Below are 72,089 nucleotides of genomic sequence, written 5' to 3'. Positions count from 1 at the left end.
CTCTCACCCACTCAGCTACAAGTTTCGCACTGAGTACCAAGCAATAGTAGTCAATTGTTGGAGGAGGAATAGAAACATGAAGAAGACTCCCTCTGTTTCATATCCATATCCATGCAGGGACTACTGAAATCTGAGAGTGGAAAAGGAATACTGAGAGAAACCGTCTGACACTTGAGGCCCTACTAAGTACAAAGTCATAGGATTTCATTACTAGAGAAATGTGAAGTCTGTGGGGACTTAAGGAAACTAAAGCAACAACCAAATCCAAACTCAGATCAACTATAGGTTGAGTGCAGACCTCGACAGTGACGATCTAATAGAAGAGATGTGCCCGTTCTGGGCATAAAACTATGATTTCTTTCCATCTTTTCCTTCTTTTACACATAATGTCTGGCTTTTAACCCAAAATTATGAGATATACAAGAAAGTAAGATAATATGAGCCATTTTCAAAACATAAAATAGTGAATATACCAGACCCAGAGGTGGCTCAAATACTGAAATTATCAGATAGTGCAGTGATTTTAAAATAACCAATTGGTATGTTAAATGATCTGATGGAAAGCTTGGACAATGTGCATGAACAGATAGGGGAGAATTTCACCGGAGAGATGGAAACTATACAAAAGAGCTAAATAGAAATGTTAAAAATATTTTAATTAGGCTGTGTATGATATTGTAGATTTCTCATGACAGCTCTGATGGAAGGATGCACACCTGATGCAGAAGGAATTCAGCTTGGGGAATGGAAAAAGAGGGCTTATCTTAGGAAAGAGTTTTTATAATGAAGAAATATTTCTGTAATAAGGACATGTTTAGCTGAGTATTTAAGAATGAATAGTACTTAGCCAGGTGAAGGGTATTTTAATTAGAAGGGAGACTAAATGCAGGACATTGTTGCATGAGAGAACCTTTGGGAAAATGTATGTTTTTCTCTGTAACTAAAGCATGGTGAGGCTAATAAGAGAGGGGGCCACAGAGGTAGTTGAGGAACAGATATTGTCATTCTCCGGTGTTTGGATTTGGGGCTGGGCACTGTGGCTCATGCCTGTGAGGCTGGGGTGGGTGGATCACCTGAGGTTAGGAGTTCGAGACCAACATAGCTAACATGGTGAAATGCCGTCTCTACTAAAAATACAAAAAGTAGCTGGGCATGGTGGTATGCACCTGTAATCCCAGCTACTCAGGAGGCTGAAACAGGAGAATTGCTTGAACCCAGGAGGCGGAAGTTGTAGTGAGCCAAGATCATGTCACTGAACTCCAACCTGGGCAACAGAGCAAGACTCCATCTCAAAAACAAAAGAAAAAGAAGTTTGGATTTTGACCTAAAGGTAAGGTTTCAATCTGGGAAGAAGTATGATAAGATTTTTGATTTAGAAAGATGAATTTAATGGCAGTATAAAGCATAATTCTTAGGGAAGTGAGATATAGAAACCATTTCAGAGACTGTTTGGTAATGCAGTCAAGAAATAATTAGGACCTAAAATAAGGCAGTTGTCCTGGAGATGAAAAGAAAAGGATTTATTTGAAGGATTTTAGGGTAGAATAAATAGGAAAGGGCTGAAGCTTTAGTTACAACTGGGAAATAGGATTCTGTAAAGGGATTTGGACGCTTGCTTACCATAGAGTGGAAGGAAGTTTACAGAATGGAAAAATCTGGCAAGACGGGAGAATGCTTAAGAAAGGAGAAATCACAAAGCCATAGGATGATGAATTAGAGAGAATCTAGCATGTATTGGGCGATTGCAATTTGCTGAGTGAGTGACAGAAAAGATGAAGAGACTTGCATTTAGGACAAAGTCCAAGCTTACAAAAATGTAAATATGATATAATTGGCTTGCATTAAGCTCTCAGAAAGAACTATATCCTAAAGCTGTTGTAAATTTACTTGGACTCCTCTGAACAACATTGTGAAAATTTGGTTTGTTTATAAAGAAATCCCTATCCACATAGAGAAGGGAAAGTTAGTTTTCTTTAGCTACTATCTGGTATGATAATCATTAGCCACATGCGGCTATTGAGCACTTGGAACATGTTGAAATGATAATATTTTGGATATATTGTGTTTAAATATATTAAAATTAATTTCACTTGTTTCTTTTTCCTTTTTAATATAGCTACTAGAAAATTTCTAATTAAATATCAGCTTGCATTCTCTTTCTATTGGCTAGTGCTACCCATACTCTTGCCTTATGTTAAAAAGACACACCTTTTTTTAAGAGTTTGAGCTGATTACACCTTAAAGTCCTAGCCAAGAAATGAGGTTTACTGTAAAACCAACTCAAACTACTTTTGTTAATGAACAGTTGCACCATTGTGATACCGTAGTTAAATGTTAATTCTGAGTTACACTAATGAAATGTTTGCACTGTATCTGCTTCTGAGCTTAGAGAGCTTCTTAGCTAACTACAAGGCTAGAGAACTTTTCCTTGCTATATTCTATTATACTGCTTATAATTTTAATCTGATTTTAAGGAACCATGTAGTTATCTTTTCTTATGTTCTTTATCTTCACAATGAAAATTCAGATTCCTTGGAATTTTGATTTTTCTTTCTGTACCTCCATAGACTGGGACCCATAAATTAATAGACAGTAGGGAAGTAGACGTTTTTCCCCCTTCCTTTGCAGCTGCATTCAAATATACCAGGGCTAATAACAGGACTGAAAGGGACCGGATAGAACTTCTCCAAGATGCAGAACCTTTGGATTTTAATGCAGAAACATTCACTGATGATCCTCTTGAATCTGAATCAGGAAGGTAAGTTCTGGTTGTGACATTTTAGCTCTAGCATTCCTCTAAAATTTTAATAATACATTGACTTGACAAGGTTGAAAATAAGTAAGTAAAGGTAAAAGTAAACAAGTGATAAGTAAAGGAAAATGTTCATTTTCATTAATAATAAAAAATGTATTAAGTAACTTTTGATACCTTTTTAGACTTTCTAATGCTTTTATATTTTAAAAATTATATCATCCAGTAATGATAACTAAAATTGTTATCTTCATACAATACTAGTGGAATTATAAATAAGAAAGAATAATTGAAATATATAGCAAAGGATCACAACAATATTTATATGCCTGTTTCTGATTGTCCCATTTGTGAAGTTTATTATATTTAGTAACTGCTGCATAGGAGTGTCTAGATGCCAGACACTATTCTAAGCCCTTTAACAAAAATACTGTAATTGTATGGTTGCAAATTCAGTTGGATTTAAATCCAGAGAGGCTCAGTAAGCTGCCTAGAGTCACACAACTTGTAAATGGCAAGTCAGGCATTCAAATTCCAGTATTCTGGCTAGAGTCTGTACTTTTAGCCATTATCCTATGAGGACATAATTAAATAACAGCAAAATATCATGTGCACAAAAATGTTTGCTACCTTATTGCCTCTATGCAGTGAAAACCTAGGTTATATTTATATGCAACAATTGAGAGTGGTTATTGAATTGATTAATCTCCCAGATGTGTCTTACATCCCCCACCCCTTCTTTTTTACATCTCTCACTCTGTTGTGCATATATACTAGGGACTAAAACAGTTGCTGGTTGATTTATAATTAAGTCCTTTTGGATAATGTACTTAGAGGGTAAGTTTCTGCTTTCAGCTACTGACTAGATTTTACAGTACTTACAAATTATGTGGCCACCCCCTTTTAATGTATTCTTGTTTTCTTCTCTTCCTTTATTATTTTTGATGCCTCAGATCATTTCTTTATGTTCCCTTTTTAGGTATCAGCCTGGTGGACGATATCTCTCGATGTCTCGCAGTGACATATTTAATGATGTTTAAAGTCTGAAAAAGTTTGTGGGACCACTAACCAAGGTCAACACATCAGTTCAGTCTTGATGAACATCTGTGTACCCTAGAATTTCCTCTATACTCAGTGAAAAGTGTCAAGATAACAAAAAAGACACTGAGAATTAATTATGTCTTAGGAATAATAGTTTAATGTGCATTGAATAGAGTATCACCTTTTCCAACAAGATTTATTACGTATCATTTCCTAAGCATCTGCCTTAGAAGTAGAGTTACAGTGGAAGGATTTTTAAAAGGATCAACATATGTTAAGAACATGCAGTTCAGTTTGTTTCAGATTAATTTTTTTTTTTTCAGGAGAGTTATTTTAAAGATTCAAGGAAGCCATAAGTCATACTAAATAATATTATATACAGTTTGATTATTGTGACTTTCATTTTTGTTACTTCTAAAAAATATATTCAACCTGTATTTCTCAAAGAAATGTAAGTGAATGGAGACCTCAAATAATAACTGTATTCATAAAACTCGTGTCTTAAAACAAGGCTTACTTACTAGACATAACTGAATGTAAAAAGTGCTTTTTCAAATCTGTTTGCAAACTAGTGGGGATTTTTGCATGTATAAGATGAAGATTATATTTCAACTGATGCGTGTCTGTGTATTTAGCATGTGTACTGTAATCAGGTGATAATAGTATTCCTTCAGTCTTTGTAGTAACTGGATTTTTTTATGCTTCTGGTATTGCTTTATAAAAGATTTTCATTTCAGAAAACTATGTTCACATTTGTCATTTAACCTATTGATTTAAATGTTGATCATGCCATTCAAGGATAAATCCTAAGCATTAATGGAAAACAGTGTTTTTTCTTTTTAGTAGTCAAAGAGTCCAACAAAATCCTTTAATACTTAAAGGTACCTCTTCATACTTTTTGAGAAAAAAATTGGTTATTCAAAGGTAAAAAGTGAGTCAATTTACTGTTATTACTGATACATTGTGGTTTATAGAAAACCAAACTATATTAGAATGGAAATGTGTAATAACTTGTTGGTTAAACATTCTTACTAAATAGATTGTTTTAACCTTTGTGTTTAAGCTAAATTTATGTATTATATTTTAAAGCACTAGTGTTTTATTGAAAAGTGAACATGTTTGATCTCAGCATGCTTGCAGAGAGTTTTCTTATGTCCCTAGAATATTTGCGACTCTTCCTGAATCCATGCTACATTGGGTGACCATACTTCAGCTTGCCAAATACAGTCTCAGTGTAACACCTCGTATCCTGTTTATTACTAGTAATTACTTTCACCCTCAAGTATCCCAGTTTGAAAATGAATTATATGGTTCCCCTAACTTGAAGTTAATCTTTCCCCAAGACATAAATTTAAAATTTTTATTTTTCTTTTTAATGAATATTATCATGTAAGTTTTTTAAAAACACAGCTCTATGCAGATATTGAAAGGAATAGAGCATCATCCTCCTTATCTGAAAATTTTGATCTTTGGGTTTTTATGATCTTTGAGATTACATTCTTTTTAAAATAATTATCAGTGGATAGACTTGCATCTTCAAATTGAATTGAAGATGATATAGACTACACTTAAGAACACATACATACAGTCTTTTCATGTGAAGTGTGACCAGAGAGCAATAAGCCAGGAGCAGAGATACTTTGATGCTCTTTGTAATTTCATGATTGACTAATTGAATACCTTGGGCAAATCAAGTAGCTCTTCAGTGCCTCAAGTGCTTCATTTTGCACCTTCATTTGCAGAATGCAGATGATACTTGCTATTTACCAGCTGATCTACCTTACAAAGCTATTGTGAGGAAGTTGAGTTGGTGTTTATGTACTGGAGTTTATAACTGTGCTATTTTTCCTAGTGATACTTGAAGGTATTGGATGGGGGAAATGGTCATCCAAGAAAGGGGTCCAGTTTCTTCTTATTACAGAAAAGCTTACAAGTCCCTAAAGCAAAAATGCTTTTTGGACTAATTCATCAAAAGTCCTGTGAAACTAGTGTTGTTTTATTTAGTCTTTGGGTTTACTTTGAAATAATTTCTTAAGTATAAAGTTTCTCTTCAGGTTTTGTAATGAAATTAAAATGCTGTTGTTGAAACAGAAGCAGGAAAGGAAAATAAATTAGCCAATTACTTTTATAACTAACATTTATAATGCCCTAAGATAAATTGGTAGGAATGTATAAGGTAATGTTATCAGTTTTCTTTAGTATTAAATTTTTTATGGTTATAATAATTGAAGTATATACATGCATACACTTCACAAACAATATAGATTCCTTTATGACTTTCAAGTTGTATTTAAAATAATATTTGGTTGTTTCAGTGATTCAGAGTATTCAACTTTTTAAGCAGAATTTGTCTTACAGAATGTTATTTACAATCATATAAAAATGTTATTTTGTTGGATAAATTTGAGTCCAGAAGGCAATGACTTGACCCTGGAAGACTGAGTTTATTGCTGGGGAACCAAGTTAATATTTGTCAAACCACCTTGTGTAAAAAACTGTAGTGGTACAAGTTTTCTCATTTGAGAAGCTTACTGAAATATAATGACATCTACTGCAAAATAGGACTACTAAATGCACGTACTTTACATGCAAAGTACATTTCTTAAAGAATTATTTCTGGTAATTTTTGATGACTTTATTTCTTGATAGTAAGTATTTGTTTAAAAATTTCCAAATTATTCTTTAAATAGTTGTTAGGTAAGAATATTCAGTAAGCCAGTAATTCAGAATAACTATTTCAGAAAATAGTAATAATCTATTAATTTAATGAATCACCTCTAAATTACTAATTAACTTCTTTTACAACATAAATAACTTGTTATCAATAGAGCATTTTTGTAAAAAACAAAAGAAAGTATAAGTTTAATTCTTAAAACTTGCTCTCTTACCAAATGAATACAAAGGCTTTTGAATAATCTCATTGCATAAGAGGCCCTCATTTCACAAAAATGGTAAGAACTAAATCAAAAGATTCAAGGGTTTTCCCTTTATAAAGAATCAGAAAATTTGACAATCCAGACATTCAGAAAAACATTCTGCCAGTTGACTTTTTTGGACTACTATTTGATTAGATGATCGGTTCTGAAATTAAACTGGATGTATGCCCAAATTAAATTAGCATAGGAATGTGTGTGGTTTTTTTAAAAGTATATTTTAGCATATTAATGGAGAAATTTAATTTACATTCAGTTACAAACCTCATTCTTTATAGCATTAATAGGTTTAGGGAATGTTCTTGATGGTGTGCTGATTACCATATTAGAGAAAAAATAAACTCCCCATATTATAATTCACCTGTTTAGTAAGGTGAGTTTCTTGTGATTTGAGTGGACCATGCCTAAAAATTACAAGTATATTTGCGCTAAGCGACAAAATATGTCCCTGAAAAATCTTAGCATACTTGAATCATCAAATGTAATGGATTGTATTAAATTCTAAATGTTAAGAAGTAAGTGGATTTAGGATTTTGTCTTTCTTTTCTTACGTCCTCTCTCATTCCTGTATACCTTTCTTCCTTTCTGAGGCCTATGTTTATATAGTATGACTTTTAATCTGCTGAAAGATTTTCCTTCTGTTTTGTGTACAGAGTTGTTTTTGATGAGTAGTACACTTAGAAGGAACCAGTCTGACTACAAATCCCACTACTTGAAATAGCAATATTGTACCTAAAGTAGTCAAATAGATTTTGCTAGACAACTAAGCAACATCTGAATACAAATGTAAAGTATGCTGGCTCAGTGTATCTTTTAGGTCACTAACTTGGACACATCAGTAAATAAATTATTTTCAGTGTAATATTTTTACATAAAAATAGATTTCCCCCCAAAATTTAGGATTTATTTAAATTATTGAGACATCTTTTTATGAAAAGGAATTAATAAATAACATACATCATCAAAACTTTTCTTAGGAGAGTTGAAACAATAGAAGAAGGTTACAGAAGGCCTTCTAAAATATGAATTCCCATCTGTATGAGGTACTTCTTTCCAACTCAGTGACTTTTTGCCCAGAAACTTGGAAGACCAGGCAGTTTTCTTTCCCCTTTCCCGACTCCTGGAGACAAGGCCCTAGGAGCCATTTCCTCCAGTAGGGCAGGCCGTAGTCCTGCTCTGTCTTACTTCCCACTGCAGCAGGAACATGTCCACTCCTCTGATTCCTTCCAAACCCAGCCTGGTTTAACTAAAATTTTATTTCTGTTTTCAAAAGATTGGTCCATTGAGGTCAATTGAGGACTCACTGTAATTTTTAAATCTGTTAATAAAGCAAGAATATTGGCATGTTCCTCTTCTCATCAATATCCTAAAAGACATTTGTTTTTTACGCACTCCTTGGGAAAAATTAACTTTTTTTCACTGAAAATATTTCCTTTTGTGATTATCTTGATCTCAAATTATTTTGTGAAAGAATTTTACTGTACTAGTTCAAAAGAGTAGAAAGAATGATTTACTATTGCAGACATATGTAGGGTAAAATAATTTATTTAAACTGACTGTGCAACACCATTTAGAGCTGATATTGACATAAATGTTATTAGCCAACTAATTTGGAACTGTATGTCTCAACAATGCTGACAAGTATCTTCCCTACTTAGTATACCAAGTTGTAGGGGAGAAACTGTATTTATTTTTTAAAAGCAATCCAATGGATTTGTTTTTGTTCATATTTTGAAAACAAGTTGTAGGATTTTTCTTATTTTAGAAGGTAGAAAATATGTGGACCTGTGTTTTAAATCACTATAATATGTATTTATAAATTGTAACATTGAATGATACAACAAAGCTCTAATATTGATGTTCTCACTTTCTGATATTTAATTTTTATAAATGCTTTTGTAAGTAACTAATTGTAGTATTGCTTTTAAATAGTTTTAAAATCTATCTGAAATAAGTTCTGCCCAGACCTATTTCCTTAGGACAGTATTCTAAAGTTCAGTAGTCCAGTGTGAGCTTGAAATACTCCTACATCCCTTCAGTGATTTTTTACATATACCAATATGCAGGCAAATAATTAATATAGCAAAAACCTAATTTCTGCATTGCATTAATAAAATATTTGTTATTTTGCCTTTATCTAATTCAGTTGATTAGGTGAAATAGAAACTCTTTTCAAATGTGCATATGATCATAATTTTTCAAAATGTTACTGTGGTCATTTTTGGTGCATGATGCCAAATTTATCTTTAGTCAGCCATTGCTACCTGATATGTAATGACAAATGTTTTATTATCTGATCATTGGGTTGTAAATTAAACTACCTTTTTCTCTGTAGATTCTCACTACATTTTCAAATGTGTATTTGGAAAAAGCTGCAAAGTGCTACCTATAAGCAAATTAGTAACTTTGGCCTTATCTATGCATAGTGTTCTCTCAGTTTGGTTTTGATAAATTCATTGACTTGCAGTTCCTTTGTAGTATTTTAATTTATTGTGATGTAATGGATTTTTTGAAATGTTCATTTGATTAGCTGTTAAAATATAGGAAAGAATGTAGCTTTGCATGAAATAAACTACATTTCTACAAGTTAAGAATTTTGCTGATTATTTATATATTTTACTTCATTTGAGATTAAGATTCTTTTAAGTAGATTCAGGAGTTCTTTGTTCCCTATCAATGTATTAGCAAATATGACAAAATAAATGTTTTAAAATAAATATGTGTCCTTTAGTTTCCACATTACTTTTTCTTATGTTTAAAAGTAATTATAGACCGGGCGTGGTGGCTCACGCCTATAATCCCAGCACTTTGGGAGGTCGAGGCAGGCGGATCACGAGGTCAGGAGATCGAGACTACCCTGGCGAACACAGTGAAACCCCGTCTCTATTAAAAATACAAAAAAGTTAGCTGGGTGTGGTAGTGGGCACCTGTAGTCCTAGCTACTCTGGAGGCTGAGGCAGGAGAATGGCTTGAATCCAGGAGGTAGAGCTTGCAGTGAGCAAAGATCACGCCATTGCACTCCAGCCTGGGTGACAGAGCAAGACTCTGTCTCAAAAAAAAAAAAAAAAAAAAGTGTATATGTATTGAAACATACTGTACCCCATAAATATGGACACTTATGTATCAATTTAAAACAAAAACTTATTTTAAAGAATTTTAAAAAGAGAAGTAACCCCCTCACTATAAAATGCTTAAAGAAAATTCGATCAGAAACCAATGAAACTGAAAATGGGAGAAGAGCAGAGAAAATCAACACCACCAAAAGCTGGGACTTTAAAAAAAAAAAAAAAAAGATCAATAAATTTGATGAAAAAAAAAATTTTTTTTTTTTTTTGAGACAGAGTCTTGCTCTGTCACCCAGGCTGGAGTGCAGTGGCACAATCTCGGCTCACTGCAAGTTCCACCTCCCGGGTTCACACCATTCTCCTGCCTCAGCCTCCCGAGTAGCTGGGACTACAGGGACCCACCACTATGCCCAGCAACCTTTGTGTGTGTGTGTGTGTGTTTTTAGTAGAGACGAGGTTTCACTGTGGTCTCGATCATCTGACCTCGTGATCCTCCAGCCTCGGCCTCCCAAAGTGCTGGAATTACAGGTGTGAGCCACCGCACCTGGCCAAATTTGATGAAATTTTAACCAGGCTAACCAAGAAGACAAGAGTAGGCTGCTTTCCTGTATAACAAGAATGAACAATTGGAATTTGAAATTAAAAACAACACTATTTACATTGGTCTTAGCTAATAGAGTAAGAGAAGAAAGGGAATAAAAAGTGTACAGATTCTTTTTTGTTCACAGATGACATAATTGTCTTTGTAGAAAGTCCAAAAAAAAATGTCAGAATAACTCCTAGACTAATAAGCAATTATAGGCCGGGTGTGGTGGTTAACGCCTGTAATCCCAGCACTTTGGGAGGCCAAGGCGGGCAGATCACAAGGTCAGGAGATCGAGACCATCCTGGCTAACAATGAAACCCCATCTCTACTAAAAATACAAAAAATTAGCCAGCTGTAGTGGCAGGCGCCTGTAGTCCCAGCTACTCGGGAGGCTGAGGCTGGAGAAGGGCATGAACCCAGGAGGCGGAGCTTGCAGTGAGCTGAGATCGCACCACTGCACTCCAGCCTAGGTGACAGAGTGAAACTCTGTCTCAAAAACCAAAAAAATAAGCAAGTGTAGCAAGGCTACAAGAAACAAGGTTAATATACAAAAGTCGATCACTTTCCTATATAGCAGCAATGGACAAGTGGAATTTGAAATTTAAAATACAATAGCATCTATATTGGCATCTGCAAAAATGAAATACTTAGGTATAAATCTAATGAAATTTATATGAGATCTGTATGATGGAAACTACAACTGATGAAAGAAATCAAAAAACTAAATGGAGAAATAGCCCATGTTCATGGATAGGAAAACTCAATATGTCAGTTCTTCCCAAATTGATCTATAGGTTCAATGTAATTCCATTTAAAATCTCAGCAAGTTATTTTGTGGATATTGACAAGCTCATTCCAAAATTTATATAGACAGGCAAAAGACCAGAAGAGCCAACACAACACTGAAGAACAAAGAACTAACACGACTCAATTTTAAGTCTTACTATAAAGCTCCACTCTAGTAGTTAAGACATTGTGGTGTTGGTGAAAGAATAAACAGATCAATGGACCAGAATAGAGAGCCCAGAAATAGTCCCATATAAATGTACTCCATTGATCTTCAACAAAGGAACAAAAACAATTCAATGGAGATAGACTTTTTAACAAATGGTCCTGGGACATTCACATTCAAAGAGATAAGTGTAATCTTTCACAAAAATTAATTCAAAGCTGATCGTAGACATAAAAAACACAAAACTATAAAACTTCTGGAAAATAAGAGAAAATCTAAGTGATCTTGGGTTTGGCAATGGGTTTTTAGAACACCAAAATCACAATTCGTGGAAGAAAAACTGGAAGTTGGACGTCATTAAAATTAAAACCTCTACTCCACAAAAGATACTGTTAAAAGAATAAAAAGCTAAAAAGCCAAGCCACAGACTGAGAAAAATATTTGCAAAATATAGGTATCTTATACAAGATTTATATCCAAAATATACAAAAGAACCCTTTAAACTCAAAGCATATGTAAAGATGCTTAGTGGACTGCGTCATAAGGGCATTGTAAATTAAAACAACAATAAAATACCACTCACTACAATGGCTAAAATCCAAAACACTAAATAACACCAAATGCTGGCAAGGGTGTGGAGCAACAGATACTGTCATTCATTGCCAGCCACTTTGGAAGACAGTTTAACAGTTTCTTACAAAGCCAATATGCTCTTTCCACATGATTCAGCAATCAAGTTCATAAGTATTTACCCAAATGAATGGAAAACTTACGTCCACACAGAAACCTGCACACAAACGTTTATAACAGTTATATTCATAATTGCCCCAAACTGGAAACAACCAAGATGTCCTTCAGCAGGGGAATAAATAAGCAAACTGTTGTACATCCATAAAATGGAATATTATTCAACCTTATAAAACTATCAAACCATCAGAAGACAAGGAGGAATATTGAATGCTTATTACTAAGTGAAAAAAGCCAGTCTATACACTGTGTGATTCCAACTATATGACATTCTGAAAAAGGCAAAGCAATGGAAGCAATAAAAAGATCAGAGTTCCAGTGGTGGTGGGGTGGGAGAGAAGGGATACATAGGTGGAGCTTGAGATATTTAGGGCAGTGAAATTATTCTCTATTGATACTGTAATGGTAGATGTGTGATGTCACACATTTGTTAAAACCCACAAAATTTTACAAAGCATGAACCCTAATGTAAATTGTGTGCTTTAGTTAGTGTATTAATATCAGCTTATTATCAGCTTATCAATAGTAACAAATATACTAGTGCAAGATGTTAATAGGGAAACAGGTGGGGGTTCTCTGAACTTTCTGCTCAATTTTTTTGTAAACCTAAAACTGGTCTAAAAAATAGCCTGGGCCAGGTGTAGCGGCTCATGCTTGTAATCTCAGCACTTTAGGAAGATGGAGTGGGTGGATTGCTTGAGTTCAGGAGTTCGAGACCAAGCTGGGCCACATAGTGAGACCCTATCTCTAAAAAAAAAAAAAAAAAAAAATACAAAGTTACCCGGGCATGATGGTGCCCGCCTGTAGTCCCAGCTACTTGGGAGGCTGAGGTGGGAGGATGGCTTGAGTCTGGAAGGCAAAGGTTACAGTGAACAAAGATTGCACTCTGCACTTCAGCTTGGGTGACAGAGTGGGACCCTGTCTTGAAATTAAAAAGAATAATAATTTAAAAATCTCTTAACTTTTTAAAAAAGTAATTTTAGTGATAACAAAATCCAATATAGGCAAACCAGATATTAACTTCCATATACATCCTTTTACATCTCTTTGAGAATAGTATAAGAAATATATAAAGTTAGTCAAAATTGTTAGATTTTGAAGCCACAAAATTCTTAGGAATTTTTTTTTTTTTTTTTTTTTGAAACAGAGTTTTGCTCTTGTTGCCCAGAGGCTGGAGTGCAACGATATGGTCTAGGCTCACTGCAACCTCTGCCTCCCAGGTTCAAGAGATTATCCTGCCTCAGTCTACCAAGTAGCTGGGGTTACAGGTGCCTGCCACCATGCCTGGCTAATTTTTCTATTTTTAGTAGAGACAAGGTTTCACCATGTTGGCCAGGTTGGTCTCAAACTCCTGATCTCAGGTGATTCACCCGCCGCGGCCTCCCAAAGTTCTGGGATCACAGTTGTGAGCCACTGCACCCAGCCTAGAAAACAATTTTTAAGGAGAGGTTACTGTAATTGTTCAGAAAGTCCTGTGGCTGAAGTGGCAAAAATCAGGAGAAAATATGACTACTATTTGACCTTTACCCAACTTTCAAAATAACATCGCTTTTCTGTCTAAAAGAAGTAAGAATAAAGTTATTTAAACAATGAAGATAGCCGACAAAAATTCCTGAAAATGGATGCATCTTTAACACACACTTAAATAGCTGAAGATATTATGTGACCTAATTAACCAAAAATAATTCTAAGAAATTTGAAAAACTATATTCTTCATTCACACTTGTGGTTTTCTGACCAGAACAAAAGAAATGTTTGGTCTCTGTCAACCTGTTTCACATATCTTCTCTTGCTAAAGAAAAACACAACTCTGGCTGGTGATAGCTCAGCCAATGCCCAATAGATGTTTGTCAACATCTAATAAATTAAAATAACTTAGTACTTTGAATTCTAAGGGTTATGAGACAATAAATGTGAATAGGCTAGGTTGGCTAAAGCACAAGCAAGGACTCAGTCATCTATACATCCCTAGAAATTAACAGTGCCTTTCATGAAGTATATGCTGACTAAAGGATGGTTAAAAGGTTAACAGTGAACACAGAAGTTACAATAGTGAATATTATGGGAAAAGTCATGTTCAGTCGTATACGTATATCTTGCCACATTCTTTTATAAAAGCCATATATTTTATGTCTTGAAAGGACACAATGTTTTATCGTATATTGAATTTACAGGGGAACATGATATTTAACATTAATTTTGATCAAGGTGTTTATTGAAACATTTAATATTCAGAATGAATTTGAAGACTGTAGACAAATGTCACAAGTGTGTAACCTAAAACACACATGAACCATAGACACAGTTTTAACCTGTTTGAAATGGTCCATAATTGATTATGGAAGTGTTTTTGTTTATTTTAATTCAGTGTATTTTCAGCTACCAAATAATTTTAGTGTTTCATTATGGGTGAGGGTTTTATAAGAATTGTGGTTTATGTCAGTGAAATATGAAATCTATCAAAACAGGCGTTTTCAGAGATCTTAACTCTGGCCAATTTCACTCTGGTACCTTGTTAATAAAAATAACTGAATAAATCACAAGTCTGTAGATACATCTTAAAGCTCTACTGTTCTACCTCACCTACACCCAGGTGGAGAGGACTACAGTAAGTCTTAAATCAAAACTTGGTAGAAGTCCAAGGGGTTCTTGGACTTCAACAAGGCCTCTCCTAAACTACATCTGAACGGTCAATCAATTTTGTAGAATAATAAGCTACAAAGAAGCATAGATATTACCCATGCTTTGTGTGTGTGTGTATGTATATGTATACATAATACATATACATGCACGTACATAGTCCTTTACATGTGAACTGTTAACATTGAGATAGAACTATACTTCCACATCTTCTGGCTGGCTAGTCTACTGACTGAGCCTAGACAGAGTTTTACTTCTGAGAAACAAAGCAAGAATTGTCTCTAATGCTGGGATGAGACAAAACTGTTCTTTCTCCCTCAGTCTTGTTATTTTAGGGATAATGAACCTAAGGACTTTTGCCTTTGTACACTTTCTCACCAGGTTTAGAAGGTGTAACTCAAGTGATAACACCTTGTTCACTGGAAGCAGGAGGGAGAAAGGATTAATGTCCTAATAATCAGCCTAATTAGGGAATTGTCTCCCTACCACAGCTGAAAGGTCCTGCAGGTAACTGACTCTGGCTTCTGGCCAGCCTGTTTTGTTCTTACAGTGTAAAGACTTGTGAACACCAAGCACCTAGCCTAAAAGACTTTCACAAAGTCCTTGGTTGGTTGGTTATTTCTTGACGATATGGAAATCATCACAACTGATGCTTGGCTTTCCCTTGATGATGTCTTAGCTGGTTTTCTTTTCTCTCCATGAGGTATTGAAACTGACTTGGTACTTTCTTGGCTTTTTCTATTTTCTTCCTCTGCCCACCCATCTCTCCATCCCTGAGATGGGGAAATTCACATTTCAATTAATTACTTACTTATCTTTTGAACTTCAAAAATGGTTCACAGCCACCAAAAGATTAAACAGTTATGGCTTGCTTCTGTGGTCTCTGGACACCTAGGTTATAGAATACATAAAGTGAAGAGGGAGCAGCCTTTATTATTTACTTCTGATTTGGACACTCAATTCTCTCTCTAAATAAAACATCCCCCCATGGCCCTGGAATACAGAGATATTTCAGTCAAATTTTTTACTTATATATTGAGGATTTGTTCACATCAATACCTTAAGCTTAGAATTTTTCAAGGATAATGTATATGATCAAGAAAACAGAAATGATGCCAGGTTTAACAGAAGTGATTGGTTACATACATGTTAGAATGCTGTAAGAGCAGCAATGGAGCTGTGTAGAAACCTAGAAAGAAAATCTGCAGAAAACAGTCACCCCTATGGGAAAATAAAAGTGAAGAGGTTGGAGTTACCAGATTGTAGAGCTTGAGGAAGAAACATTATGGAATTGGTGCTCCAGCCTCTGAGGAATGAGCATTGCCAGGCTGCTACTGGTACCTAAGCAATGCTGTGCAACCACACAAGCATCTATTTGTTCTGCTTTCTGTTGTTCAGGGCCCAGGAAATACCTACTTTTTATTCTGCAGAGGAAAGTGAACATTCAGTGTGGACTGGGGATTGTATTAGGCCTTTCTTGGATTGCTATAAAGAAATACCTGAGACTGGGTAATTTATACGGAAAAGAGGTTTAATTGGCTCACAGTTCTGCAGGCTTTATAGGAAGCATAATGCTGGCATCTGCTTGGCTTCTGGGAAGACCTCAGGAAGCTTACAGTCATGACAGAAATCATATCACGCAGTGAGAACTGGAGCAAGAAGGGGGAGGACTGCCACACACTTTTAACCCTTTGCCTGTTTGCACTGAGAATACTCAATCTGCAGCACTTGCAGCTGCAGCATGTATGCCAAGATAACTTTGCCACGAAAAGTCTCACTTTTATTATTATTTTCTTATCACTCTAGTATATAGACTTTGGAAATAAAAGACATAATTCTATTTAAGGAATTATGTCTGTTTTTAGTAGTGGTATTTCCATTTACAACATATAGTAATTCTTCATCTCTGAAATGTCTAATTTGAGAAAATGTAATGTTTCTATGCATGATGTCAACATCATTCTCAGACAATTGTTGGGCGAAGATTAATTTGATGAATCCAATTTTTCTGAAGTAGACAATTCTGATGATTCTGACAATTCTGATGTTAGTTCTGTTTAGAAATAACTCCAAGAACAGTTTTTATATTTTGTTTTTACATTGGAAGTCAATCATATTTGCTTTAGCCTCAAAGAACATGTTTATGTAAAAGTAAGTGAGTGCTGGCAGCAAGCTGCACTTTTTTTTTCCTAAATGGTTAAAGGCTTCAACAACCACATCTCTCAAGATCTCACTCACTACTGAGAGGGCAGCATCAAGAGGATAGTGCTAAACCATTCATGATAAAGCCACCCCCAGGATACAATCATCTTCCACCTCTAGCATTGGGGATTATATTTCAATATAAGATTTGAGGGGGGACAAGTATCTAACCTACGTCAAGGATGATCCTATGCAGGTCAGGAGGCCAAAGCCAAGTCAGCTGTGTAAGCAGTGATTATCATGGTAGCAAGGCTTCATTACATATGACCAGAAAGAGAATTATATGACAATCTCAGTAAATAAAATCATTGAAATATTTTAATGAAATTCTTTGTGAAATAAAAACTTGCAAACTTGGAATAAAGGAAAATATTTTTTATTTGTTAGATTATATTATTGTAGTGACTAATAAGTGCTCAAAAATCTCATTTTTTCTTCTTCCTGTGCACCACAGCTAGCTTACATTCCCAGAATCCTTTGTATCTGGTGAAATCATGTGACTAGTTGTTACCAATGTTATGTAAAGAAAAAGTGATATGTGTGTCACATCCTACAATATATGAAGAACTCTTAAAAGTCAATATGATAAAAACAAACCAATAGAAAAACAGGCAAGACACTTGAATAGGCCCTACATGAAAGAGAATTCCTAAATATATATGTCCTTGCTTTTCTTAGAATTTTTTTTATTTCTATTTTTTAGAGACAGGGACCCACTATGTTGCCCGAGCTGGAGTGCAGTGATGCAATCATAGCTGACTGCAACCTCAAACCCCTGGGTGCAAGGGATCCTCCCACTTCAGCCTCCCAAGTAGCTAGGACTACAGGTACACACCACCACACCCAGCTACTTTTTATTTTATTTTTTTATAGAAACACTCTCACTATGTTGCCCAGGACTGGTCTTGAACTCCTGGCCTCAAGTGATCTCATCTTGTCCCCCCAGCGCTCTGGGATTGCAGATGTGAGCCACTGCACCTTGGTTAGAATTATTGAAAAGCAAATTAAAGAACAAAATACCTCAGCCACACCTATGAGAATAACTAATTTAAAAATAATAATAATAATAATGAGTTGACCAAAAAGGAAGAGGATAAAATATAATTTAAAGAGTTTACTTGAGCCAAAATGAGGACAGCTGCCTGAAAGACTGAGACCCAAGTAAGCTTGAAAATGAGCTCCTTTGGGGCTTTGTTACAAGCAGGTTCATAAATGCAAAAAAAAAAAGGGACAGAGAGTGAACTGATACAAAGTTGTTCAACAGGAATTCTCAGTGACTTACAGAAATAATATTGATTAGTGATTGGCTATATATTGTAAAACTATAGGTGAGGTAGGAGACTGGCAGAACTTGTTTTCTGGTCACAACACTGCTGCTGACCAAAACAGGATCTGGTTGAGACAGGATCAAGTGGAGAAACCAGAAAGAACCAGCAGATGGCGGTGAAAGTGATCCCCAGCTGTCCTTTTTGCTCATTAGCAGAAGACACTCCCACCAACACCATGACAGTTTACAAATACCATGACAATGACTCAGAAGTTACCACTCCTTTCCATGGCAATGACCTGGAAGTTACTGCCTCATTCCAAGAAAGTTCTAAAGATACCTGTCCCTTAATTTGCATTGGCCCACCCCTTAATTTGCATGTAATTGAAAGTGGGTATAAGCGAATACAAATACAGTTGCCAAGAGCCCATACATTGCTGACTGTGGGTGCACTGCCTATGAGTTTGTCCTTCTCTTGAAGGAGCAGTGCCATTCAATAAAAGATTGCTGTCTAACCACACTGGCTTGCCCTCAAATTCATTCCTAGGTAAAGCCAAGAACTCTCCTGGGCTAAGCAATAAGTTTGGGGACTACCTGTCCTGCATGATAGGATTTGGTTTATAGTGTCTACTGGGGCATTATTAGGTTAACTTGTGGCTATTTGTGGCAATAGCAAGCAGTTTCTATGAGATGAGTACATAGCTCAAGGGGAGGATACTGTCTCATTTTAATGTTTCTCTGGGCCTAATAATTTAGAAAGACTCATATTCCTCAGACAAGCACTCTTTTATTTTCTCATAAGTATTGGCAAGAATGTGAAGTAACTGAACACTGGGAGTATAAATTGGTACAACCACATTAAAACTATTTTGGTAATATCTACTAAAGTTGAAGTACTCATAATCAGGAATTTTATTTTGTGTGTGTGTGTGTGTGTATCTCCACATGTGTATATATGCACCAAGAGACATGAAAAATAATCTTCATAGTAGCATTATTTATAATAGCCCAATCACAAACAACTCATTCAACAGAATGAATTTACCTAAAAGGATGGATAAATGCATTGAATAAATGGAAATGTATTTGTTACAGCCACACAACAACATGGATAAAACTCACCAACATAATATGGATCAAAAGAGGCAAAACAGGAAAAAACAATAGAATATAATTTACATACAATTCAAAAACAGGCAAAATAAAATTGTAGAGTTAAAACAGGGACGTCTAGTGGTAAAAACATTTAAAAAATCAAGGAAGAGATTGCCATACATGCCAGGCTATTGATTACCTTTGAGGGGGACCAAGGAATTAGTGATTGCAATGATGCACAAGAGAAGCTTCTGGATTGCTGGCTATGTTCTATTTGTTGACTTGGGTGGTGGTTTTACAGGTGTTCACTTTGTAGTAAATTATTAAGTAGTACGTTCCTTTCTATGTGCTTTGCTGTATGTACATTTTATTTCATCATAAAAGGCAAAACCTATATATAGAGATAATTAAATTACACAACTCACCATATAGATTGAGAGTGGAGGAAATTGTGTTATAGTGTTTTTAAGTTGTAGTAATATCCAGAAAGAGGGTAAAGATATTGCTTAACTTAGACTTTGAGAAGTTAAGGACACTTGTTAGAACCTCTGCAATCATTAAAATAATAGAAACGGGATATAGCTTTAAATTGAAGAAATAATGCTTTAAAAAAATATATCCAATATATACAAAACAGAAAAACGGCCAAAACCTAAACTTTATGTTTAGAAATACATACATAGTTGGGCAAATTATAAAGAAAGTCAAGTGAGGGGACTGACTATAAAAGTCATGGTAGTGCTTTTGATTTAGGGATATCATTCAAGGGGCAATGTTTTGTTTCTTCACTTGAATATTTTTTACAAGTGTGTTTCCATTCATGCTTATTCACTATACTGTACATTTATATTTTATGCATTTTTTTTGAATTTGTGTCATATTTCAAAATTTGAAAGGTGTTTTTTGTTTGTTGGTTTGTTTGTTTTGAGACAGAGCCTTGCTCTGTCGCCCATGCTGGAATGCAGTGGTGTAAATTCGGCTCGCTGCAAACTCCGCCTCCTTGGTTCAAGCAATTCTCCCACCTCAGCCTCCTGAGTAGCTGGGACTACATGCGTGCACCACCACGTTGGCTAATTTTTGTAATTTTAGTAGAGATGAGTTTTGCCACGTTCCCCAGGCTGGTCTCGAACTCCTGAGCTCAAGTGATCCGACCACCTTGGCTTCCCAAAGTACTGGGATTACAGGCATGAGCCACCGTGACTGGCTGCAAAATTTAAAAGGTTTTTAAAATGGAAAATAAATTATTATAAATCACATTAATGGTTGAAAAGAGTAAAGTCACATGACCATTACAAATGGATGCAGGAAACATTTAAATAAAATTCAATATTTATTTATGTGTTTTAAAAGTCCTAGGAAACAAGGAATAAAAGCAAACATTCATTTTTGAATAAATGTTTATCTATTTATCTATCTACCTGTAAGTAAATTTGTATTTGTAAACAAGAACACAAAACTACTGCAAATATCCTTAATGCTACACTCTTTCCCTCTGAGATCCAGAGCAAGCCAAGGATGCCTGCCTTCACTACTTCTTCTTCTTCTTTTTTTTTTTTTTAATTATACTTTAAGTTCTAAGGTATATGTGCACAACGTGCAGGTTTGTTACATATGTATACATGTGCCATGTTGGTGTGTTGTGCTCGTTAACTTGTCATTTACATTAGGTATATCTCCTAATGCTACCCCTCCTCCATCCCCCTTCCCAACCACATGCCCCGGTGTGTGACATCCCCACCCTATGTCCAAGTGTTCTCATTGTTCAATTCCCACCTATGAGTGAGAACATGAAGTGTTTGGTTTTCTATCCTTGCGATAGTTTGCTCAGAATGATGGTTTCCAGCTTCATCCATGTCCCTACAAAGGACATGAACTCATCCTTTTTTATGGCTGCATAGTATTCTATGGCATATATGTGCCACATTTTCTATCATTGATGGACATTTGGGTTGGTTCCAAGTCTTTGCTACTGTGAATAGTGCCGCAATAAACACACGTGTGCATGTGTCTTTATAGCAGCATGACTTATAATCCTTTGGGTATATGCCCAGTAATGGGATGGCTGGGTCAAATGGTATTTCTAGTTCTAGATCCTTGAGGGATCGCTATGCTGTCTTCCACAATGGTTGAACTAGTTTACATTCCCACCAACCATGTAAAAGCGTTCCTATTTCTCCCATCTTCTCCAGCACCTGTTGTTTCCTGACATTTTAATGATTGACATTCTAACTGGTGTGAGATGGTATCTCATTGTTGTTTTGATTTGCATTTCTCTGATGGCCAGTGATGATGAGCATTTTTTCATGTGTCTGTTGGCTGCATAAATGTCTTCTTTTGAGAAGTGTCTGTTCATATCCTTTGCCCACTTTTTGATGGGGTTGTTTGATTTTTTTCTTGTAAATTTGTTTAAGTTCTTTGTAAATTCTGGATATTAGCCCTTTGTCAGATGGGTAGATTGCAAATTTTTTCTCCCATTCTGTAAGTTGCCTGTTCACTCTGATGGTAGTTTCTTTTGCTATGCAGAAGCTCTTTAGTTGAATTAGATCCCATTTGTCAATTTTGGCTTTTCTTGCCATTGCTTTTGGTGTTTTAGTCATGAAGTCTTTGCCCATGCCTATGGCCTGAATGATATTGCCTAGGTTTTCTTCTAGGGTTATTATAGTCAGCTGTTGAGGATTTCTATTGAGTTTTTCAGCCAGATATTGTATAGAATTTCTGTTGGCTTATGTTTATGATTTCTGTCCCTTTGTTGAACTTTCCATTTTGTTCATGTAGTGTTTTTCTGATATAACTTTGTTGTCTATCTGTTCTCTTGTAACTCACTAAGCTTTAAAATGATTATTTTCTGTTTTTTTTCCTTTTTGTCAGGCAGTGTGTAGATTTCTCTTTCTTTTGGGTCAGCCACCAGAGCTTTCTATTGTTCCTTTTGTAATACCATAATTCATTGATTCTTTGTGTTCTTTGAAGTGTTCTGTTTCTTTGTTTGCATTTGCAAAAGTAGTCACCTATGACAGTCTACTTTCTAGCATTGCAAGAGACAGACTTTCCTCAGTAAGTCCCACTAGAGATTCTGGGGTCTCTCAGACCTTTTCTATGGATGCATCTGCTGCACTCCTCTTGTTCCCTCTAAGGGAGGAAGTTTTAGGATTATGTTCTGTCTCTCAATCCTGTAAAACAGTTTTCAAGGTTGTGTACTTCTTCTCACATTCCAATGGAGTTGAACCTGCTGCTAAAATCTGCATCTGCTATTCAGATACACGGGCCATTTGCAGGAGTACATAGGCCTTGTGCACAGGGATGCACAGGGCAACATCCATGGATGGACACACAGGATGTGTAAGGAATGCACTAGCTTGTTAAAGGGGGAGTCTGCCAGCAAGTTGTCCTTGTGTGGAGTTTATGGGTGGGCCTTTTGCTAGAATCCTCAAGCCACTTAGCAGAATCGATGTCCAGCTATTAAGAATCACACACCAGTTGCTGTGTACTTCCTCCCCTTCTCACTGCTTCCAGCTGTCCCAGACATTTCAGTTTTCCTGATCCCCTTAATGTTCCGGGTGGGCGGTGTACCACAGGTTGAGAAAACTTGTAATTCACTTTTCATTTTCTCCTTTGGGAGAAATTGTGGGCTAAGAAGGACTCCCTGGGCACTGAGCTGTGCCACCTGCTACTTAATTTCTATTCTTGTTCCTTCTTTGCGTGAATTGGAGGTATATTGTTATTACACCACTTTATTTCCTCTATTGACTTTTCAGTTTGTGTGTGGGGGGGACCGGGGGAGGGTGTATGTGTATGTGTATCTAGTGGTTCCCTTAGGGATTATAACATGCATTTTTAATTTATTGATCTGTAATCAAAAATTGTCTATTTTATAATATAACTAGATATAAAGAAATCTTCCTCATTTAATAAAAAGTATTTACAAATCCTAAACTGATGTAGCATTCAATGGTGAAAAGATAACTTTTCTTTTCCCTAAAGTCAGGAACATGACAGGCAAGTCCACTCTCACCATTTCCTTTCAACATTATATGGAAGTCCATGGAGTGCAATTGGGCCAAAAAATAAAATAAAAAAGAAAGAATAAAACTATTTGCAGATTATGCATTTAGGTACATCGAAAAACCAAAGGTATCAGAAATGGTTCAGTAAGCTCTCAGTATCAGTTCTGGTTTTACAGCCCTTACTAAATGAACTCAACCTTGTCATAGGATAAAAGGACAGCTTACAAATATCAATTGTATTTCTATATAACAGAAATACACAGTTGAAAATTGACATAAAATGTCATAGTACATTTTATAATAATCATAAAACAAAATCTTTGGAATAAATTAAATGATCTGTACAGTGAAAGCTATAAAGTATTGGAAAAAATTGAAGAGGATGTAATTAATTGGAGATGGACTGGAAGAATTAATATTGTGAAAAAATCAATTCACCCAAATTGATCTCTAGATTCAATTAAATATTAAGGAAACTATAACATTACTATATAATTTTACTATAAACATCTTTGTTAAAATTAACAAGTTGTTTGCAATGTGAAATAGGAGACCTTCAGAAAATTTAGAATTCCAGATTTTAAGATTAACTTTAAAGCTACTGTGATTAAGACAGTATGATATTAGAATAAGGCTATCAGGTCGATCAATGAAACAGAATAGTAGTATTCAGAAATAATCCCACAAGAAAAAGATCTTTCATTTTATGACCAAAACCCCAATAAAATGTGGAAATCAAAGTTAAACAATTTTTCCCAATAAATGTTGCTGAAGCAATTACATATCCATGTGGAAAAAATACCCAGCACTATACATAGAGAATTTGAAATGAATCATAGACCAAAGTATAATAGATAAATCAATGAAGAGTCTTGAAAAGAACAAGTGATATACTTTTGAACTCAGAATACGCAAGGTATTTTTTAATGAACAGTATAAAAAGAACTAATCTAAAAATAAAAAATAACTACCTTAGAATTATGATTAGGAAATTCTATTAATCAAAAGATATCATTAAGCAAATAAAGGGCCAGCCATATATTGGGAGAAGACAGTGCCCAATGTATATTTGACAAAGGACTCTGATCCAGAATATATATAAATTCCTACAAAAAAATTAGACAAAACAAAAAAATTCCACATAATTTTAAAAATGGCGAAGTACTTGATTAGGCATTTCATAAGCAAGGCTACCCAAATTGCCAATAATATATTTCAAAAGTATGCAAAATCATTAGTAATCAGGAAAATGCAAATTAAAACAAAGATATTAATAACTAACACTAAAAAGATTGGCAATTCCAGAGTTGGGAAGGTCGTGGGGCAATCTGAACTCTCATACATTGCTGGTGGTGGTGGAAACTGGTACAATCCTTAGAAGAACTCTTCAGTAATATCTAAGAAAGATTAACCTACCCTATCTTGTGATTAAGGAATTCCACTCCTAGATTTATACCAAGATAAATGAATACACATTCCCAGCAAAGGGCATGCATAAGAATGTTCATTGTAGCTTTGTTTATGATGGTAAGAGCTGGTAACAACCAGATTCCCATTAACAATACAATGGGATGAAGAGTGGGGTCCAACTTCCCCTCCCTACATAGAGCAGCAGTGCCCTGGCAACTGAGGACAGACCATGAAGTTTCCTGCCCTGGACTGGGGGAAGAAGTTCTTCCTTGACCCCCTTACTAAGGGTAGCCATCAGAGAGGTCAATCTGTGGTGTATAGCCACACTGTGGCCTGAAACCAAAGAACAAAGCCTTTGTAAACAGGTCATGAGCCCTGTGACAGGGGCATGATATGGAAGCAGATCACATTCCTGCCAGCTCAGGACAAGGATCTGGTGCACTTCCTGCTCCACCTTCCCCTGAGACTTCAGCATACTCCAACAGGAACTCTTTCTGCCACCCCCATCAGGGAGGGCATGTACACTGGGCATCAGCCTACCTGGTAGCTCTTACTCTTTATCACCAACTACAGGGTTGCATCTGAACTCCACCACTAAACAATACCTGCTACAACAAAAACATGTGTAAGCAAAGCGCATAGACTCTATATAAAGCAACTACATAATTGAAACTACAAAGCAACTGACAACTAGCAACTGGCTAACAATACCACAATAGAAACAAAACCTTACATATCAATATTAACTTTGAATGTAAATGGCCTAAATGTGCCCCTTAAAAGACACAGAATGGCAAAATGGATAAAAAACAGATTTAACCCTCTGCTGCCTTCAACACATGCATCTCACGTGTTCAAAGTAAAAGGATAGGGAAAGACCTATCACTGAAATGGGAAACAAAAGGTAGCAATTCTTGTATCAGATAAAACGGACTTTAAACCAACAATATTAAAAGAGAACAAAGAAGGGTATTATGTAATGATAAATGGTTCCATTCAACAACATGATTTAACTATCCTAAATATATAGGCATTCAATATTGGAGCACCCAGATTTATAAGACAATTACTTCCAGAAATAAGAAAGGAGATAAACAGCCATATAATAACATAATAACAGCATTAGGCAGATCACAGAGACAGAAAATTAACAAAGAAATTTTGGACTTAAATTTGATACTTGACCAAACAGACCTAATAGACATCTAGTGAATACTCCACCTAACAACCACAGAACATATATTATTCTCATCTGTGCACAGAACTTTCTCAAAGATTGACCACATGTTCAGTCATAAAGCGAATTCCAATACATTTAAAAAAAACTGAAATTATACCAAGCATCATCATGGACCACAGTGGAATAAAATTAGAAATTAATACCAAGAGGAACTCTGAAAACCATACAATTACATGGAAACTAAACAACTTGTTCCGGAAAGACTTTGGGGTACATAACACAATTAAGGGAGAAATAAAAAATTATTTGAAATGAATGAAAATAGAGGTATAATATACCAAAATATCTGGAATACAGCAAAAGCAGTAAGAGGAAAGTAAGAGGAATACAGCAAAAGCAGTAAGAGGAAAGTAAGAGGAAAGTTTGTAGTGCTAAATACCTACATCAAAAAGATAGAAAAATCTTAAAATAACAATTTAATGTTACACCTGAAAGAACAAGAACAAAAGAACAAGAACAAATATACAAAAACAAACTAAACTCAAGCTAGCAGAAGAAAAGAAATAACTAAAATCAGTGCAGAAATAAATGAAATTGAGACCCCCAAAGCCATACAAAGGATCAATGAAATAAAAAGTTAGTTGTTTGAAAGGATAAACAAGATTGATAGACCACTAGCTAGATATAGGGAAAACAGAGAGAAGATCCAAATAACTACAATCAGAAATGGCAAAGGTGACATTACAACTGATTCCACAGAAATACAGAAGATCCTGAGAGACTGCTATGAACATCTCTATGTGCACAAACTAGAAAATTTAGAGGGAATGCATAAATTCCTGGAAATGCCCAACCTCCCAGAGTTGAACCACGAAGAAATTGAAACCATGAACTGACCAATAATGAGTTTTGGAGTTGTATAAGTAATAAACATTTACCCACTATAAAAAATTGGGCCAGGTGCAGTGGCTCATGTCTGTAATCCCAACACTTTGGGAGGCTGAACTGGGTGGAATAGTTGAACCCTGGAGTTTGAGACCAGCCTGGGCACCATGGTGAAACCTCATCTCTACAAACACTACAAAAATTAGCCAGGCATGGTGGTGTATGCCAGTAGTCCCAGCTACTTGGGAGGCTGAGGTGGGAAGATTTCTTGAGCCCAGGGAGTCAAGGCTGCAATGAGCTGTGACCACGCCACTTCACTGCAGCCTGGGTGACAGAGTGAGACCGTTTTTTTGTTTGTTTGTTTGTTTTTTTTTTTTTAATTTTGTTTTGTTTTTTAACAAAAACAAAAAGAACAAAAAAACTCCTGGAGCAGATGGATTTATAGCTGAATTCTAGCAGACATACAAAGAAGAGCTGGTGACAATCTTACTGAAATTATTCCAAAAAGTAGAGGAGGAGGGATTCCTCCATAACTCATTCTAAGAAACCAGTGTCATCCTGAAACAAAATCTTGCAAGGACACAACAAAAAAAGGAAACTATAGGCCAATATTGCTGACAAACATAGATGCAAAAATCCTGAACAAAATACCAGCAAACCAAATCCAGCAGCACATCAAAAAGATAACTCACCGTGATCAAGTGGCATTTATTCCTGAAAAGCAATGATGCTTCAAGATGGGCAAATTAATAAATGAGATTCACCACATAAACAGAATTAAAAACAAATATCATTTGGTTATTTCAATATATATAAGAAAGCTTTTGATAAATCCAACATCCCTTCATGATAAAAACACTCAACAAACTAGGCATTAAAGAAGGATACATAAGAATCATCTATGATAAACCCACACCCAACATCATACTGAATGAACAAAAGTTGGAAGCATTCCTCCTAAGAACTGGAAAAAGGAAAGGATATCCACTCTTACCATTTCTATTCAACATAGCCCTGGAAGTCCTAGCCTGAGCCATCAGGGAAGGGAAAAAAAATAAAAGACATCCAAATTTAGAAAAAGCAAGTAAAATTGTCTCTCTTCAATGATGATATGATTCTATACCTAGAAAACCCTAAAGCTTATTCCAAAAGGCTCCTGGACTAGATAAATGCCCATTAAAGTTTCAGGATACAAAATCAATGTACAAAAGTCATTAACATTTTTACACATCAACAGTGTTTAAGTTGAGAGCCAAATCAAAAATGCAATTATTATTGCACTAAATGCCTGTACCAAAATACCTCATGTATCCCATAAATATATACACCTATTATGTACCCACAAAAGTTAAAATTTAAAAATTAAAAAAATGCAGTCCTAGGCCAGGCACAGTGGTTCACACCTGTAATCCCAGCACTTTGTGAGGCCGAGTGGGGCAGATCACTTGAGGTCAGGAGTTTAAGACCAGCCTGGCCAACATGGTGAAACCCTGTCTCTACTACAGTACAAAAATTAGTTGGGCATGGTGGTGAGCACCTGTAATCTCAGCTACTCAGGAGGCTGATGCAGGACAATCACTTGAACCTGGGAGGCGGAGGTTGCAGTGAGCTGAGATCATGCCACTGCACTCCAGCATAAGTCTCAAAAAAAAAAAAAAAAAAAAGGCAATGCTATTCACAATCACCAATAGAACCCCACAAAATACGTACGAATACATCTAAACAAGGAGATGAGAGATCTCTACAAGAAGAACTACAAAACACTGCTGAAAAAAAATAGACAACACAAAACAAATGGAAAAACATTCCATTCTCATGAATTAGAAGAATCAATATTGTTAAAATGTCCACAGTGCCCAAAGCAGTTTACAGATTCAACATTCAACATTATGCCTATCAAATTACCAATATCATTTCTCGCAGCATTAGAAAAAAACTGTTCTAAAATTCATATGGAAACAAAAAAAAAAAAAAAAAAAAAAAAAGAACCCAAACAGCCAAAGCAATCATAAGCAAAACAACAGCAAAGCCAGGCATCACATTACCTAATTTCAAACTATCCTGCAAGTCTATAGAAACCAAAACAGCACAGGACTGGTACAAAAATAGACACATAGACAAATGAAACAGAACAGGGAATCTAGAAATAAAGTCACTTACTTACAGCCAACTGATCTTTGACAAGTGGACAAAAACAAGGGAGAAGAACACCCTATTCAATAAATGGTGCTGGAAAATTGGCTAGTTGCTTGCAGAAGAATGAAAGTGGGCACCTACTTCTCACTTTGTATAAAAATTAACTAAAGATGGATAAGATGCTCAATATAAGATCTATGACTATAAAAATCCTAGATAAAAACCTAGATAAAACTTCTGGACATTGGCCTAGGCAAAGAATTTACGGCCATGTCCTCAAAATCAAATGCAATATAAACAGAAATTGACAAATGTGACCTAATTAAACTAAAGCACTTCTGCACAGCAAAAAACCCAAAACAACAGCAACAAAAACTATCAACAGAGTAAACAAACAACCTACAGAATGGAAGAAAATATTTGTAAATGATTCATCTGACCAAGGGCTAATGTTCACAATCTACAAAGAATTTAAACAAATCAACAAGAAAAAAAACAAATAACCTCATTAAAAATTGGGCAAATGACATGAACAGACCTTCTCAAAAGAAAACAAACAGCCAACAAGCATATGAAAAAATTCTCATCATTGATTATCAGAGAAATGCAAATGAAAACTACAATGAGATACTATCTTACACCAGTCAGAATGGCTATTACTAAAAAGTCTAAAAATAACAGATGTTGTTCAGGCTATGGAGAAATGGAAAGCTTTTACACTGTTGTTGAGGATGTAAATTTCTTCAGTCCCTGTGGAAAGCAGTTTGTCCTGCCTAGGCACCTAGACTCCACCCTTGACCCATTGCATCACCAGCCAGACACATTCCACAGCCCACTCTGCCTCTTACAGGGGACTGGTATATCACCGGGGTGTTGTGAGTCTCCTGGTGACTTAACCCTTAGCTGGGACTAGCCCTAAGGTATAAGGTATGAGGAAATTCCAAAGGCCCCCTTGACGCAAAGGAAATGTGGGCTCAGTGCCGGTAGTTGAAGGATATGTCACCAAAGCCTGGGAGCAGACTCAGAAAATATATCAATTCTTGTCCCTGCCTCTCTTCTGCAGGGCACTGTTGCACACGTACTGCAAAACAAAAGGGGCACCTGGCTGAGGAAGAGCCTATCTGTGGGCCTTACATTAAGTGCCATCTACTGGATTGCAGCTTGAATTACACCACCAAACAATGCAATGCCTCTGAAACCCACCGCAGGAACCTACAACCTAGGAACTCATTCGGAGCCTCCGCCCTCTGAAAGCACCCAGCAAAGAAGACAACGATTAACCGCAGTCAAACCCTCAAGGGAAAAAATAATATGAAAACAAAAAGGCCCATCCAAATTCAAAAAGAAAATGAAATCCCAGGTCCCTCAGATAATAAGAAACCAGGGCAAGAACTCTGGCAATTCAAAAAGTCTGAGTGTTTCGTTACCTCCAAAGAATTGCACTAGCTCCCTAGCAATGAATCCTAACCAGATTGAAATGTCTGAAAAGATAGACACAGCATTCAGAATCTGGATGACAAAAAAGTTCAACGAGATCCAAAAGAAGGTTGAAATTCAATCCGTGGAAGCCAGAAAACCGACTCAATATATGAAAGACATCATAGCTAGAAGAAAGAACCAAACTGAACTTCTGGAATACAGAAAACCACTACAGGAATTTCAAAACATATTTGGAAGCCTTAACAACAGACTATTTGGAACAGAGGAACTAATTGAAGAGCTCAAAGATGGATCCTTTGAATCAACCGAGTCAGACAAAAATAAAGAAAAAACATTTTCTAATGAACAAAGCAAAAGAATTTATGACTAAGTCTTCAAAATCAATTGTAACAATAACAAAAATTGATAAGTGGGACCTAATTAAACCAAAGAGTTTCTGCACGGCAAAAGAAACTATCAATGGAATAAACAGACAACCTATGGGTTGAGAGAAAATATTTGCTAACTATGCTTTTGACAAAGGACTAATATTCAGAAGCTATAAGGGACTCAACAAGATCAAAACAACCCAATTAAAAAGTGGGAAAGGACATGAACAGACCCTTCTCATAAGAAGACATACAAGCAGCCAGCAAACATGACAAAATGCTCAACATCACTAATCATCAGGGAAATCGGAATCAAAACTACAATGAAACACCATCTCACACCAGTCAGAATGGCTATTACTAAAAGCTCTAAACATAACAGATGTTGGCAAGGCTGTAGAGAAATGGGAACACTTATATACTGTTGGTGGTAATGCGAATTACTATAGCTTCTGTGGGAAGCAGTTTGGAGATTTCTCGAAGAACTAAAAATAGAACTACTGTTCAACCCAGCCATCCCATTACTGGGTACATACCCAAAATAAAGTGAATCATTCTACCAAAAAGACACAAGTTCTTGCATGTTCATTTTAGCATTATTCACAATAGTAAAGACATGGAGATAGAGACATAGAGATTTATGTATGGAATATCTATATGCACATCTGCTTGTATATATGTCCTAGCTCTATCCACTGAGAGAACTACAAACAACAGCTCTTGCTAAGGAAGCAAGAGCACACATAACAACCATGTAGGTGTCTCTTGGACTAGTAGATCATAAGTTCCATGAAGGCGGGGACTGACTCATGCACATCCTTATCTTTCAGCATTAAGTTCAATTTCATGAACATAGGAATCTTTAGAAAATTGAACGGTTTGTAGGCACCTAGCTAGTAAATTTCAGGGCCAGGCTACAACTGTCTGAAAACCAGCTTTCTGTGTCAAGCCTAAGCTGCTGAGAGCTGTCATTGAATGCTGTTTCCACCCTTCTGTTTCTGCAAACAGGTACAAGTCTGCAGCCCTGGCCACCAGTGTCATCGGGTGCTCCCAAACCCTGAGCCCACCAGCAGCTGGTGGGCTGAATCAACTACATCCTCCAGATGGGGTGGGGACAGGGGGCAGCACACCTCAAACTTTATGCCTTCCTGCAGCCCTGAAATGAGCAGAACCTGCCCAACGTCTTTGTGTTCCTCCTGGGCTCACTCTGGGCACTATGTAGCTTTGTGGGACTCCATGGCAGTTGGGTGGCTGCCTGGGGCCAGAAAGGTGAAGGAGACGTGAGACCATGTACAGCCTTGGCGGGGTGTGTTTGTTGGGCAGTGTTACATTTTCTTGGGGACTTCCCACCAGTTCTGGCAAACCTGTTCTCCACATCCTCTCCACTTGCTAATTCTGCTACAAATTCATCCTTACTAGCTCCTGCCTATTAGCAGTCCTCTTGTCCTCTTTTGTTTGCCATCAGCGAGGACTGTGCTGTGATTCTATCTCTAAGTGACTTGGACCACTGACCCTCAGATTTCCAGCCTTAAAATCCACCTTCCTTCTCATGCGCCTCTGAATCACAGCCTGACCATTCCAGACTCCCTGTCCAGATCCTCTCAGCCTCTTTCAGTCACCATCTGTCACAGAATAACACCTGAGAAAGACATCTTGCATGTTCTTTCCATTTCTGTTCTGTTCTCCTGCATATTCTCTTCAATGCTCAGGAACCCTGCCCTATGCTTGAGAGTTCAGGGCCAGACACACGCTTGCAGGCCTCCACATTGGGTCCCTGTCTCTGGTGCCCACAGAGAACTCCTTCTTTGCTGATCAGGCATGGAGACTGTAGGTTTCCAGATTTCCTGAAAAGTAAAAGTTTACAACATCATCTATCCACAACCTCACTAAACGATTGGCCAAGAGATTTCTGTCCTAGTTGCCCAGAATTCTGTCATCTGGCTACTCACGGCTATCGGGGAATGGGGCAAGTCTGCACTGGCACTGGTCAGGATGAAGGCAGCGGGAAGTGGGTGGAGGGTTAGTCAACCTGTAGGGTCTGAAGAATGGGAAAAGTGGCCCCAAATCCTCCAGAATGCTTGACCTGTTGAACCAGAATGTTTTGTTATTTAGTCTTGACCTATATTCATGCACTTAAGCAGCAAGCAATCATGGGCGGGCTGATAAAGAAACACTTCTGTTTCCTGGTTACAGACTCTGGCTGGATCTGAGGAACCACTGAGTTTGCCTCAATGACTTTCCTTTTTCTTTCTTTCTTTTTTTTTAATTGAGATGGAGTCTCAGTCTGTTGCCCAGGCTGGAGTGCAAGTGGCACGATCTCGGCTCACTGTAACCTCCACCTCCCAGGTTCAAGTGATTCTCCTGCCTCAGCCTCCTGAGTAGCTGGGATTACAAGTACCCACCACCATGTCTGGCTAATTTTTTTGTATTTTTAGTAGAGACGGGGTTTCATTATGTTGGCCAGGCTGGTCTCCAACTCCTGACCTCAGGTGATCTGCCCACCTCGGTCTCCCAAAGTGTTGAGGTTATAGGTGTGAGCCACTGCGCCCAGCCTTCAGTTAGCACTTTCTAAGTGTGATGGGGACCACAAGACAATCAGCCAGAGCAGATGATTTCAATCATGGATCCCCAGATCCATGTAGATGAGAAGGTGGAATGCAATTGTAGCTGTGGTTCCAAGGACAGCAAGCACAGACAGGACTGTGTGTCGCTACAAACCAGTTGGCACTAAACCTTAAGTCGTATAAAAAGGGTGAAACCCACTTTATTTGGGTTCTGTAGAAAATGTAATTTGCAAATGGACTCTCTTTTCAGTCTGTATGGTTCTGACGTTCTCTGGGCAAAGGATTTTGTACTAATGAGTAGGAGGTATGTATCCACATCAAAATGTCTCCACATGTACAGGAGAATGGAGACTTTAGGCTTTACTAATAGGTGCTAGAATTAATCTGGGTATTCATGTGTACTGTTCCTTTGTGGTGCCTGTACCACTCTTTGCTTTTGACTGGCATTAAGGTTTAGAAAATGCATAGGTTGGTATTGGGATGGAGTAAAGAGAGTACACCATAGGAAGTTTCCCCTTCTGGGGCCTCCACAATCTGCATGTAATTAAATGGTGCATGTAAGATAAACATAAACAAGAAGATCACATAACACCCACAGAACCCATAGCTTCCCATAAGTAGAAAAGAAGACACCAGATTGTAGCAAAGCTATCTCCTCAACTTCTGCTGCAAGCCTTTATGGAGACCTAATGAGTCGGGAAATATTGTACATAGGAAGCAGGTTCACTGTGAATGGGTTATCAGTTTGTCTGAGTCCAGTGAGATGGAGCAGCACCCCCCGCTCCAAGTTAATTGAAGTGAATTATTGGCCTAAAATAATCAAGTCTTCAAAGAAAGCCAAAAAGTAGAGAAAATGTAACAGAATAAATGGGAGAAATAGCAACCTGGTAGATTTAAACACATGCATTCGGACTGAAATACAAGATTGACAGACTTGAATGAAAATGTCAAGCTGATTGCTGTTTCAAGAGACACACCTAAAATATGAGGAAACAGGAGGGTTGAACATGAAAGGATAGGAAAAGATAAATCTTTTCACACAGTGGAAAATGAAATCTGAATGGTTAGTAGTAATGGCAAACAAAATAGACTTTAGGTGAAAAGTATTACCAGAGACAAAATAGGTCCTCATTATAAAATGAGGACCGACTGTTTCCCTGGAAGGTATAATACCTGAAACTACAATTATTCATATATATGCATTTAATGAGTAGCCTTAGGGGTATAGAGGAAAAGTTGCTAAAACACCAAGGAAAAATAGAATTATAGTGGAAGAACTATAAAAACATCTTAATGAAAAATTTCAAACATTCACAAAACTAGAGCTTCTTTATGCCCAGGATTTAGCTTCATTGATTACTAACTCCTGGCAAATTCTCTTTTCTTATGCTGCCACCCACATTTAACCTTGTTTACCCCCACAACCTATTATTTTGAAGCAAATCTAAGAAATCATAAGACTGAATCTGTAAATGTTTCAGAATGTACCTTAAGAGCCAATTTCCTTCCTTCCTTCCTTCCTTCCTTCCTTCCTTCCTTCCTTCCTTCCTTCCTTCCTTCCTTCCTTTCCTCCTTTCTTCCCTTCTTTCCCTTCCCTCCCTTCTTTCCCTTCTCTCCCTTCCTTTACTTCCCTCTCTTCCTTCTTTTTTGACAAAGTCTCACTGTGTCCTGAGCTGGAGTACAATGGTGCGATCTTGGCTCACTGCAACCTCCAACTCCCGGGTTCAAGCAATTATCCCACCTCAGCCTCCCGGGCAGCTGGGGCCACAGGCATGCACCACCATGCCGGGCTAATTTTTGCAGTTTTAGTAGAGACGGGGTTTCATTATGTTGGCCAGGCTGGCCTTGAACTCCTGACCTCATGTTCTGCCCACCTCACCTACCAAAGTGCTGGGGTTACAGGCGTGAACCACTGCACCTGGCCAGAATTTCTTTATAAGATGTTTATAACCACAATTACATAGAACTCTTCTCCAAAGCAACAATAACTACTTAATACAATCAAAATTTGGGTTCAAATATCTCTCATACTCCTATAATGTTTTAGAGTCCATTGGAATCATGCTATTTAAAACGTTAACGAATCTGATACCTGACTCTTCATATCTCTTTGCATTTGATTTTTCTTAGTAACATTTGCCATTAATGTACTATATATTTTATTTCTTAGTGTGTTTAGTATCAGTTTGCCTGGCAGAACAATGCCTGGCATAATAAATAGCTATCAGCCAGGTGTGGTGGCTCATGCCTGTAATCCCAGCACTTTGGGAGGCCAAGGGGGGGGGTGGATCTTGTGAGGTCAGGAGTTCAAGACCAGCCTGGCCAACATGGTGAAACCCCGTCTCTACTAAAAAATACAAAAATCAGCCGAGTGTGGTGGTAGGCGCCTGTAATCCCAGCTACTCAGGAGGCTGAGACAGGAGAATTACTTGAACTTGAGAGGCAGAGATTGCAGTAAGCTGAGATTGCACCACTGGACTCTAGCCTGGGTGACAAGTGAGATTTTGTCTCAAAATAAAAAAAAATAAAAATAAAAAAAAAATAAATAAATAAAAGCTATCAATATAATTGTTGAATAAATGAAAATCTTGGAGTTTGATAACAAATCCTTTATTTTGCTAATGCATTATGAAAAGTACAAGATTAAGACGAACTGGAGCCTTGTGATGTCTGGTAAACCTGGCCCTTCCCACACTTCTCTCTCTCCTCTCTTCTCTCTTCCTCCACAGTAGGTATGGCTAGGTGAGGGATGCACAAATGCATAGGAATGTAATGCTTTACATTCCAATGAGAAAAATAACACCTATAGACTGAAGAAGGCAGGAACAGTACAAGCAGAATTCAAGGACCCACTGCAACCAAGGATTCCTCTGCTTGTTTAGAGTTGCACTGAAAGCCTTTCCTAAAGGAAGTCTTAGTTTGAGGATAGAGAGTGTAAAGGGGACTACTGGACCTAGTGATCCCTGCCCTCACTGGGGCTGACGTTGCACGGAGGTAGAATTACAACCTGTCTTCAGCATGTGCTCTTGGAAATTATGGAAAGATTCACCAGTCCTATTTCAGGATACTCATTCGGAATGATAGTCTCAGCTTTTGAATTTCAGTCCTCCAGGGACAGACCTGGACTTCCAGAGGTAGGACTCTAGCCTCTCTTCAGGAATGTTACCTTCTAAAGAGACACTAAGAGGTAGATTCCAGGGATGGTAGATTGATTTCCCTTGAGGATCCCCTTCCAGGGAGGTCTTGGGCTTGGAACATCAGCTCAAGATTTTAAGCAAGTCTCTCAGGAAACAGATCACGGGGCTGGCAGTATGAGGTAGTGGAAGCAGTTAGAAGGGAACTAGAGTGGGTAAATTCACACAGCCTTGGCAGAAGACAGATGGGTCCCATGGAGATCGAGCGTTCATCAGAGCGATTTACTGAGGTCCCTGCCATTCCTGGCTTACAGTAAGGATTTTCCAGGTAGGAGGGCTGTGATCCCACGGACAGAGCAGGGTTAAGGATGGACTCGCCAGCCCCTCCTACTGACTGCTGGTAGTTCGGTAGAGCAAGGATAGATTATCCAATGGAGCACGAGGGAGGAGGTGCAGAGGGCAAGAGGGGATGGACAGAAGAGAAGACTGGCAGGATCCTCACTTCTACCTCTTCCCACAGCCGGTGCCTTTGGAGCACTGAGGTGCACAGGGTCCCTTAGCCAGGAGCAGGGCGCGCAGCCCAGGCTGAGGTCTGCGGCTTCTGTGGAAGTGAGCATGGCTGGGCAGCGGGTGCTGCTTCTAGTGGGCTTCCTTCTCCCTGGGGTCCTGTTCTCACAGGCTGCCAAAATCCTGACAATATCTACAGTAGGTGAGTGCTTGGCCGGAGAATTCCCAGACAGGCGCGTCCCGGATACCCGCACTGCAAGGGCTCCAGAGAACGGCGCTTGATCAGAGTCATCCAGGCGATTTTCCAGGCTGGGTTTGCGGACCCGGCTGGAGGAGGGAGAAGCCCATCCAGCTGTGGGGCAGAGAGGGGCCTCTACTGCTGAGGTGGGGAAGATAGTTTTGGAGAAAAGAGACTCTCTGTTTCTCTCTTTTCTTCAGGACGCGCTCCCCATCCCGCTGGGTTGGGGCCAGAAATTTGAGACTCATCCCGGAGTTTGAGACCCTGGGCTGCCTTCTCCAGAGCGCAGTGGGACTTTCAGAGGCTCACCCTAAGCTCCATGGGGCGGGGGTGCGCAGTAGTTTCCAGTAGAAACGGTGGTGAGCGTTTTCAGCCCTTGGAGACCAGGGAAAGGCGTTCCTCAGGGCAGGATGTTGTGAAGCTGCCTCCGGAGCCAGGGTAGCGCAGGCAGGTAATTTCATGGCTGCAAGGCCAGTGGAGTGTTTTCCTCCACGGGAAACCTGGAGAACTGCCCAGGGCTAAGGAGAGGACCCAGGTCATTCGGATCTTTTGGAGCCTCCTTCCTTTTACCTGTGCCGCTGACCGTTTCTGAGGGATTCATGGAACTGTTAATTCAGCATTTTGGGTCTCAGTTTTACTTCTTTTACTTTTACCCCAAAGGGAATAGGAGACAAAAGAGAAGCATATATGAACATAAAGGGATCATCCCAGGATCGAGCTTCCCCAAGACTTTATTTCAACCCATAGTGGGTTCTAATGGATTCCTTTTATCGCGGAGAATCAGGGCTCCTAGAACTGGGAGAAACCAGAGATCATCTAATTTAGTGCCCATTTTGATTTCCTGAGAGGGCAACTGAGGGATGGGGAGCGAGATGCCTTCCTTAAGAGCACATGTGGCCTCCCTGATGTCCCATGAGGAATTAACTCAGGGTTTTCTTACTGCAGGACCACGCTCACCACAACTCCCATTCTGAAGCCCTTTTCACTGGGGATTTTCAGAAATCACTGTTTAAGAAACAGTGCAAGTCCATTCGAAGACTCCCCCCATCCCCTTTCTGAGTGTTAGTCTCAGTGAAGCAACAGAGCTTCTTAACTTCTTAAAAGTACACCGTCCTCCTTCCTCAGGCTCCAAGAAGGAGTTGGTGTCGTTTCTGAGGTGCTGGAATCCTGATTTTTGCCCCAGAAAGTCAACTGACTCCCCAAGATCCACCCCTAACAGCTGTTTCTGTGGGGACCCCTTCTTCCTGGCTCCCTGTTCTTACATGGATTAAAATGTGAGCAAGATCTGTTGCAGATTTGTACTTTATACATCGCTTGTTGCTCTAGACTATTCAAGTCTGGGTATAAGTAAACTGAGTCATGCAGAGAGCTGCACACTACTTCTCTACTCCCTTCCACCTCCACCCCCAAACTTTTGGTATTTACCATTACATTACCTTCTCTTCTGATCTTCCTTTCTCTGCTGCTGAGAACCTTAGATTCAAGCAAAGGCTGTGTATTAGAACATTAGAACACTGAGGAGACATTGATTTCATAGAACTTGTACCTCTTTTGAGGATCAAGCTTCTCTTTCCTTAGGATGGTAGGATTTTTCTGGAATCAGTGATTCCCTAGTCTGTTGGGCAACCAGGATCCAGCAGGCCCACCCCAAGGGCCCCACATTTGTCCTCAAATGTCTTAATTAGAACTTAATCATTGTTTGGCCTAAATTAAGTACATCCTTTCTAAATACATTAGAATCTTAAAGATTTGGATTCTAAGTAGTGTTCCCTTATTCTTTCCCTTTCAGTGATGATTTCTTGGACAGATCTCTTAAGGTTTCTATCTCCTACAGCAGCATAAATGTCCAAAGAGCAGGATCCCAGAAACAGTTCTCATTGTTTTTTAGGAACTATTCACACTCATATGTACAACACCATACCTGTATTTCCACCAATCCTGTGATTTCTTTTGGACTCTGTGTCTCCATAAGGCCTTGGTTAAAATGTACATGTACCTCAGGATGAGGAACTCCCATGGCCTAAGCACATAGTAACTCATTACACGGACATGGATACTGTGATTCACAAGAGGCAATCTCTCACGGACCAGAGCCACAGGTAAACATTTGGGTGGTCATGCTCTGGGTAAGTGGGCTGGGTTACCCAGAGGGACATGAGGAGACTGGCAAAACTCATCTTCCTCCACTCACTACCCACTTCCTGTTCCCCTACCTTTCCTCTCCTGGATTGATCACTATCGACTTTGGACACGGTGTTCTCATCATTCCAGAACTGAAATTGTGCATTGTTCCTAGGTGGAAGCCATTATCTACTGATGGACCGGGTTTCTCAGATTCTTCAAGATCACGGTCATAATATCACCATGCTTAACCACAAAAGAGGTCCTTTTATGCCAGGTATCTTTTCTCACTTTTCTTGATTTCTTCTACTCCAAGCAAAGAGCAAAATATTGTTTGCATAGAAAGGCTTAGTAAAACTTTTTTTAAAATTCTAATTCAATTGGAAAGATGAAAAGCTTGTGTGTGTGTGTGTGTGTGTGTGTGTGTGTATAAAGTGCCAAAAAGCTTCTTAGGCTCTAATTACCAGGACTTGACACTCCATACTCCCATATTTCTTTTCCCCTTACTTGACCTCTACTCCATCCCAAGCAACCATCCACTCATTATTATGGGTTATTTTAACAAATACTACTTAATAAGATGGCTTAAAAATATATTAAACAGGGTTGGGCAAGGTGGCTCACACCTGTAATCCCAGCACTTTAGGAAGCTGAGACAGGTGGATCACTTGAGCCCAGTAGTTTGAGACCAGCCTGAGCAACACAGTATTTTTGTCTCTACAAAAAATACAAAAATTAACTTGATGTAGTGGCACCCACTTGTAATTCCAGCTACTTGGGAGGCTGAGGGTGGAGGATTGCTTGAGCCAGAAGGCAGAGGTTGCAGTAAGCTGGGAATGCACCACTGCACTAGAGCCTGGGCAACAGAGTGAGGCTCCATCTCAAAGACTCTCTGTATATAGATAGAACAGAAATATTCAGCCTTATTTAACACTTCTTACATGTAAGAATCACTTTTCTTTTTATAGATTACTTTTCCTCTTTTTATGATATCGGAATGTAAGTAAGCTCTCGCAGGGAGCCCCTTATTTATGCAGCTAAGTTAGGAGTCTATGACTGAGATGGTTTTGCATTCTTGAAAAATAAGTGGCTGCCCACAAGTTTGTGCGTAGTGATTTCAGATGTTCTTAATGGAGTCATTGAATCCAAAGAATTTTAGCCAAAATGAAGCTCATACATCTTATGAACTCCTCTGAAACAGAAATCCTGAGAACTTAACAGACTTGCTTGATAACAGAGTTGGGTGGATTAGGACTTTATGCTCTAAATTGCTCAATATGAAAGTGTTGCTCCGGGAAAAGCCCAAACCCCAGCATCATGTAATACACCCAGGCAACACACCTGGACATGCACCTCCTGAAGCTATAATTTAAAAAAAGAAAAAAAATCAAAAGCAAGCATCTTTGAGGAAGAAAATTCTGAGATATTTTTAGCCTTTGAAGGTAACATCAGGCTTTGTTATTGTTCAGATTTCTAAAACCATTTTTTTTTTTTTTTGAGACAGAGTCTTGCTCTGTTGGCCAGGCTGCAGTACAGTGGCATGACCTTGGCTCACTGCAACTTCCATCTCTCGGGCTCAAGCAATTCTCCTGCCTCAGCCTCCTAAGTAGCTGAGATTACAGGCGTGTGCCACCATGCCCGGCTAATTTTTGTATTTTTAGTAGATACAGGGTTTCATCATGTTGACCAGGCTGGTCTCGAACTCCTGACCTTAAGTAATCCTGCTGCTTTGGCATCCCAAAGTGCTGGGATTACAGGTGTGAACCACTGCGCCCAGCCAAAACCATTTTTTAATCTACATTTTTTCATTTAAATTTTAAAATTTCATTGTGGTGAAATATATATAACATATAATCTACCATTTTAGCCATTTTGTTTTAATTGAGTCAGAGTCTCGCTCTGTCTCCCAGGTTGGAGGGCAGTGACACAATCTTGGCTCACTGCAGCCTCCATCACCTAGGTTCAAGTGATTCTTGTACCTTAGCCTCCCAAGTAACTAGGACTACAGGCAGGCGCCATTAGGTGTGCGGCACCACGCCTGGCTAATTTTTTTGTATTTTTAGTAGAGACAGGGTTTCGCCATGTTTGCCAGGCTGGTCTTGAATACCCCTGACCTCAGGTGATCTGCCTGCCTTGGCCTTCAAAGTGCTAGGATTACAGGAGTGAGCCACTGCACCTGGCCCCATTTTCAAATGTACCGTTTAGAGGCTTTAAGGACATTCACATTGTTGTAGAACCACTATTACCATCCCTTTTCAGAAGTTTGTCATCATCACGAAGTGGAACTCTACTTATTAAACAGTGACTCCCTGTGACTGACAGCCACTCTTACTTCTTGAGACCATCACTATGACAGTTGTTACTGTTACTGCTTGAGACCATCATTACGAGACTGAACCAAGGAGGACGAACGTAGAAATGAAAACTTAAAAGAAACTGTTATAAAGAAAGTGGCCAGGGGAAGAAGAAAAGAGCTCCCTGCTTCTAGTGAGCAAAGGCAACTGCTGAACTTCCATAACCCTTCTTATTTATCGGGTACAATGAACAGGGAGGAGGAGGTAACGATTGGTCAGCTGCTTGATTGATCACAGGTTCATATTATTACTAACAGGCTTCAGATTTGCCTAATCACAAGAAACACTGCAACTGGGGTGTGACTGCCCTCAGCATTCCTTCTGGGTGGCAGATGCAGTTTGTCAGTTTGCCAACATTCTGCGATTATGAGAAACAGTTTGCTGTTTACTCATATCGTCTCCAGTGGTATACTGAGTTGATCACAGTCCTCACTCTTTTGGCCTCCAACATTTCTCCCTTTTTGTTTTTAATTGAGAAAGGCAATTACAGTCTGTGCAGCCCTCAGTTGCCAGTTGGTGGTCCAGCTGATCTTACAGATGCACAGGAAACCATGGCCAGCATGGCCACAAACATGGAGTCAGGGGCTTTTGCCTGACCTTGATGCTCTAACAGATTCTCAGCTTCCTGTGTGGTTTTCTTGATCTGTCTGCATGTCATGGAGTTGATGTGAGTGTGACTCCAGTCAGTCCTTGTTCCATCTTCACATTCAGATTCAACTGGCTCATGGCTTGTACTGGGGGAACCAGGCCTGTGTTTGGAATCCATGGGTCCCCCCAGTCTCCCATTCCATGGTCGCACACACCTGGGGAGCACCCACATGGTTTGTTCATGTTTTGTGAGAACAGAAACATACCCTGGTCCCCACATTAGTAAATCTACCAAAACAAAAGCAAAGGATTTTGTAGCTTAGCCAGGAGGCATGCTGTTGCTGAAGCATCTGCTCCACAAGCTGCACTCCGTTTCTGCCTCTTTTGGTTAATTGCTGCGGGGTAACACTTTCCACCGCCAACGAGAAACAGGCTCTTTCTGATTAACAGAAGACACAGAGAAAGCAAATCTGAGGCTTATCCTTCTCGTGCTCAGTTCCCACATCTTAAGCTCCGAGAAAACCTCCCAAGTCCTCTGCACATCTCACAGGTGCCAGCACATATTTACAATCCATGAAAGCCAAAGCTAAAATTAGCCTTTCTGTAGCCACAGAAGACAGTACAAGCCAATTTTCATCCTCCCTCTCCTGTTCACCACCCTCAATAGGTGCTGTAGGTGGGGCAAAAAATTCTCTCAAACCCTGAAATAATAACAAAAAGATGGTACGTACTAAACTCCAAACAAAAGAGAGAAAAGAAATAACCAAATTCTTCCCCATGTTATTTTGATTCAAAAACTTCCCGTTCTTTGTACCTCTAGGGCACTGACCTTATGTTGCTGCCAGCAGACTTGTAACGGGATTTCTCGTTCATCTGATTGGTTTTATTTTTTTCTGGGCTTTAGTTTTTTTCTGCTCCAGCAGACTTTCCTTGCTCGAGTCCCTATAGGACCCTATGTGTCCCTATCTGTTCCTGCAAGTTTCTGCTAGTCTCTGCTAGTCTTTATCCCTATTTGTCCCTGTGGTCCCTGTTAGTTCCTGCTAGACCCTGTCTTTCCCCACATATCTCTATTTGTCTCTATTTATTTCTATTTATCCCTACTTATTTCTATTTGTCTCTGCAGGTCTCTTCAGGTCTCTGTTTGTCCCTGAATGTCCCTATTTATTCCTGTTCAGGCGCCACTTGTGGCAGACTGCCACAATTACTACTTGTTACTGTCACTACGAGGGACATTACTCTTACTACTTGAGACTGTCATTACGAGACTGAATGAAGGAGGACAACCATAGAGATGAAAACCTAAAACAAAAGAAACTGTTATAAAGAAGGGGGCCAGGGGAAGAAGAAAAGAGCGCTCCACTTCTAGTGAGCAAAGGCAGCTGCTGAGCTTCCACAACACTTTGTATTTATTGAGTAGAAAGCGTGGAGGAGGAGGTAACGATTGGTCAGCTGCTTGATTGATCACAGGTTCATATTATTACTAACAGGCTTCAGATTTGCCTAATCACAAGAAACACTGTACTTGGGGCGTGACTGCCCTCAGCATTCCTTCTGGGTGGCAGAAGCAGTTTGTCAGTTTGCCAACATTCTGCGATTATGAGAAACAGTTTGCTGTTTACTTATATAGTCTCCAGTGGTATACTGAGTTGATCTCGACCCTCTCTCGGCCTCCAACAACTCCCCATTGCTCTCTACCTTCAGCCCCTGATAACCATATTCTATTTTATTTCTCTATTAATTTGACTATTCTGGGTACAGCGTATAGGTGAAATAATACAATATTTGTCCTTTTGTGTCTGGCTTGCTTTACTTAGCATAATATCTTCAAGGTTCATTCATATTTAACGTGTGTTAGACCTTTTATATGGCTGGATATTCAATGTTATAGATACATCACATTTTGTTTATCCATTAATCCATTGATGGACATTTCGGTTTTTTCCACTTTTTGACTATTGTGAACAATGCTGCTATGAACACTGGTATACAAATATCTTTCTGAGTCCCCACTTAAAACCATTTTAGTATCTTTTACATTTGTTTTCATATTCTTCACTGCCTTTGTATCTGCCTAAACTGGATATCTGATTAAATAGTTGTAGTATTTTCATTTTAAGACAATTATTTCTTCATTTCAAAAACTGTAACTAAATTCAATTGATTTAAATTAAAATTTAGATGAAAAATTAATGCTGGCATTTCCAATAAACTTTGAGAAACTACTGACCGGGTATAGTGGCTCACATTTGTAATCCCAGCACTTTGGGAGGCTGAGACAGGAGGATCACTTGAGCCCAGGAGTTAAAACCAGCCTGGGCAACACAGTGAGACTTCATCTCTACTAAAAATAAAAATAAAACATTAGCTGGGCATGGTGGCATGCTCCTGTGGTCCCCGCTACGTGGGAAGCTGAGGAAGGAGGATTGTGTGAGCCTTGGAGGCCGAAGCTGCAATGAGCTATTATCACACCACTGCGTTCCAGCCTGGCCAATAAAGTGAGACCCAGTCTGAGAAAAAAAAAAAAAAAAAAGAGAGAGAGAGAGAAACTACTGAAAGCTACAGAGCTTTTACTCTTTAACAAATATACGCACAGCAAAATCTATAAACAATTCAAGGAATGTGTGGATCCTTTCTGTTTTTTCATAGGATTAGGAGTCTAGAGTTTCTTTTAATAATTCCCTCACCATGGATGTCTCTGAAGCTTTGAAATAGAATTCCCATTTTTCATTTCATCCGTAGAGCTTGGCTGAAGGTCTGCAAACAAGGAAATACATGATTGGGTTATTATTTCTGATCAGATGCCCAATTTAATGAATTGAAACATTTGAGCCAATTATTAACTCCTTATTTGGAAACACTTTCCCATACTGTTTATTTATTTGCAACTTTAATAAATGACATCAAAGGCACTGAAGAAGCAAAGGTTTCTAATACTCACATGTACTACTGCTCCAACCCATCAATATCTGGAATCACAATTAGATTATACACAGTGACTAGAAGACTATTCAAGAGCATAAGAGAGAAAGCCTAGATTGCTTTGAACAGACTGTGAGTAGACTGGGAATTCTAAGAACTCTGCTAGTGATGACTCAGAAGGAAGAAAGGAACATAATAGAGAAAATCTGTATTGTCTTAGAGACTATAAATCATCATACACAGACTTTTTGTAGAAATATAGATGTTCAAGTGTTCTTACTGTCTATAGTAAAATGTGAGAGGAAAGATAAATTGAGAAAATAACTATGAGACAGAAAACGAGCACTTTATGGTTTTGGAAATTCTTAGCCTATTCACTTCAGGAAATTCACTGTGAAATTCAGGAAATTCACTGTGAGCTGGTCCTCCAAGGCTCAGAAAGGTGCCTGGGATGAATGGAGTCTCAACTGTACATGCCCCACTTGCAATGCAGATAAAGGACCATGAAGTGCAGACCACCTCGGGTTTTATACCCTGCAGAAACATGATGTGCTAAGCTAACTGTTTCTAGTGGAGACTGTAACAAAGCCTGGGCTATTCCACTCAGTGCCTCTCTATCTCAGAGTGTTACATTCCCAGCTCATTCTACAGTTATTCTTGATAACTACAAGTGACAAGCAGAGAGGAAAACAAGGTCAGCCCAAGGCCACCCTGAGAACTGTCCTGCAATTAGGTGTCTGTCTCATGGATTCCTTCACCCATAATGGCAAAAGCCACCAATCAAGATGAAACTATCTCATAATGATATGTGGATGAAACTCTTATAAATATATGTGGAGACTGGGCATGGTGGCTCATGCCTGTAATCCTAGGATATGAAAGGAAATGAAACAAAGGAAAAGGAAATGAATCAAACAAAGGAAAAGATGGGTAGGACAAGGTAATGACTAGTCTACAAATCAAATAAAATATCAATTTCTGTAAATAAACATAAATAGAGGCTCATGACTATCTCACAGACCTGGTGAAAAGGAATGAGAAAATGACCCTGAAAGGATATTTATTCTTGTTCAAAAGAAACAGGTTGAAATAAAAAGGAAAAGGAATAGAAGTAAAATATTAGTGCTACTTAGATCAGCAAGGTACAGAGGAAGCACACTGAGTTGAGGATAAAGGAAAAGAAGTAAATGAGTAAAATAATTGACAGGGTATTCCTACAAGCCAGCCAGCCAGATAAAAGATTTTAATGGTCCACATTACAGAGGCAACATATTAAAAGGATGATGAGGTGAACATCTAGACACTAGCTGGTGGTCTTGCTGTTCTAAAAGGCAGTGGATCCTAGGCCGGGCACGGTGACTCACACCTATAATCCCAGCACATTGGGAGGTCAGGCGGATCACCTGAGGTCAGGAGTTCCAGACCAACCTGGCCAACATGGTGCAACCCTGTCTCTACTAAAATACAAAAATCAACCAGGCACGGTGGCTCGTGCCTGTATTTCCAGCTACAAAGAGGGCCGAGGCACGTGAATTGTTTGAACCTGGGAGGCAGAGGTTGCAGTGAGCCGAGATTGTGCCACTGCACTCCAGCCTGGGTGACAGAACAAGACTCTGTCTAAAAATCAAAAACAAAAACAAAAACAGAACAAAACAAATCTGTGGAGCAACTTCTTGTCCAGTGGAATGAATTCCTATGACATACCCAGGAGGGTCACAAGGTACCCAAGAATTTTTTTTTTTTGAGACTAAGTCTCGCTGTTGTCGCCCAGGCTGGAGTATCATGGCATGATCTTAGCTCACTGCAACCTCCGCCTCCCGGGTTTAAGCAATTCTCCTGCCTCAGCCTCCCGGTACCCAAGAATTTTACACCTTTAGAAGTACTGCCAATTTGGATTAAAAGGTATGAGGAGAATATGACAGGAAGGAGGGCTGTTGAGCTCCCCAATCTGCAAGTAGGAATTAAACTGACAAACCACTCAGCTGTAACCACATGCAACGCTTCATGAAAAACAAAGGATAACTCTGAAGGTGAAGCAATGAGCCCAGATGGCAGAGCTTCTAGCTCAGAAGGCTGAACCAAACCACAGGATTATTACCAGTCCTTAAAACCTAATTTTGTTTGCCCAGTTGTAGTCAAACGTCTTGGGACTGGCACCTCATTTTTTTTTTTAACTTCCTTTTTGCCCCCATTAGAATAATGTCTATAACTGGTATCCTATGCCTGTCCCACTCTTGGTTTTGGGGAGCAGGTCATTTTTTCCTAGTTTCATAGATCCACAGAAGGAGAGCAATTTTTCACTGAATGGATTACACCCAGACTCTCACCCATACTTGATGAAGATTATTTGGATGATGTAATTTGGGAATCTGAGCTGATGAGCTTTAGATGAGGTTTTTCACTTTGAATTGATGATATAATTGTTTGAGACTCTGGGGGATGTTGGGACAGGATGAATACATTTTCATTCCATGGGGGATGTATATGAATGTCTGGGATCTAGAGAACACACTGCGGTGGGCAAATAATGCCACTCCCCCCGCCCCGCAAAGATATATACGTTCAAATTCCTGTAATTATGAGTGTGCTATTTTACATGGCAAAAGGATCTTTGCAGATATGATTAATATAAGGATTTTGAGATGGAGATTATCATGGATTACCCAGGTGAGTCCAATGTAATTACAAGAGTTCTTATAAGGCAAGCTTGTCCAACTGGTGGCCCACCAGCTGCATGTGGCCTAGGACAGCTTTGAATGTGACCCAACACAAATTCATAAACTTTCTTAAAACATTATGAGATTGTTTTTGCAATTTTTTTTTAAAGCTCATTAGCTATCGTTAGTATTAGTGTATTTTATGTGTGGCCCAAGACAATTCTTCTTCTTCCAATGTGTCCCAGGGAAGTCAAAAGATTGGATACCCTTGTTATAAAGGAGAGAAGATCATAGGAGAGTTAAAGAATTAATGATGGAAGAAGAAATTAGAGCGATGTGATTGCCTGTTGGAAAGGGGCCATGAGCCAGGGATGCGGGTAGCCTTCAGAAGCTGGAAAGGGCAAGAAAAAGATTGTTCCCTAGAGCCTTCAGAAGAAATGCAGCTCACCCACACCTTGATTTTATTTTAATGAAATCCATTTTGGACTTCTGATCTCCAGAACTATAGGATAATACCTTGTGTAATTTTAAGCAACTAAGTTTGTTGTAGTTTGTTAAAGCAGCAATAGGAAACTGAAACCGCCATGACAGGTGCTCAGAAGAACTCCAGGAGGCATGAAAGGAGGATGCTAACGCCTTTACATTGCAGGTGTTCCTGGGGGGCACTAATGAGAGAGCCTGCTGTACTGCAACTTAGATAGATTCTGGAGCCTTCTGTTACAGGGGATGCTACGCAACGTGGGCTGATTTTCAAGTAATAAACATGAGTGGACCTAAGTAAAATTTATAAATAAGGAATATGTTGTCTTTAAAATGCAAAAAGGCCTAAAAGATGTTTGGCTTCTAACATTATGGGCACAGGGAGGCTCAATAGTTGTTTTTTAGTAGTATTGGGGATAGAGAGGCCTTCAGCTAACCAATTGATCCCTTGGAATTTAAGTGAGGGACTGGGCCTGCTACTTTGCATGGGACAATGGCTTATCCCCTTTATGAGCTCCTTTTTGAATGTTTCTGTGTCCTAAATAAGTGTGGCGAATGAATTTCCTTAGAGGAGGACACCCTCAATGTAATGTTATACCTGTACTCCTGGAGAAAGCTGGAAGCAGTGGCTCTTGCTGGCAAAGATTGTGGGCAATAGTAGGGCTGTTGAAGTACACTGTGGGTAGCCATGCATTGTGTTTCTTCCAAGGTAAAGACACACTGTGGCTGAGAGCCTGTAAAAATCAGCATGGAAGAGAACATTCTAGCCAAGTCTATGACTGCAAAGTATTTGCCAGTAGATACTTGGATAGAGTCTTTCATTTCAATTAAGTTGAGTATGACAGCCTTAATATGTGGGACTATGTGTTAATGCACCCCCAATCCTCACACAAAATTTGATTTGGATGTGATGAAGGCACACATGTATTAAGAAGATATGAGAGGTTTATGACTCATAGGGTGAGGTTTTTTTTTTTTTTTTTTTTTTTTTTTTTTTTTTCAGAATAGCAGGACAGGCTCTCAGGCAAATCTGAAAAATAGCTTTAGAGAGCAGGGAGGGATGACTGGCTTGAGTTTTTACTGTGAGGAGAGGTTGGATGAGCTGAGGATTTCCCTTCATTGTCCTGACTTGCATGGATTGAAACTCCTACCAGGTGTAAGAGAGAAGGTATGTGTGAGTTTTCTTACCAATTTGCTCAGATGAAGCATGGGGTTGGGAAGGGGAAATGGGGCTTGACATTTGTCAAGAGGCAAACAGTGAAAATGGAGTCAGACTTCTTATTACACATGGGTAATGACGAAGGGGCCAAGCTGGCAAGTCAGGATGTAGGGGATTACTCTTTTAATGAAATCTTTTAGTACTTTTTAACTGAATTTAAAAATTATTTGCATATATCACTTTAAATAATAAAAATGATTGTTTTTGTAAAACGGAAAGAACAGAGACTCTGGAATCAAACAAATGTGTACTGTATTTAAATACAAATTATACCAGTGGCTCACCCCTGTAATCCCAGCGGTTTGTAAAGGAGCTGAGACTGCAATGAGCTAGGATTGTGCTATTGCACTCCAGCCTGGATGACAGAGCAAGACTTTGTCTCAAAAATAAATAAATGCATATATTAAAAATACTTAAAGAAGCAATCATTCAAATACATACATAATCTTTGAAATTAAGTTTCGATATTGTTATGCTAATGTTACTCTTTTGTGTAGCATATTTAACCTTGTTTAAACCTGTTGCTGTTTTCTTAGATTTTAAAAAGGAGGAAAAATCGTATCAAGTTATCAGTTGGCTTGCACCTGAAGATCATCAAAGAGAATTTAAGAAGAGTTTTGATTTCTTTCTGGAAGAAACTTTAGGTGGCAGGTAATTTTTTTTTTATTCTTTGAACCAAAGGGTCACTATTTTCATCATACAAATGAATGGATGGATGCATGGATACTTGGATTTTATTTTAATGAGATTTTATTTTAATAAGAGAAAGTGACAAATGGATGGATGGATGGATTGATAGATGGAGAGACAGATGATAGGGGGAGTAGATGAGTACTACATACTACATCATCCAGTAAAGTCCGGGGGCATTCTTCTTTATACCATCTTTCTTACACTATAAGCATGAGTGCTTTCCTGCAGAAAGTGGGAAATCGTTTCTTCTGGGACTTCCTTGCAACACTTCACCTACACTCATTGCCTGTAATATCCCCAACACAGAAATTGGGATAGGCTCCTCCAGTTTTCATTGTTGGTGGGAAAATTAGAGTCACCTTTTCCCACTTACTGTCTTCCCTTCTTCTCACATATATTCATGGATAAAGGGAAGGCTTATGAACATTGGGTTTGTAGAAGTTGAACATACAGCCATGCAAAGTTCTTTTAAAAAGCAATCAACCTGGTACAAATGAAACATGAAACTGACTCCTTTTGCTTAATCTGATGGGAAGGAACACATAACTTTTTGATCTCAGACATAAAAGAGGAAACACAGAAATCCATGCCTATCTTGGTTAATCGCAGTGGCCTTACCTACTCTTCTTTCCTTGAAAATTCCACTCAATAGTCAACGTAGTGCTTAAATCTGACTCCTTCCATAAAGCCTCCCTCCTCACCCAAGCTGGAACACCACATTCTCTCCTCTATGCGTCTGATCTAATCCACCCATTTGACACTTAGCCTATATCATCTTGCAGAGTTAGTTATATATTTTAAGCATATGCCTTGTCTCTTCTTTCCCAGTTTAATATTTTTAAGGACAGGTATAGTTAAGAGTGCATTCTTAAAATATTTTAACTTATTAGCTTAATTTTAAATATGATTAATGAACTAAAGTCTAAACATTTTTACTACATTACTGGCTTTCTTTTTTTTTTTTTTGAGATGGGGTTTTGCTTTTGTCGCCCGGCTGGAGTGCAATGGCGCGATCTTGGCTCACTGCAACCTCTGCCTCCAGGGTTCAAGCGATTCTCCTGCCTCAGCCTCCCAAGTAGCTGGGATTACAGGAGTGTGCCACCATGCCTAGCTAAGTTTTGTATTATTAGTAGTGACGGGGTTTCACCATGTTTGCCAGGCTGGTCCCAAACTCCTAACCTCGGGTGATCCACCCTCCTCGACCTCCCAGAGTGCTGGGATACAGGCGTGAGCCACTGCACCCAGTTCATTACTGAAATTTTCAAAAATGTTTGGCAACTTTTCCTTTGTTATATGAATCTTTAAAAATATACAACAGAGGATGACTTCAGTCAGTCTGCATATCATTAGTGAGGGACCTTCTCTAACTGGAGGGCAGTGGTACGGTGGTGTACAGGTTACAGGTGTGTCAGGGAATTGATTCTCTCAGTCTTCCATACAGCCAGTAGGTTTCTGATATCTAGAGCTCTTGCACTTATTGCAACTGGCCTAGGCATCCTCATCTATTTCCCCCAAATTCTGTAAAATAGGATCATATTCTATGCAGGCATTATTGTGAATACGTTGCAAAAGAATCGTCCCTTTGCATATGTCAGTAAAGCTTTGACATTATCTTACCTGAATACCCCAGCCTGCATTGAGGTGGAAAGAAATAATAATAATAAATAATTAAATAAAAATAATAATATAAATAAGTAAACGAATATGTAAATAAATATATAAAAATATGTAAAATGAAAATAAATAAAAGTAAATAATAAAGAAAGAATAATAAAGAAAAAAGCAATGCATTTCAAAAACCAGGTTCCTTTTGTTTTTATTTTTTCCATTGCTTAACTCCTAGGGATAGAAAGGTGGAATTCTCATTTTCAGCTGAGATATTCGGTTGTAATATAATCAAAGAGTAACTTGACTGAGGCAATCTCTCTTATGCAAGCACACAGTGCTAAAACATAGCACATATAATCAATATGGATAAACTCTTTCGTCAAGTTACTTACACAGTTTGGTTGGATAAATAAGAAAATCACTCATAAACACTCTGTATGTAAATGAGGGCTAAATAGAGTGTCACCTGATTTATCAAGGAGACAGAACTCTGAGATCTGCTGCTCTGAGAGATGGCTCCCAGAGTAGAAAGACCTTGAGCTGGCATTGATGGTGGTTGGGATTTGGATAAGGGGAGAAAAGGGGAAGAGAGAAGGGTACACTCTAGGGAGTAGAAACATTTAAGCCAGGATAATTACGGCAGAGGGCATTTGTGGGAAACGGGTTGAATTTGTGGGTGACTGCTAGAAAGGTTGTTGCTTCCCTGGGATATTTTCTTTGTATCTCAAGATACTTTTATGTACTGTAAATTTAACACTTCCCATGAATATTTGTTATTTTTTTCTTACAGAGGAAATTTTGAAAACTTATTAAAAGTTCTAGAATACTTGGCGTTGCAGTGCAGTCATTTTTTAAGGAGAAAGGATATCATGGATTCCTTAAAGAATGAGAACTTCGACATGGTGATAGTTGAAACTTTTGACTACTGTCCTTTCTTGATTGCTGAGAAGCTCAGTAAGCCATTTGTGGCCATTCTTTCCACCTCATTCGGCTCTTTGGAATTTGGGCTACCAATCCCCTTGTCTTATGTTCCAGTATTCCATTCCTTGCTGACAGATCACATGGACTTCTGGGGCCGAGTGAAGAATTTTCTGATGTTCTTTAGTTTCTGCAGGAGGCAATGGCACATGCAGTCTGCATTTGACAACACCATCAAGGAGCATTTCACAGAAGGCTCTAGGCCAGTTTTGTCTCATCTTCTACTGAAAGCAGAGTTGTGGTTCATTAACTCTGACTTTGCCTTTGATTTTGCTCGACCTCTGCTTCCCAACACTGTTTATGTTGGAGGCTTGATGGAAAAACCTATTAAACCAGTACCACAAGTAAGTGACCCTCAGCATTCAGTTTGGGATTCACACAGAGGTCTTCAGTGCATAGTTGATGGCTGCCACCTGCCAGTAGGATCCTGAGGCTGAAGTAGGGATAGGCGAGGGAGGCACCTAGGGCATGCTTTTAAAGGAAGTGATGAGTTTCAGGGTTGTGCAAGTATAATGTTAGGCCTTGCACCATCCTGAGATCAAGGGCATCTTTGTATGGGTTCCCCCGGCTCCTCTCTTGCCACACCCTAGTCCTAGCCTTGATAAAATAAGCCCTGTATTAAAGTTTCAATTTTTTGTTTGCATTTTTATTTTGCATGATCATGTGTACAATAAACATGTAGTTAGTGCCCATTACATGCAATAATTGTTAAGGAGATAAGATACTCACAGTGAAATGACAACACTATGGATTCGGAGTAAGCAGGGTGGGTCTGTACGGGACCGACAGCAAGAACTACCGGTGATATCTCCAGTGTTCCCTGCCTGTAGAGCCCTGGCTCCTGGCTCCACCCAGATCTTCTGACTTGATTTCTCTGGGGTGGACCCCTGCTACTGTAATTTGCAAATGCTGCCCAGGTGATTTGAATGCACAGCACAGTTTCACAACTCAGAACCTCTGCTACAGAAATGTTTCCAAGGGAGGAGAGCTAGGATGAGTTGGCTGCCTGTTGCCTCTGAGCACTGGGTTCCCATTTTACAAAGTCATCATATTTAATATCCTTCTATCTGTATGGAGGTGTGATCATCTTCATTTTTATAAACGGAGGAGGACAGAAGCTCAGGTGATGTAGGTGACCTTCCCACCACCATGTATTTCAGAGGCCCTGAGGGCCTGGGCTTTCCAGCCACCCAAGTGTCCACTCTTCTAACTTGCATTGAGTGAGCAGGAAGAGGTGGGGAATGATCTATAGGTGATATGGGCTTTGCATTGGTGGCAGGAAGTTTTAGGAATGGAGCTGAGAGGGAAAGCACCCCAGGTTGGGGAGCAGGGGTCCCAATATGTGGAGATGTAATTGAGATGGCAATAAGGCTGGGTTCCCTGGGTGGCGCTGGCTACACTAGTGGAGTAGAAGATTCAATTGCATGAGTAAAACTGTGGGGATTTACCAGAAACCTTAGCTAGCAGGTGGGTGGATCAGGCCTCCACCATGGAGTAGGGAGAGGACGTTGTTAAGAGGATAATAACGGGAATAAGGGTTGTAATGACTGTGAAACAACATACACTAAAAAAAATAATGTTTCCTCTCTGCATTTTCCAATTTTTATATAATGGTCTTATGTTGCCTTGTAATTATAAAAATGATGACAAGGCTGTTTTAAAGAAGTCCTTAGGAATGGTAAGTGGTATGCTGGCTGGCATCCAGTAGAGTCTGAACCACGTAGTAGAATGATGGGTTGGGAGGTGGAGTGAGCCCTTGTAGGGCAGAGAGAATCAGACAGAGTTCAAAGAAATATTTGGAAGTAAGAATTGACAAAATTGTGCTACACACAAAATTAAGACATTGGATACTGTGAGCCCAAAATACAGGACGCTGGTCTCACCAATTTAGAAACTTTATTTGCCATGGATGCATCCATGACAGCTTCAGGAGGTCCTGACGACATGTGCCCAAGGTGGTTGGGGCACAGGCTGGTTTTATACATTTTAGGGAGACATGAGACACCAATCAATATATCTAAGATAAACATTGGTTTGGTCCAGAAAGGCAGGAGAGGGGGATTCTAGGTCATAGGTAGACAAGAGACGAACAATTGCATTTTTTTGAGTCTCTGATTAGCTTTTCACTGAGTGCACAATTTACAGAAACAGTCACTTCTACCTTAGTCTGGGTTAGTGAAACAATAGGGCAGAGGAATCAAGCTGACATTTGTCTCAGGCGAGCAGACGGATGCTTTTGAGTTCTGTCTGCTCTTTGTCCACAAGGAATTTTCTTGTGGGCAAATGGTGAGGGTGGGTATGCAGCTTTTTTTTTTTTTTAATATTTGTGGCTGTGGCTATCCTATTTAGGAATGGAATGGGAGGCAGTTTTGCTCGATGCAGTTCCCAGCTTGACTTTTCTCTTTGGCTTAGATTTGGGGATCCTGAGATTTCTTTTCCTTTCACAACACTAACTTTGTTAAGAACTACCTGGGGGACTTTAAGATACAAGCTGCCCAGGCCTGCCTTCAGGACAGAGCATTACTGCTTTTTTTTTTTTTTTTTTTTTTTTTAAATCCACCACATCAAGGCATTGATCACTTCTTTATGTTACAAACATCACAATTATATTCTTTTAGTTACTTGAAAATGTACTATAAGTTATTGTTGACTGTAGTCACCCTGTTGTGCTATCAAACACTGGACCTAATAAATTCTAACTATATTTTTGTACCATTAACTATACCCACTTCCCCATCCCAGCCTCTGGTAACAGTCATTCTACTCTCTGTCTCCATGAGTTTAATTGTTTTAAATTTTAGCTCCCACAAATGAGTGAGAACATGCAGTTTGTCTTTCCGCGTCTGGCTTACTTCACTTAACGTAACGTATTCTAGTTTCATCCATATTGTTGCAAATGACAGGATCCCTTTCTTTTTATGGCTGATGAGTTCTCCATTATGTACACATACTATATTTTCTTTATCCATTCATCTGATGTTGGACATTTATATTGATTCCGTATCTTGGCTACAGCGAATAGTGCAACAATAAACACGGAAGTGCAGGTATCTCTTCAGTATAGTGACTTCTTTTCTTTGGGGTATATACCTAGCAGTGAGATTGCTGAATCATATGGCAGTTCTAGTTTAAGTTTTTTGATGAACCTCTAAACTGCTTTCCATTGTGGTTGTACTGATTTAAATTCCCACAAACAGTGTGCAAGTTTTCTTTCTCCACATCCTTGTTATTGCCTGTCTTTTGGATGAAAGCCATTTTAACTGGGGTGAGATAATATCTCATTGTAGTTTGGTTTGCATTTCTGTGGTAATCCGTGATGTTGAGCAAACCTTTTATATGCCTGTTTGTCATTTGTATGTCTTTTGAAAAATGTCCATTCAGATCTTTTATTTTTTAATCAGGTTATTAGATTTTTTTTTTTCTCATAGAGTTGTTTGAGCTTTTATGTATTCTGGTTATTAATCCTTTGTCAGAAGAAGAATTTGCGCATATTTTCTCCCATTTCATGGGTTATCTCTTTGCTTTATTGATAGTTTCCTTTGTTGTATAGAAGCCTTCTAACTTGATGTGATCTCATTTGTCCATTTTTCCCTTGGTTGCCTGTATTACCAAGAAAAACAAGTGCGCCCAGATCAACATCCTGGAGCATTTCCCCAATGTTTTCTTTTAGTAGTTTAATAGCTTGAGGTCTTAGATTTCAGTCTTTTTCTTTTCTTTTCTTTTCCTTTTTTGAGACTGAGTTTTACTCTTGTTGCCCAGGCTGGAGTGCAATGGTGTGATCTTGGCTCACTGCAACCTCTGCCTCCTGGATTCAAGCAATTATCCTGCCTCAGCCTCCCAAGCAGCTGGGATTACAGGCGCCCACCTAGTTTTTTGTATTTTCAGTAGAGACGGGGTTTCACCAAGTTGGCTGGGCTGGTCTTGAACTCCTGACCTCAGGTGATCCACCTGCCTTGGCCTCCCAAAGTGTTACATTTAAGTCTTTTATTCCATTTTGATTTGATTTTTGTATATGATGAGATATAGGGGTCTAGTTTTATTCTTCTGCATATTCATATCTAGGTTTTTTTTTAGCACCGTTCATTGAAGAGACTGTCATTATGTTCTTGGCACCCTTGTCAAAAATAAGTTCACCGCAGATGTATGGATTCATTGCTGGGTTGTCTATTCTGTTCTGTTGGTCTACGTTTCTTTTTTTTATGCCAGTACCATACAGTTTTGGTTACTATAGTCTTGTAGTATAGCTTGAAGTCAGGTAATGTGATTCTTCCAGTTATGTTCTTTTTGCTTGGGATGGCATTGGCTATTCTGGGTCTTTTGTGGTTCCATATAAATTTTAGGATTATTTTTCCTCCTTCTGTGAAGAATGTGATTGGTATTTTTATAGAAACTGAATTGAATCTGTAGATTGCTTTGGGTAGTATGGACATTTTAACAATATTGATTCTTTCAGTGCATTAACGTGGAATAGCTTTCCAGTTTTTAAAATGTTTTCTTCAAATAATTGCATCGATGCTTTATAGTTTTCACTGGAGAGATCTTTTACTTCTTTGTTTAGCTTTATTGCTAGGTATTTTATTTTGTTTGTGGACATTGTAAATGAAATTACTTTCTTGATTTCTTTTTCAGACTATTCACTGTTGGCATATAGAAATGCCACTGATTTACATATATTGATTTTGTGTCCTGCAACTTTACTGAATTTGTTGTTCAGTTCTAATAGTTATTTTCATAGAGTCTTTAGGGTTTTCCAAATATAAGATTATATAATTTGCAAACTAGCATAATTTAACTTCTCCCTTTCCAATTTAACTGCCCTTTATTTCTTTCTGTTTTCTGATTGCTCTAGCTAGAACTTCCAATACTATGTTGAATAACAGTGGTAAAAGTGGGCATCCTTGTCACGTTAGAGGAATGGTGTTCAGTTTTTCCCCATTCAGTGTGATACTAACTTTGGGTGTGTCATATATGGCTTTTATTGTGTTGAGGTATGTTTCTTCTATACTCAGTTTTTTAGGGTTTTTATCATGAAGGGACTTTGAATTTTATTGAATGCTTTTTCAGCATCAATTGATATGATCATATGGTTTTTTTCCTTCATTCTGTTGATATGATGAATCACATTGATTGATTTCCACATGTTGAACAATCCTTGAATCCCTCAGATAAATCCCCCTTGGTCATGATGAATGATCTTTTTAATGTGTTGTTGATTTTGGTTTGCTATATTTTGTCAAAGATTTTTGCCTTAATGTTCATCAGAGATATTAACCTGTAGTTTACTTTTTCTGATGTGTATTTGTCTGGTTTTGGTATAAAGGTAATACAGGCCTTTTATTCCCTTCTCTTCTATGGTTTTTAGAATAGTTTGAGTAGGATTGGTATTAGTTCTTTAAATGTTGGGTAAAATTCAGCATTGATGCCATTGGGTCCTAGGCTTTTCTTTGCTAGGATACTTTTTACTACAACTTCAGTCTCGTTACTTATTGGTCTGTTCAGGTTCAGGATTTCTTCACGGAATAATCTTGGTAAGTTTTATGTGTTTAGGAATGTATTCATTTCTTCTAGGTTTTCCAATTTATTGGCATACAGTTGCTCATAGATGTTTCTAATGATCCTTTGAATTTCTGTAGCATCAGTTGTAATGTCTTTTTTCTTTAGCTCTGATTTTATTTGGGTTTTCTCTCTTTTCTTAGTTTGGCTAAAGGATTGTCTATTTTCTTATCTTTTCAAAACTGAACTTTTCATTTCATTGATCTTTTATTTTTTAATTTTAAATTTTATTTATTTCTGCTATGATCTTTCTTTCTTCTACTAATTTTGGGTTTGGTTTGCTCTTGATTTTTCAATTCTTTAAGATGCATCCTTAGATGGTTTATTTGAAGTCTCACTCTTTTGATGTAGGCACTTATAGCTATAAAATTTCCTCAGTATTATTTTCACTGTATCTCATAGGTTTTGGGTGTATGTTTTGTTTTCATTATTATTTGTTTCAATAAATTTTTAAATTTCCTTCTTAATTACTTCATTGACCTACTGGTCATTCAGGGGCCTATTGTTTTATTCCATGCATTTGTGTAATATCCAGAGTTCCTCTTGTTATTGACTTATAGTTTTATTCCATTGTGGTCTAAGAAGGCAGTTGATATAATTTCAATTTTTTTGAATGTCATAAAAGTTGTTTTATGGCCTAATGTATGGTCTACACTTAAACATGGTCCATGTACCGAGGAGAAGAATGTCTTTTTTGCAGTCATTGGATGAAAATTTCTACAAATATTATTAGGTTCACTTAATCTGTAGTGCAGATTAAGTTCAATGTTTCTTTGTTGATTTTCTGTCTGGATGTTGTGTCCAATGCCAAAAGTGTTACATTTTCCATCTATTATTGTATTGGGGTCTATCTCTCTCTTTATCTCTAATAATGTTTGCTTTATATGTCTGGGGGCTCCAGTGCCTATATATATATAATTGTTATATGTGCTTGCTGAATCAACCTTTATAAAATTATATAGTAACCTTCTTTGTCTCTTTTCATGGTTTTGTCTTGATATCTCTTTTATCTGATGTGAGTATAGCTACTCCTTCTTTTTTCTTGGTTTCCACTTTCATGGAATATCTTTTCTATCCCTTTATTTTCAGTCTGTGTTTTCATAGGCAGTGTGTTTCTTGGAGGCAACATGTTAAGTCTCTTTTTTTATTTATTCAGTCACTCTTTCTGTTTTGATTGGAGAGTTTAGTCCGTTTACATTCAATGTTATTATTTGTAGGTAAGGACTTACTCCTGCCATTTTGTTATTTGTTTTCTGGTTGTTTTGTGATCTTCTCTTTCTTCTTTCCTTTCTTCTTGTCTTCCTTTTAGTGAAAATTATTTTCTCTGGTGGTGTGTTTTAATTTCTTGAATTTTATTTTTTGTGTATCTGTTTTAAGTTTTGTGATTTGAGGTTACTACAAGGCTTGCAAGTAACATCTTATAACCCATTATTTTAAACTGATGGCAACTTAACTTTGATTGCAAAAAGAAACAAACAATTAAGCAAAAAAGAACAGTAAAGAAATTCTGCACTTTATCTCCCAGTCCGCTAAGTTTTTGTTGTTTCTATTTATATCTTATTATATTGTCTAAGTTCACTTAGTCATTCTTCTGCACGATCAGTTCTGTTAAGAGACTCTGAGGCATTCTTCAATATGTCAATTGCATTTTCAGCTACAGAATTTCTACTTTTTTATTTTTAATTCTTTCAATCTCTTTGCTAAATTTAACTGATAGGATTCTGAATTTCTTCTCTGTGTTATCTTGAATGTCACTGAGCTTCCTCAAAATGGTTATTTTGATTTCCCTGTCTGAAAGGTCACATTTTTCTGTGTCTCCAGGATTAGTTGCTGGTGCCTTATTTGGTTCACTGGGTGAAGACATGTTTTCCTGGATGGTCTTGATGCTTGTAACTTGTTCATCAATGTCTGGGCATTGAAGAGTTAAGTATTTATTCTAATCTTTGCAGTCTGAGCTTGTTTGTACCTATCCTTCTTGAGAAAGCTTTCCAAGTGTTCAAAGGGAATTGAGTGTTGTGATCTAAGTCTTTGGTCACTGCACCTGTGTCTGCATTAGGGGGCACTCCAAGCCCAGTCATGCTGACTCTTGCAGCCTTGTAGAAATACCACCTTGGTGGTCTTAGTTAAGAGCCAGGAGAATTTCTTGGATTACCAGGCAGAGTCTCTGATTCTCTTCTCTTACTTTCCTATATACCAACGGAGGTTCTCTCTCTCCCTGTGCTAAGCTGCCTGGCATTGGGGAAGGGGTGACACAAACACTCTCATGACCACCTCCACTGAAATTGTGCTGGATTATGCTTGAAACCAAACAGAGCACTGGACCTCGTCCAAGACCTATGATAACTATTGCCTGGTTACTGCTGATGTTTATTCAAGGCTCTAGAGCTCTTTAGTCAACAGGTGGTGAATTCTTCCAAGCCTATACCTTTCCCTTTAGGGCAGCAGGTTCCCTTCTGGCTCAGGTTGGGTCTAAGAATTCTGTCTGGGAACTGGGTCCTGGAATTGGGAATTGTAGGGATCTACTTACTCTCTTCCCTCCCTTCCTAAAGCAGGAGTCTCACCTGTGGCCACCCCACCCCAGGCCTGTGAGAAGTACTGCCTGGCTACTGCTGATGTTTATTTTAGGCCCACGGGCTTTTGAATTAGCAGGTGGTGAATCCTGCCAGGCTTAGGTCTCTCCCTTCAGGGCAGTAGGTTCTCTTCTGACCCAGGGCATGTCTAACAATGTTGTCCAGGAGCTAAGGCCTAGATGTGGAGATGTTAGGATTCTCCTTGGTGCTTAATTTTACTGTAGCTAAACTAGTACCCAAATTGCAAAATAAAGACTTTTTAACTCTTCTCTCTCCTCTCCTCAAGGAAGGAGTCTCTCCTGGAGCTGTGGGCTGCCCTGCCTGTGACACAAGCTCTCCTTTGGTTGCCCTGGCTGGTGTCTCACCAGGTCATGTGCACCCAGGAATTTTAGTTCCTGTGGCCTAGATTGCCTTTCAAGTTTATTTAGAACCCCAGAGCACTTTAGCCTGCGGTGGTTGGTCTAACCAGCACTGAGGTCCCTACTGCTGAGGTGGATGATTCCCTTCTAGCAAGGGCTCATCTGAATGCTCCATGCATGGGTGCCAGCTAAATTCTTCCCTGTGTCGCTTTGCTCTGTGACTGCAGAGCACTGACTTCTAGTGCAAAGTCTATAGCCTCTGTGCTCTGCCTCCCCTAAGCACACAGATTCTCTCTCTGCACCACATGGTAATTGAAGACTGTCCTTCCTATCTTCTCAGTGCCACTTTCCTCAGTATGATGTTAAAACCAGGAATGGTGATTGCTCACCTGATTTTTTTTTGTTGTTGTTGTTGTTGTTCTTTTGAAGGTGTTTTCTTGTGGATAGCTGTTAATTTGGTATTCCTGTGGGGGGCACAATCACTTCAGGGTTCTCTTCTGCCATCTGGCTCCACCTCCCTATGGCATTGCTGCTTTTAAAAAATCTTTCTCTGTAGTTATAATCTTCAGTCCTGTGGGTGAACTACTGAGGTAGAGGATGAAGTATGTACAAAAAGATCAGTGACCGAGACTATCATAAAACATTGGAGGAAAACACACTAAAATGATACATTTTGTGTAGATGGAGAGGAGCCTTACCCTATTCTGCCACCGTTTCTGCCTGCAACAGAGGTGTTCTTCCAGCCTCCAGAAATCCCACTCCTCATGTTGGACCCTGGCCACCTACTAGTACTCTTCCAGATACTATTACCTCTAGTCTGACCTTGGAAAACTCCTGTGAGTCCCTGAGCCTATAATGGGTGGAAGGTCAAGAAAGGCCCTGATAGTAGGGTCAGGATTTCAAGAAGAAAGATGTTCTCACCAACACAAAGGACATGACCACAGTGCAGCTAGTGTAGCGCTATCTTAGGAGCTATAATAATAGCTTTGGGACAGTGAGGACAGGGCACTGTGTTAGTAAATAGTCTGGCTTTCATTTTCTGGTCAACTAGGCTTTCACCAATAATTTTGTCACCTCTTTACCTTGGTAATCTTTCTGCAGGACTTGGAGAACTTCATTGCCAAGTTTGGGGACTCTGGTTTTGTCCTTGTGACCTTGGGCTCCATGGTGAACACCTGTCAGAATCCGGAAATCTTCAAGGAGATGAACAATGCCTTTGCCTACCTACCCCAAGGGGTGATATGGAAGTGCCAGTGTTCTCATTGGCCCAAAGATGTCCACCTGGCTGCAAATGTGAAAATTGTGGACTGGCTTCCTCAGAGTGACCTCCTGGGTAAGGGCTGCCCAGGACTGCTCCTCTCCTTCCACTGACTTGTCTTTGGGGCTCATCTGGGCTCTGACCTTTAGCTGGACATTTGTACCCACTGTTGAATGGCACAGGTAAGGCTCAGTGGACAGAAAAGTAGCAGCCAGTTGGAGTTCTTGAGAAACAAGGCTATACTTCCAATGGGATCAGATGTCAAAGCAGCCATCTTTCCTTCATTCTTTTCTATCCCAGACCTGATGTCTGCAGTCCTATGTGATATTCCTGTCAAGTCTCTTTAACCCTACTGCATTTGGTCTTGGACAAGGTCACCCAAACAAGATTAAAGACAACCTATCAACTCTGAATGTATATACCAGGGATTGGGAAAGTTGCCACTTGCTTTAGTGACTTTGTGAGCACCAGTTTGGCCACATGGACTTACACAAACACACATCCACACATAAATATGGACACATCATCTTAATTTACTAAGGGTCTGAGCAATTTCTACCATCACAAGATTAATGCCAATAATGTTTTTAGGATGTGCCAACATACCTGTGTGCCAGGCTTAGCAACTTCACAGTTGGTGATTTGGTCTACCGAATTGTCTGGGACTAGAGAGCTGCCTCACCCCCAAAAGGTTTTCTCCATGCCAAGTGCTGCCATAGACACAGACTAGAGCAGAGATTCATAACCAAGATTATGGCTCAAAAGAATCTGGGCAATTTAAGAAGTAGATCCCTGGTCCTACTTCTGTAAATATATATTTTAAAATTCTGGGGTAGGGCATATGCCTCCCATTTCAAAGAAGAGACAAGGAGTCTGATGCACATTGCAGTTGAGTGACCCAGGTTGAGATGTGCTTGTCATTATCAACAATCACTTTAGTTAGCTCTAAGTAATGCTGGCATGGAAAGACAGGAACTGGAAATACAAAGGTGAAAGATCTAGTCTACTTTCAAGGGGCTTCTCTTATAATTGAGGACACCATACAGTCAATACAAGTTTTATGAGTGACACATGAGTTGTGCTGTCAACAAATATGTCAGGAATACAAGAAAAGGGAAATTAGCTGTCAGTGGATAAAAGAGGGCTCAATATAGACAGACAGAGGAGGTAGAAACAGAGAGACACACAGAATACAGATGAGAGAAGCAAAGAGAGGCACAGGGAAGACAGAGAAGGAAGAATGGATGGACAGATAGAGATGGATGCCTTGCTTAGCACTCTTCTCTACAGAAGTCACTCAATTCTAAGCCTTAGCTGAGTTTCTGGCTGAGGAAAGATGTTTCCATTTAATAACATGCTTGGAATCTTGTATCTTGGAACTGTAACCTTGGATGTGTCCCAAGCATAGTCATTAGATACAATGTCTCCAACACACTGCTAGATCCCCTTGGCACCTTCTTATCCCCTTCATCTCTGCCTGATATCTTGAAATTTTCATCCTGAAGTGTCCCACCCTCTTTCTTATTTACAACAGCTCACCCCAGCATCCGTCTGTTTGTCACCCATGGTGGGCAGAATAGCATAATGGAGGCCATTCAGCATGGTGTGCCCATGGTGGGGATCCCTCTCTTTGGAGACCAGCCTGAAAACATGGTCCGAGTAGAAGCCAAAAACTTTGGTGTCTCTATTCAGTTAAAGAAGCTCAAGGCAGAGACATTGGCTCTTAAGATGAAACAAATCATGGAAGACAAGAGGTATGCAGCTCTCTGGGGTTGTGGTCATAATGATGAATGAAGGCAAAAACACTAAGGGTACTGTGGGAGTCTGTTTCTTTGGTTTTGCTTTGTTTTGCTTTAGATTAAAACTGTATTTTCTGGGACATGGGATAATATGTGTGTGATGCCAACAGCTGACCTGTGTCCTCTGAGAGCAAGACTAGAGCATTTAAGTTAGATGCTAAGAATCATTTCCTACTTTTTCATTTTGGAGAACCTGGACTATGTACACAGGGTCTCTGTGAGCTGTATTTCAGGTCAATTGGAATTCAGATCAGCGGGATTCCAATTGAGGCAGGTGATTGCCTTTCTGTTCCCCAAATACTCCACACTCTTCTCCCCCTTGGCCTTTTGTTTGTGGTGCTGCCTCTTCACATACTGGCTCCTTCGTCACATTCTGGTCTCATCTCCAACCCATTTCTTCTTAGAGTTCACCTCCGACAGTCCTAAGTAACCTCTTCTCTCACCCACCCCCATTATATCATTTACTTCTTAACACTTCTTAAGGTCTGTAATTACCTCTGTTATTTATGTGTTTGTTTACAGAGTCTCTTTATGTTGCCCAGGCTGGTCTCAAACTCCTGGGCTCAAATGATTCTCCCGCTTCAGCCTCCTGAGTAGCTGGGATCACATAAGCCACCATGCCTGACTTATGTTTTCATTTATTATTTGTCCCCCTCACCTTCCAACCAGAGAGTGGAGAGTTAGCTTAATGAGGACAGCAGCATGTGTCTCTTGTTTTCTGCTGTCTTCTTAGTGCCTAGCACATGGTGTGACACAAAGTAAATGGTTAATGAGTTTTAGTTAAGTGAGGCAATAGAAGGGGCCCAGTGACCTCCAAGGTAACTAACTACATATCCAGCACAGTGATCTCATGTGAAGAGAAAAATACACCTCGTGTAATAAGTGAATAATTTATTGGAGTTTCAAAGGCACAAACCAAAATCAGACCTCAAAGCTTAACATGTATTAGGAGACACTCAGCAATTCTCGCTAGGTGACTTAAAACAACCACATAGCTCGTGATTCTTAGCCCTAGGAGAGTCATTAAATTCCATGGGTTAGTTAACTTCAGATCAGTTGTATATATTTGCAATTTTATGTATTGCCGATGGTAATTTTCTGAAAAATGTGTTTGTAACTTTCATTGGATTTTTCAATGACCTAGACCCAAAATGACCATTCTGAGCTGGGATGGTCCTCAGACATTGTACATAACTAGGGCCAGCTTCACAATTTGCGGGACATGATGTAAAATAAAAATGTGGAGCCTCCTATTATAAAGTTTGAGAACTTCGACATGGTGAAACCAAGTACAGGATGCTACTAAGTATGTGGTACAAATATGCAGCCTGCAGCCCAGGAAGTCAGCCCTGGTCAACATGACCTTCTGATGGTGAGGAATGTGTAGGCTTTAGCCTGTGCCTGACATTCCCTACTGTGAGATTTGTCACCCCATCTAGAGACTGGCACAATGGAGGTGCTACATGTATATATATAATAATTACATCATATATAATTTTCCTAGGGTACATCATAAACCTCCTTGGAGTAGGGTCTAGTCTTTGTGGACTTAGTCACTTTTTTGAAGTTTAAGACTTTCAGCATTATGCATGGATCTTTGCATGTAGGTGTCATGATTAAACTTCAAGGGGACCCAGATAAATTACGGCAAAGTCAACAAAATTTCCTTGAAACTTAGTCTTTCGTGCATCATATAGAACGGATCACACAGTCTAACTCTTGTGAGGTCACATTAGTAATGCCCGCTCTCTGTCTCTCTCAACAGGTACAAGTCTGCAGCAGTGGCTGCCAGCGTCATCCTGCGCTCCCACCCGCTCAGCCCCACACAGCGGCTGGTGGGCTGGATTGACCACGTCCTCCAGACAGGGGGTGCGACTCACCTCAAGCCCTATGTCTTCCAGCAGCCGTGGCATGAGCAGTACCTGCTTGATGTTTTTGTGTTTCTGCTGGGGCTCACTCTGGGCACTCTATGGCTTTGTGGGAAGCTGCTGGGTATAGCTGTCTGGTGGCTGTGTAGGGCCAGAAAGGTGAAGGAGACATAAGGCCAGGTGTGGCTTTGGTGGAGTCTGTTTGGTGGGTGATGTCACCATTTCTAGGGGGCTTCCCACTAGTTCTGGCAACCCTGTTCTCCAGTCCTTCTAGTTATCTCCTGTTTTCTTGAAGAAGAGGAAAAATGGCCAAAAATCATCCGCTCCACTTGCTAATTCTGCTACAAATTCATCCTTACTAGCTCCTGCCTGTTAGCAGAATTCTTTCCAGTCCTCTTGTCCTCCTTTGTTTGCCATCAGCGAGGGCTGTGCTGTGATTCTGTCTCTAAGTGACTTGGACCACTGACCCTCAGATTTCCAGCCTTAAAATCCACCTTCCTTGTCATGCGCCTCTCTGAATCACAGCCTGACCATTCCAGACTCCCTGTCCAGATCTTCTCAGCCTCTTTCAGTCACCATGTGTCATGGAATAACACCGAGAAAGACAACTCGCATATTCTTTCCGTTTCTGTTCTGTTCTCCTGCATATTCTCTTCAATGCTCAGGAACCCTGCCCTGTGCTTGCAGGCCTCCACATTGGGTCCCTGTCTCTGGTGCCCACAGAGAGCCCCTTCTTTGCTGATCAGGCATGGAGACTGTAGGTTTCCAGATTTCCTGAAAAGTAAAAGTTCACAGAATTATCTCCTTGCAGCCTCACTAAACATTTGACCAAGAGATTACTGTTCTAGTTGCCCAGAATTCTGTCATCTGGCTACTCAAGGCTATTGGGGAATGAGGCACGTCTGTGCACTGGCACTGGCCAGGATGAAGGCAGCGGGAAGTGGGTGGAGGGTTAGCCAATCTGTAGGGTCTGAAGAATGGGAAAAGTGGCCTACAATCCTCCAGAATGCTTGACCTGTTGAACCAGATTGTTTTGCTATTTAGTCTTGGCCTATATTCATGCACATAAGCAGCAAGCAATCATGGGCGGGCTGATAAAGAAACACTTCTGTTTCCTGGTTACAGTCTCTGGCTGGACTTGAGGAATCACTGAATTGGCTTCAATGACTTTCTAAGTGTGTTAGGGATGCCGAGGCAGGCAGCCAGAGCAGATGATTTCAATCATGGAGCCCCAGGTCCATGTAGATAAGAAGGGGGAATGCAATTGTAGCTGTGGTTCCAAGGACAGGACTGTGTGTTGTTCCTTGAGGGACCATTACCACAAACCAATGGGCACTAAACCTTAAGTAATATAAGAAGAATAAAAGATACCCTATTTAGTGTTCTGTAGAAAATGTGATTTGCAAATTGACTCTTTTCAGCCAGTGTGGCTCTGAAGTCCTCAGTGCAAAGGATTTTTTTTTTTTTTTTTTTTAGATGGAGTTTTGCTCTTGTCCAGGCTGGAGTAGAGTGCAATGGCATGATCTCGGCTCACCACAACCTCTGCCTCTGGGGTTCAAGCTATTCTCCTGCCTCAGCCTCCCGAGTAGCTGGGATTACAAGCATGCACCACGACCCCCAGCTAATTTTGTAGTTTTAGTAGAGACGGGGTTTCTCCATGTTGGTCAGGCTGGTCCCAAACTTCCTACCTCTGGTGATCCGCTTGCCTCGGCCTCCCAAAGTACTGGGATTACAGACGTGAGCCACCGTAACTGGCTGGTGCAAAGGATTTTGTACTAATGAGTAGGAGGTATGTATCCACATCAAAATGTCCCCACATGTATGGGAGAATGGAGGCTTTAGGCTTACTAATAGGTGCTAGAATTAATCTTAGTATTCATGTTTACTGTTTCCATGTGAAGCCTTCCCACTCTTCGCTAACCTCCTCCCTTTTGACTGACATTAAGGTTTAGAAAATGTGTAGGATGGTATCAGGATGGAGGAAGGAGCACACCATGGGGACTTTTTCCTTCTGGGGCCTCCACAATCTGCATTTAATGAAATGCTGTATGTGTGATAAACAGGAAGAGCACGTAACACCCACAGAACCCATAACTTCCCAAGAGATGAAACACCAGATTGCAGCGGAGCTCTCTCCCGAAATCCTGCTGCCAGCTTTTATGAGCACTAATGAGTCTGTAAATATTGTGCTTGTGAAGCAGGCTCACTATGTACTGGTTCCCAGTTTTTCTGAGTATAGTGAAACAGATCATTTCTCCACACACGAGTTAGATGAAGTGCACCTGTTATTATAGATCGCCAGCAAGGGACAACAGAAGTCCAGGATTCATTGCCAGCTGATCCCCCAAGGCTCAGGGACTTCCCCAGGGTGGATGGCATCTCATCTGCCTGCGCCCCACTTGCACCACAACTGAGGCACACAAGGAAGCAGCCCGCCCTGGTTTTATACCTCAGGGACAACATGACATACTGGGCTACAGTGTGGAAAGACCTCCTGTTTTGGGGTGACTGGAACAGAGCCCTGGCTGTTTCAGCCAGACCCTCCCTATATCCAGATGTAGCTGATCCAGCACATTCTGCATTATTCTTGTGACCTGCAAACCGTAACTACAATACTTTTCACCATGCCCAAGGGGACCATACCACAAGGAGGACGAGCAGGCCTGCCCGGGCAGTAACAGCCTGGGATCCCAGCATCGAGATTAGAAGTAGCCATTTGCAGCTAAGTCATAGTTGCATGAGCTCAGTTTCACCCCTACACTATTGTTTATAAGGTCCCTTCAGAGAGAGCTAGCATTATTGCAGTCCTTGTTTTCATCATTGCCACTGGGACACTTATCTTTCGTGTAATCAAATAAAAGTAGTGTGTCAGGCCGGGCACGGTGGCTCATGCCTGTAATCTCAGCACTTTGGGAGGCTGAGGTGTGTGGATAACCAGAGGTCAGGGGTTCAAAACCAGCCTGGCCAACATGGCGAAACCCTATCTCTACTAAAAATACAGATGGGCTCCTGTAATCCCAGCTACTTGGGAGGCTTAGGCAGGAGAATCGCCTGAACCCAGGAGGCAGAGGTTGCAGTGAGTGCAGATCATGCCACTGCACTCCAGCCTGGGTGACAGAGCAAGATCTGTCTAAAAAAAAAAGAAAAGAAAAAAAGAAAGTAGTGTGTTAAATTATTAACCCACCAAGGTTTTACTAATTGTGGTCATGACGTTTTGCCACCTTAGGCCAATTAAGTTTAAACAGGGCACCTCTGGTTCCCTTTCATGGCAGGATGAGAGGGCCTCTGAGGTCTGTGACAGAATAAGGTACAGCGTGGCCGATCCAACAGTTCATCAGTTGACCCATTGTATTAGGCCATTCCTGCATCACTATGAAGGAGTACCTGAGACTGGGTAACTTACAAGAAAAAAATGTAATTGGCTCATGATTCTGCAGGTTTCACAGGAAACATGGCATCAACATCTGCTTCTGGGGAGGCCTCAGGAAATTTTCACTCAGGGCAGAATTTGAGGCGGGAGCAGACACTTCACATGGCAAAAGCAGGAGTGAGAGGGTGGAGGGAGGTGCCACACTCGACAACAACCAGATCTTATGAGAACTCACTCACTATCGTGAGGCCAGCACCAAGCCTTGAGGGATCATCCCCTAACACCCAAACACCTCCCACTGGGTGGCACCTCAAACACTGGGGATTACATTTCAACATAAGATTTGATGGGGACACAGATCCAACCCATATCACCCATGGTGACCACAGCTTGGGAGGACCTAAAGAAGGCATTGTGCTTCTAGGCCTCTGCTGCCATGTCCTTGTGGAGAAAATAGAATGACAGGTTGGTACCCCACCCCCACCCCTTCTGTAGTATGTCATGTTCCCTACCTATTGGATAGGAGTTGGTCTCAGTTGGTGCAGCACCCAGTCCAGAAGCTACTATCTCTTTGGCAACCACTGCCCTTGTTGCTTAACCCAGACCTGTCAGCCTCTGTTTTCCAGTCCAGAAAGGGAGGAAACACCCTGTAAAAACTTGACATGTCTGAAAACACCACTCACCTGACTGGAAAGATCCGATGTCCCTGGAGCCAATAGAGGGACCTGTGCATGGCGGTATTCCTTGGTCCTACCCATTACTCTATGAGACTCCATAGAGAGGAGTTAACAGGGGAAGCATCAGCTCCAGGTTAGATTTTGTGAGCCCTGTCTGGGGTACTATGGAGGCCCAAACCACAATCCACCCCTGGGAGGTGCATTCTAAAGGGAGAGTGGAAAAAGAATGGTTGAGAATATTGTGACTGGGATTTCACAGGTGCAGCCTAATCAAGCAGCTGCCTGATCCACCTCTACCCTCACCAAGCCCAGTGTCTCCCAACACGCACCCAGGTCTGTGCGTCCCTGGCACTGGAGAGCAGTGTTTGGTGTCCTTACTGCCCTACTCGGATAGGGGTGCTAGCCCACTATCAGACTGTTCCTTGGTCAGAGTGAAGTCCTGCAGTGTATTCAAAAAGATGATATAAATTCTTTTTATGGGTGGCCATGATAGTCCCAGCATCCACACAAGTGACAGATATTTCTCCCTTTTAGGCAGCGAGCTGGTTGTACTCTTTGTTCCCACGCAGAGGTCCTTTAATAGTTCAGTCACTCGGTTGCCGTTTTCCTGACCCGGTAGTGAACAGCCCGTCGGTCAAAAAGTATGTATTAAGATATGGTAGCAGGGGTGACTGGCATGGCCATCACCATTGTGTGAGGTTGGCCTGGGCAGAACATCTATGTCCTATATAAGTCAAGAGATGGCCATTCACTGGCTGGTCATCTGTAAATTACATCTGGGAAACCACAAGAGACCCCGTCTGCTTGATAGTTTTCCAGAGCCATCTGTAAACCAAGAAATGCCAAGTGGCCTTGGCATTCAGCCTGCGACAGTCCACTATTAGTCTTCATGCCCTGAGGCCTTTTTGACCAGTCAAATTGGGCTGTTACTTTGCAATAGAATGTTTTGTATCGAATCCAGAATTAACAAAGCAATGTGCAATTCTGCACTCACTGTGCAGTACGGCTTTTGTTGAATAACCCACTGGGACTTGGGTAGCTTAGGTGACAGGCAGGAGTGGATATGTCCCATTGTTATGGCTTAAATTCTTGGCTGTGAGGGGCAGAGCCTCTCAGGCAGCAGTGATGTTCTGTACCAGAGCAGCCAACATGTCAATGCCTATAATAATGCACTCAGGGGTAGGAACCGCAGTCGTTGCCACACAAAATGGCACAAAAAGCCTCATCCAAAGCAGGTAAGCACCTTCAGTCACTGTGTTTATCCTAAAACTCCCTCATGTCATCAGTTTAATTTTTTCTCTCTTTCCTCCTTTTATGCTTGACAGCAGTATAGGACCACTGGTGTCTGGTGGGTACCTGGAGACTTTAACATTACCCCTAATTGCACCATCCAGACAGACATTTGGGTCTGCATTATCTCTTTATCAAACCACACTAAACATGCTGTGTGAGACTTCCCTGGACTTTCTTCGTATCTGCTTTTTGAAAAGAAAGTCTCCCTCTTGGTCAGGTCCCACATCTCGTGTGGTTCTCACTCAGAGACCTCAGGGATTATTTGAGACTGTCTTTCCTGTTCCCTCTCAAGTGCCTCAGGCTGCTGCTGAGTTCCCACTCCTGGAAGTTGCTGGCCCCAGTAAAGAGTGATTACATAAGTGCCCCCAAACCAGAGGATTATGAGCTGCAGTCATGTTTCCACATCCCTTTCTGCTGCCTGTGTTCATGCAGCCAGCTCGTTCACATCTTTGTGGGTGACTTTTGTTCCGCTTCTCACTATTCCGTCCTCAGAAAACTTCCAGATGCATGTTCAGACCCTGCAACCCGGATTGGCCTTTCCACCATGTGTTAGAAACTGTGGGGTATCACCCCTCCTGTTTC

General features: G+C 39.6%; 2 protein-coding genes across 3 annotated transcripts in view; both read left to right on the top strand.

The window, feature by feature from the left end:
- Positions 1 to 4,286, top strand: part of LMBRD2 (LMBR1 domain containing 2) — a 55,999-nt gene extending 51,713 nt beyond the window's left edge. Inside the window, exons 17-18 of the mRNA XM_023216520.3 lie at positions 2,629 to 2,758; positions 3,732 to 4,286. Coding sequence (XP_023072288.1) covers positions 2,629 to 2,758; positions 3,732 to 3,792 — 191 coding nt within the window. The 3' untranslated portion in view covers positions 3,793 to 4,286. The remainder of the gene's footprint in view (positions 1 to 2,628; positions 2,759 to 3,731) is intronic.
- Positions 4,287 to 36,518: 32,232 nt separating this feature from the next.
- UGT3A2 (UDP glycosyltransferase family 3 member A2) lies at positions 36,519 to 66,851 on the top strand. 2 transcript variants are annotated; one of them, XM_023216580.2, is made up of 8 exons: positions 36,519 to 36,580; positions 36,919 to 37,107; positions 39,440 to 39,541; positions 50,018 to 50,132; positions 52,573 to 53,104; positions 62,344 to 62,575; positions 64,035 to 64,254; positions 66,065 to 66,851. In XM_023216580.2, the coding sequence occupies exons 2-8, from the start codon at positions 37,014 to 37,016 to the stop codon at positions 66,339 to 66,341; spliced, it is 1,572 nt and encodes a 523-aa protein (XP_023072348.2). In that variant the 5' UTR covers positions 36,519 to 36,580; positions 36,919 to 37,013; the 3' UTR covers positions 66,342 to 66,851. The 2 variants fall into 2 exon arrangements, with proteins under 2 accessions (XP_023072348.2, XP_023072349.2); XM_023216581.2 differs by lacking the exons at positions 36,519 to 36,580; positions 39,440 to 39,541 and having other exon boundaries at positions 36,905 to 37,107.
- The last annotated feature ends 5,238 nt before the right edge of the window (positions 66,852 to 72,089 follow it).

Source organism: Piliocolobus tephrosceles, chromosome 4 (assembly GCF_002776525.5).
Source record: "Piliocolobus tephrosceles isolate RC106 chromosome 4, ASM277652v3, whole genome shotgun sequence".
Classification (NCBI taxonomy): domain Eukaryota; kingdom Metazoa; phylum Chordata; class Mammalia; order Primates; family Cercopithecidae; genus Piliocolobus; species Piliocolobus tephrosceles.
Note: the sequence above shows the minus strand (reverse complement) of the source record. Positions and strands in the feature narration are given on the sequence as shown.

Excerpts from the sequence above, each read along its gene's own strand:
- UGT3A2 (XM_023216580.2), top strand. The coding sequence starts at position 37,014 with ATGGCTGGGCAGCGGGTGCTGCTTCTAGTGGGCTTCCTTCTCCCTGGG. Across the intron at positions 50,133-52,572 it reads GAAGAAACTTTAGGTGGCAG|AGGAAATTTTGAAAACTTAT; the intron begins GTAATTTTTTTT and ends TTTTTCTTACAG. Across the intron at positions 53,105-62,343 it reads CTATTAAACCAGTACCACAA|GACTTGGAGAACTTCATTGC; the intron begins GTAAGTGACCCT and ends ATCTTTCTGCAG.